Source organism: Cajanus cajan, chromosome 1, assembly GCF_000230855.2.
Source record: "Cajanus cajan strain Asha chromosome 1, NIPB_CcT2T_4, whole genome shotgun sequence".
Taxonomy (NCBI): Eukaryota; Viridiplantae; Streptophyta; class Magnoliopsida; order Fabales; family Fabaceae; genus Cajanus; species Cajanus cajan.
Genome location: NC_138517.1, coordinates 46680791 through 46752879, shown reverse-complemented (window position 1 = coordinate 46752879; position 72089 = coordinate 46680791). Strand labels below are relative to the sequence as shown.

General features: G+C 36.3%; 3 protein-coding genes across 7 annotated transcripts; 1 reads left to right on the top strand and 2 right to left on the bottom strand.

The window, feature by feature from the left end:
• Window positions 1-5280: 5280 nt before the first annotated feature.
• Window positions 5281-6796, bottom strand: LOC109791840 (stress-induced protein SAM22). Its single transcript, XM_020351190.3, has 2 exons — window positions 6542-6796; window positions 5281-5798 (listed from the first exon to the last, which is right to left on the bottom strand). Exons 1-2 carry the CDS (start codon window positions 6720-6722, stop codon window positions 5506-5508), a joined length of 474 nt encoding a protein of 157 aa, XP_020206779.1. The 5' UTR covers window positions 6723-6796; the 3' UTR covers window positions 5281-5505.
• A 17411-nt stretch (window positions 6797-24207) lies between these two features.
• LOC109791841 (Ribosomal protein S24e family protein) lies at window positions 24208-40266 on the top strand. Of its 3 annotated transcripts, none has more exons than XM_020351191.3 (7): window positions 24208-24282; window positions 24478-24657; window positions 26090-26225; window positions 26817-26901; window positions 27011-27058; window positions 30762-30862; window positions 39919-40266. In XM_020351191.3, exons 2-7 carry the CDS (start codon window positions 24492-24494, stop codon window positions 40058-40060), a joined length of 678 nt encoding a protein of 225 aa, XP_020206780.1. In that variant the 5' UTR covers window positions 24208-24282; window positions 24478-24491; the 3' UTR covers window positions 40061-40266. The 3 variants fall into 3 exon arrangements, with proteins under 3 accessions (XP_020206780.1, XP_020206781.1, XP_020206782.1); XM_020351192.3 differs by having other exon boundaries at window positions 24213-24282; window positions 24475-24657; XM_020351193.3 differs by having other exon boundaries at window positions 24227-24282; window positions 24463-24657.
• A 6507-nt stretch (window positions 40267-46773) lies between these two features.
• Window positions 46774-54001, bottom strand: LOC109791839 (P-loop containing nucleoside triphosphate hydrolases superfamily protein). 3 transcript variants are annotated; one of them, XM_083060904.1, is made up of 13 exons: window positions 53577-54001; window positions 51703-51880; window positions 51227-51613; window positions 50569-50804; window positions 49975-50102; window positions 49764-49882; window positions 49595-49687; window positions 49279-49380; window positions 48989-49091; window positions 48053-48136; window positions 47873-47968; window positions 47340-47467; window positions 46774-47250 (listed from the first exon to the last, which is right to left on the bottom strand). In XM_083060904.1, the coding sequence occupies exons 1-13, from the start codon at window positions 53834-53836 to the stop codon at window positions 47149-47151; spliced, it is 2016 nt and encodes a 671-aa protein (XP_082917030.1). In that variant the 5' UTR covers window positions 53837-54001; the 3' UTR covers window positions 46774-47148. The 3 variants fall into 3 exon arrangements, with proteins under 3 accessions (XP_082917030.1, XP_020206777.2, XP_020206778.2); XM_020351188.3 differs by having other exon boundaries at window positions 51718-51880; XM_020351189.3 differs by having other exon boundaries at window positions 51742-51880; window positions 53577-54000.
• Between the last annotated feature and the right edge of the window lie 18088 nt (window positions 54002-72089).

Sequence of the window (72089 nt, the reverse complement as noted above, 5' to 3'; positions counted from 1 at the left end):
TAAAAATACTCATTGAGAGCCTGATTAAGAGATCTTTGGTCCTTTTGGTAGAGATTTCAGAGTTCCCAGTCAAACATTTATTCTGGAGTGCTAGAAAGGTCTTTGTAGAGCGAGGAGGCTGCCAAAAAGCACCCCGTATGGTTTACGAGAAGATAATATATAAGCTTGCTTCAGAGGTTTCAATCTTTTTTCCCTATTTACTACTTTCATTGTATACTTAGAATAGTCATCATGTAGACAATAAGACAAAATGTAGTAGAGTAGGAATAATGTAGAAATAAATAACCATGTATGTTTAATAAATAAAGGGGTAAAAGCTTAATTATGCCATTACAATGCTAGATTTGTCATAGGGTATTGAGATTGGGCGTTGTAGGGTGTCTAACACCTTTCCCACACGTAACCAACACCCAAACTCAACTTTGGCTATGAAGGCCAAAGTCAAATTTGCGAAAACACTTTTCTTTTTTCAAATTTTTGTGTAAAATATCGGTGATGACTTCTTCAAACCATTTTCAAAATCATCAATCGGAGGATTAGTTCGATCTTCAGACAATTTGAAGTTGATGAGATTTTTCAAATGGAGATCCAAACCATCTGTTGGCCGCGAGGTTGGGTCGAAACTCAATTCATTTCCTTTTTAGGGGTTCTGACACTTATCCAGTTTCCAAGCTTGACCATCCCAAATATCATTAACTTTCAACCCCACTCTTGAATAGCACCCCAAGGAACCCTACTAGTGAGAGTATCTTTCACTACACATGGGTCAAACCAGACACTTAACTCTCCATTCTCCAACTTAATGAACCCATCTTCCAACACAAGAAAAGCTTTGATAATAGCATTCCAAGTTAGAGGTCCTTTCTGATTTTTAGCTTGAAATAACGAGCCATGTTGTAGGTATTTTGTACCTAAAATCAAAACCTAGAGTTGAATTTTTGGGTGAAGAATGTCCTACACTATCTTCCCCTAAAGGGTTGTGTTTTGTTCTCGAGCTATTTGAATACCTAAGCCCCAACCTTCTTAGAAGTTGTAATCTTATCCAACCAACCATATGAAGACCTTTGTTGTCATTCCCTTTCCAAATAAAAGACCACACAGATCTATCAATAAAATGAAAAATATAAGGATACCAGTAAACTTGCATACCATATGAAGGAAGTGATGTGATAACCAAGTTAACAAGAGGAACCCTCCCAGCTTTGTTAAGAAGAGAACTCTTCCAGCCGGACAATTAGAAGTCACCCTCTCAACAATGTCCATAAAATCATTTCGAGTGTTTCTGCCTTGAAAATGCAAAAACCCAAATAACTCTCAATCTGATATTTAATCAAACTCACTCGTATGCCTAACTTATTGCAAAAATTCTCCAAAGTTTTTTTCATCATCATTGCTTGATCTCTCTTTGCCTTAGCAAATAGTAAAACATCATCTGCAAAGAAAATGAGACAACTTATGGCCATTTTTTGATAGCTAAAAAGGTCTCCAAGTACCCTCCTCAACCTCCGTATGAATCATCATATCAAGTCATTCCATGCACGACACAAATAGGTAAGGTGACAATGGATCCCATGTCGCAATAACCCCTTGGTAGGTGCAAAACCATCCAACTTGTTCCCATTCCATAAAAGAAAGAGTTAAGAAGATGTTATTCCATGAATAATCAAATCAACTATAATTGCTGGAAAACCAAAAAATCGAAGAGTCTATTGAAGAAAGTCTCGATCGACTTTATAAAGAATAAAATAAATAATAATAATAATAAATATTAAAAATTAACTATTTTTATTAAATTTAAGATTTCAAGATTTAGAACTAATTTCTATTGATTCAATGAATATTAATAATTTTTAAACATTTTTAATAAATAAAATATAAAAGCATAAAATATCTCGGTACTAATTTTTGTAATATTGCTTCAAAAACATGTTTGTCAAGTGTTTTTACAAGGGTCACCTGAAGAAGGCCCTGAAGCGCGACTCCCTCCCGGCGTGCCCATATTTTGACTGTGCCGGTCAATGGCGGCGTGTTTATCGGCTGCATTTTGTTGTATTTTTTAAGAGTATTTTGAAAGGTACAAATATCATGTTGTTTGGCCTTGCTTTTTTTTTTTTTAGTATTTATATATTAACTTGTTTTTATGAAATTTCAAAGTGATAAGTTAGAGCATGGGTTTGTGAAGAAATTTTTTTATTAGTTAGAGCATGGGTTTGTGAAGAAAATATTTTATTTTTATTGATATTTTATGTCCATTTTTGTGGATGAACTTATTATTATGGGAAAATGTTACTCTCTTTTTCTCTTGAAGTGTTTTCGTTCGTATTTTCAACTACAACGACTACAAATTTGACAGTAAAGTATAAGATCCAATTCTGGTACACGGAATTGATTTTAGGTTCAAAAAGGTGCGGTTAAAGTTGACAAAAAAACCACTTTTAAAATGGTCCTATTTTATAAAATTTATTTTAAGAAAAAATCCATGTTTGATCGAATCTTTTAAAAATTGTGTGTTTTTCTATTGTGTAGTCTGATCTGGTTTTGGTTTAGTTTAATTTTTTTTTTTTTCATACACCTACTCTTTCTTGTAATTATGCTTATTTATCACCACTCACCAGAAATTACTTTTACTTGCAAATTCATAAATTATCTACCCATAAGCATTCAAATTATCCAATTGTTAACTACTTATTATTACTTCACAAAATTATTTTATTTTATTTTTAAATTAAAATACATAGCAACTCTTTTTTACATTAATGTTCGTGATGAAAGCAAATCTCCGTGTCATTGGTCTTTTTCAAGAAAAGAAAATACTCAAAAATATAATAATGAGAAGGAAATAAAATAACAACAGTAGTTAGTGAAGGAATGTGTTCGAATACAAGTCATTTGCGTGAAATTTAAAATTTTAGTTCTTATAAAATTTAAGTTTGATTTTAGTTTTTATTAAATTCAAATGTTTCATTATAGTCTATAAAATTTAATGTTTGATTTTAGTATATTTAAAATTATTGGTTAAATTTTATAAACTATATATAGTTAACAAGATCAAAAAAATTATATTTAGTTACTTGTTCTAAATGATTTTTTTTAAGTAAATACTTACTTTCTACATTAAGTGTGACCATAATTAATGTAGAAAGTTACTTTCTGCAGTTCTGCAATCAATCTAGAAAAGGTTGCTTTCTATATTAATTTTTTGTACAATTTTTTAATTAATTAAGAAAAATATTAAAAAAAACTAATTTTATGAGTTTTTTTTTTTTTAATATCAATGTTAATACTAGAGGTGTCAAACAGAACAAGTTAGCCTAAGTAAATCATGTTAAATGTTATTTTAGGTTAGGTTAGTTTGATTTATATATTTTTTCAAGTTATTATTATTTTTTTTTTGTCTAACTTGATCTATGTTAGATTATGTGACTAAATTGGCCTAATTTAAAAGAATTATTAAAAAATTAAATCTATTTTTTTTACGATAAAAATTATAATATGATTAATTGATACTGTATACTAATTACAAATGAGCAGTCAACCAATCATAGTCATATAACCTATAATCTTAAGTAGTTACAAATGTCCATACATTAGAAGTTACATATTTTATAGTTAATATATTCTTTAACTTTTAAAAACATTATTGCGATCAATTGTTGAAGTGTTTTTACAATTAAGTTTAAAATCAGGATTTAACATTTTATTCACTGTCCAAACCTCTTTAAATCCAACATAAATATAATTATATCATGCTTGATAATACCTCTAGCAAGTGCATCTCTATAAGTTTTAAGATCAAATTGTCACTACTTTAATAAATTAGTTTTTTTATCTTGCATGACCTCATCTCGGTACTTAAGACATCTAATACATTTAATAATATTACACTTTAAATGATTAGTACCCGAAACAAGAGTAGAGAAACTCGCATAATAATTAACCTTAACTCTAAGCTCGTAATCACAACTCTATAAGAAAACACAAAAGAGTGAAAGGTTGTTACTATTATTATATTTAATTATATTATTTTATAATACATTATAGATTTACAGATTGATAATGATAATAATTCAAATTATTTCTCTTATTAATTTAACATATCAGCCCTAAACTTGCAGGTCATTCAAACTTAGGCCCATTTAGCATATCAAACTTAATGAATTCAGTCAAAATGACTTGATTTTATTTAAGTTATTCTTTTTAAGATTTAGTTTGATTTTATTTACAGACTAGTTGAGCTAGCCCATCAAACCAAGCCCAAATTCACAAATCTAGCTAACTCATAACTAATTTGTTATGAAAAATATCACAAAAAATGTAAATTAACACTCTAAACTAGCACATATAATAAGTATAGATTGGAAATTTTAATTCATATGTAGTGATACATGCCAACACATAAAAAAAATCATCTTCAATCAAATAATTAATTAATTGAGGTGTGATTTGAATGATAAAGTCATCATGGTTTCCATGATAAAGGAGATTATTAAGTATTTGACTTCTTTGTATTAGTTTTAACTTATTGTAAATAGCTCATTGTTGGTTGGTACAGGTGATTAAGGATTCAATTTAAGTTTGTGTATTTTATGCTGCAGATTTGACACTTCTTAAAACTATTAAAATTCTATATTAGTGAGCACGTTTATTCAAGTAAATCTCTTGGAATCATAGGTGAAATTTTTCTAGTAAATTTCTTGTGGCTCTTAGTTTAACAAGTAAGGTCCTAGGTCAAATTAGACATTAAACTTCATCTAATTACTAAGTAGATATTAGTGTTTGTTCTGAGAAGCTTCTTATAAATAGTAGTTGTTATTTTTTAGTGTGAGGCTAAAAAGATTTTCATCCATACAAAGTTAAAATTAATCGTCAAATATATTGTTAAATAAATATATGGTCGAGATCAAGTATAATTACATACTTTTTTTTTTTACTCTAAACCTTATGTTATTACTTTAATTTACCAGTGTCCGACAAGTGAGATAATGACATTTGCTCTTCAACATTCTCGATAGAGATACTTACAAAGAAACTTAGACTCTTAAATAAGAGGAGAATTTAGATAGAAAATGAATTAGGATAAAGCTCATGCAACAACCTCTTATAACCCACTTTTTTATAGTTTTATTAAAAGAAAACTTCTAAAATGTAAATAATTATTCTCCAAATCAAGGGCATTTATATTTCTCAACCATGACCGCTTGTTGCCACAATAAAAATACATTCTGGGTAAAATTTAATAAACTCACCAGAGTTAGTATAGACTATATAGTTATAAATAAATAAAAATAAAAAATGATGCATCCTTTATTATAATTTATTGAAAAAGTGAGATACAGAGATATCAACTAACTCTCACAATTCTGCAGCAAAGGAAGACAAAAAAAAAGGAAAACACTTATGACTTGTTACATTGGAAGCCAACTTAAGCACACAACACAGAGAGTGGATGATAACAAAAACACACAACAAAACTCTTGCATGTAAGCAAGGTTAAAAGGCATGAATTCAGTAATGAGGATTGGCCAAAAGGTAACCCTCAATGGCCTTGAAAAGAGCATTTCCCTTGGCTTTGCCAGTTTTGAGTTCCTCTTCATTGGGCTTGGCATCTCCTTTGGTTTGGAACTTGACACTGAGCTTGGCAACAGAGCCTCCATTGGGGCCAGCAATGAATTTGGACTCAAAAGTGATCTTCTCCACTGTGTCTGGCAAAGCCACACCCCCAACTATGCTGTAGCTGTATCCAAAGTTTGCCTCATCAATGCCTTCAACTTTGTGCAACACATGCTTCGTCTCCCCCTCTGCCCAACATATACATTCATTCAGATCATCTTTATCACTTATTAGGCTTAATCGCAAACTTTTTTTTTTAGCTTCAATTTTATAATTTCACAAATTTGGTCACTTAATTTTTAAGCGATACGTTTCTTCATCTAATAAGTTTGTTTGCAAAAGTTGTAAAAAATTAAATTATTTTAATAATTAATTATATGTATAATTCAATATTGTTATAATAAATTATAATTAAAATGATTTTTTTAGTTGAATTTGATAAAAAAAATGATTTTAAAATATTTAATTTTGTTTAGATACACAAATAATCATGTGTTATGTAGTAAACTAACTTAAAAAACTTTGAGAAACAATTATACGTTTAAAATTGTCCCAAATAGATAAAATTTTTAAAATTTTGAACCTTTTACCACGTTAGTTAATAATATGACACGTTTAAATAACATGTTACATGATCATCAATATTGTGACACATAAATGATGATTTGTTATGTTGATGATGAACATTTAAATTAACATAGTTAATTAATGATATAAAACAAATAACTAATAAAATAATAAACTTCACAAAATTAAGTAACAAAATATACCATTTTAAAAATGAGGTAATAAAATGTGTAAAATCATAGAACATAAATAAAAAAAAAATGCAATTAGAACTATTTATGAAAGTGGCCTATAATTAATTAAGTGCAAGAGAATAATAATATTTAGTTAATTAGAAAATGAATATATATAGTGAGTGACTAACCCTCGACTATAGTGAGCTTCTTGATGGTTCCAGGGCCACCATTTCCCTCAACGATTTCAACACTCTTGACAGCCTCAACAACCTTTGGGATGAGGTTATCAGCATCATTAACTAGAGCTTTGTAAAGCTTAGCAGGAGCCACAGGTGATGTGGTTTCATCCTCAAATGAGAAAACACCCATGATGATGCCTTAGATTTTATATATGAAATGAACAATAATACTTGATTCAGAAGAAGGAGATGTTTGTAAAGCATGGAGAGCCCTCTATTTATAACCTCTACCTTCTGTGTTCTTAGTCGTTAGTTTGAACGAACTCATTCATTCAAAGGTTGTTGGGCCTCCGGTTTTTGTTTTCCACAGGTATAATAATGTTAAAAAACAATCTTGTTAAAAGATAATGATCGTGTATAAAATTCAAAAAGAATACATCATTTACACCAATCACAAATTAATTAATAAAAGTTGACAGAGGAAAATATGTTTTTCTGCTCTTTTGTTGATAGCTGAGAGCCAAAATATATACGTGACAGAAAAAACTATTCACAATAATAATATAATCATATCAATAAAATCTCCTGAATTTTGCTATATCTTAATTACCTTTATTTGCTCTAATTGATTACACTTATATCTCGTTACAAACTATCATACATGTAACGTGATGAGTTTATAAATATTTATAATAAATAGGCTAAAACCCTATTTTATTCCCTTATATTATTGTTTCAATTTAGTCTCACTTTTATTTTTTGTTTCAATTTGGTCTCAAACTAATTAATTGGTTTTAATGTGGGACTTTCGTTCAAATTATTTAAACGGAGTTAATTTTTGGCCACGTGAATGCCACATAGATGCACACATGAATGTCACATGGATGACAATTTTCTTGAAAACACCTGGACCCAGAACGGCTCGTTCTGAAACCGGAACGGGCCGTTCTGGTTTCACTTTTGGTATGTTAATTTTGCACCTGGAACGTTTATGACCAAGGATGTGAGATACATGCCCCCACTAAGTTTTCAAGTTTTTCTTAGTGTAACATGTATAAATTGTATTATATTATTTTAAATCCTAATAATGTATATTTTGATATTATAAAAAATTTAAGTTATTAAATCTTATTGTAGGATCTATTAATTTATACAGAGGAGATTTTTATAATATTTTCTTTTTTTATTTTTCAAAATTATAATAACAACATCATGACTGTATAGTATCTTGAGATCTCATCAATAGGATGACTCTAATAATTCTAATTTTTTATATTATTGAAAATGAAAAATTATTTAAATATTTGTTTGATTTAATAAGAATATATAACTCTCTTTTTTTATAAAATTGATCTTATAAAAATAAAATAATATATTCAATTGTGATTCAATATCTATGTTAGAAATTTAACATCACACATATATATATATATATAATCTCATTCCTTACGATTTCTAGATCCGTAAAATATTCCATGATTAAACTCAAATTTAAATGCTTGTTGCCATGTATTTCTTTTCATTTTCAATGTCTCTTTTTCTTTTTTCGTTTTCTATTTCAATCACACAAGAATATATAAATTATAATTTAAAAATATAAAAAAGTCACAATTTTCTGTCATAAAACAATCACGAAGTTTTAAATATAATTAGTTGGTTTTAATTTATTTTTATTTTTATTTAAATAATAAATTTATAACTTTACCACTAAATTCTCTTTATGTATTTACAAATAACAATAAAAATATAATTTTTTTCCTTCTGGATAACTGATATTTCTATGCAGTCTTTCTTTCCCTAATTTTAGAGATTTTAGTTTCCAAAGGTTGATTTTTCCACTTCGGTAATCTGTCTAATATTTCAATCACCTTTTGTTTACTTTAATAATATGTGTATGTTCGTCAAATTTTGCGATTTTGGAAGCATTCAAATTCAAAGAAGTTAAATGGTTAACACGTCATGTTCAACGATGGCGACTGTTCTCAGTACCTCTTTTTGCAGGAATGAATAATTTTATATAAAATTATTATATACGTGCAAAAAAAATAATAATATTTTTTAATAGTATTATATTATTTGTTTATTTAATTAAATTAAAATAAAAAAATATTATTAAAATAAATGATTAGTTGTTAATATAAAAAAATTTTATATTAACAATATATAGATAATTAACTCAAATTATTATGTAGTAAATAATAATATAAAATATAAATAATTAGAATTTCTCAACTACGAGTTGTTTATTGGGTTCTTAAATTTTTAAACTAATTCTTATGCAATTTTTCTGTTAACGCGATCGATATGATATTTTAATATGAAAACTATTATTTATATCAGTGATATTTTAATAATTTTTAAAATTGAGACAATTATATACTTTAGATATCACAATTAAATTTGATCTTTCTTGTAACCATTTGACCAAACTTGATAGGAAAGATATGCTTTCACTGAGTTCGATATTTCTCTAACTTAGTATTGAGTTCGGATTGTAACTCATTACCTAATATTTTAAAGGATTAAATATGTTTTTTAACTTTAAATTTAAGATAGATTTGTGTTTAATCTCTTAAATTTAAAATTTTTATTTTTAATTTTTGTAATTTTTAAAAATATTATTTTAATTTTTCAGGTTATTAATAACATATATAAAAATAATAAATTAAGATAATTATGTAGTATTAGTTAGGTTTAATACGATTATTTTTATTAATAGAAATATCAATAAGTAAATTTTATGTGATAATATTTAATAAATTTTTTTAATAAAATTTAAGTACAAAGACTAAAACAAGATTTTTTGAAATTAAAAGGATAAAGAATCAATTTTAAATTTTATAGACTAAAAACATATTTAAACTTATTTTAAATATACGACCAATCATCAAATCAAATAGAATATTGGATCACTGATTTTGGAGTGAAATTGATAATTCATTAATTAAATTATATAATTGGGTCTCTACCAATTTAAAAAAAAATATTCAAGTCATATATATTTTATAGTTTTAATTTTTAATAAAATTAATGCCTTATTTTAAAGAAGTTCATAAAAATTATACTATCATTAATTGAATCAAATAAAAGCAAGGAAATAACATAACAATCCAAAAATAGCTTCAATAAATTGAATCGGTTCATGATTCTCTTCGAACAGAGACATCACATATAAAATATAATGTTAAAACAAAAGAAACAAACATAAGTTTAGTCAAGTAATTACAATTGGGAATAACTAACATCAATCTCACTCATAAGGACTATTGTAACATGAAATTCTAACTACTACTCCAATGTCACATCCTATTATAACTCAATACACCACCAACACATGAGGCCTAAGCCTCATCTCTAACTCATGATGAATCTCACCTGCAAAATAAACAAAAACACCATACTACAAAAGGGGAGTGAGAAACATCTTAGTCTAACTACTGGGGCAAGATATAGTCAAATAGTCGTTATCAAGGTCAGATATAGCCGAATAGTTAAACACAACAAAAATTCATATAACAATAAAGATATAAGCACAATATACTCATCGAGGAGTCACAAAATATTTAGACACACAATTACATATGAAAATGCACACAATATAATGGACACAAACTTTGTTGTACAGTATGCATGGTGCCAATAAAATATTTCGTTGTAAAGTTTTTCAAAGGCACATGTAGAGTAACTTAAGAAAACATATCATGTCAAATCATTACAACACTTTACACTAAGAGGAGATACATCAAGGCATGTTGGCATAGCAGTTTCGTGCAAGTTAAACTCCATGCACACAAATTGGTATAACTAAGGCTTCCAAACTTAACTATCTCCAAGGTTAATAATCCCCAAGTTTTTACAAAAGAGACACCTTCCTTGACAACGTATTCCGTATTGTACTCATCACAAAATATATTATGCATATGATACATCTCACATAAGACCTTATGCATATTCGTATCACATGTATTGATCATCATAAATTCATATCACAATTCACATTTAAGTCATATCACTACTAGGAAACATGCCCAAACTTTATCTCGACTAAGCCTCAACTTAGACTTTGCATCACGTGGTTCACACACAATCACAACATGTTATATCCCGCAAGAGTTACATGTTCGTTGTGACACCCTTTACCCCAACATACATATACAATAATTATGAAAACATATTCTTGGAGTAAATAAATTTTTTGAATTAAAACCATGGTTCCACTAACATGATAGTAGAAAATTCACATTCGTAAACATAATCATAACTCACTTGGCGGAAATTACAGAAGAAATAAAGTTGAAGGATTTCCAAAACAAAAGAAAGAAACTAAATTCCCAAACTAAGCCTAACTATGCCCCGATGTCACATATCCTATCAGAGCACTCCCAACTGAAGCCTAAGCTTCATCACCAACATCCTCATGCTGATGATCATCTGCAACATAATTTAAACACATACAATAACAACAAGGGAGTGAGAAACATCTTACTCGGGTTCAAGTGCGGAAATAAGGTTAGATAACACACACAACAAACATAAGTCACAAGCACAAATCACATGTAAATAATGCACATACACAATCAGTATCACATGCACACTCATTTATCATGCAATGATGTCATAGACTCGACTCATAAATGCATGCATGTGGCGCCATACGGAAGTTTCACATTTCTCATCACTTGAATAAATCATTTCATCACTAGTGACCCAAGGTACACTTAGAATAGCTTGTTAGATCACTGGTATACGGCCTAAGCGGCCCACCTGGAATAAATCATTTCATCACTAGTAGCCCAAGGTACACCTGGAATAGCTTGTTACATCACTGGTATGAGGCCTAAGCGGCACACCTAGAATAAATCATTTCATCACTAGTGACCCAAGGTACACCTGGAATAGCTTGTTACATCACTAGTATGCGGTCTAAGCGGCACACCTGGAGTCATATGATGCATGTCACACATTTACTATTTCATTGACTCAACATTTCACTTATCACGTCTCATCATATCTCATGTCATATTATTTCATAATATCATATCACAGATCATATATTCACCTTTCACATTCTCACTTCATATTCACATAGTCCCATTCAAAGAACTTCTTGTAGTCATATACATCAAAATAGGACATAAATCATACCAAGAAGTTATCCAACATCATACCCATTCAATTCGTAATTCATAATATACGAAGCATAAAGGCCATAGATTTCAATTTCATGATTTCACGCATTTTCTATAACCAACCAGTTAATATAATATTTTAATTGTTCAAAACACTTTAACTATTATCCAAAACATGAATCCATCATCAATTTTACATATAATTATTCAAAATTCATCCAAAGATCATATCCCTAATTTTACTTCATAGGGTTTCCCACAAGAACTCACAGAGCACTCTAATTCATATCAAAACTTTTCTATTTTTGAAATTAAACACATATTTACGCTCAACATCACACAAGGAACGCAACAGAACATTCAAAAAAATAAAATAGAAAACATTGATATTTTGTCTGTTCCTAGAAGCATGCATCAAGCAAGGGATTGAGGGTCAATCCTGCTACCCAACAATTATTCCCACACCTTCAAGCGAGGTTTCTTACTCCCTCCTTACCTGGATAAGCAGAAGATAAAGCTAGAGCAAAATATGGTTGATCTCCTTCTCTTGGTTCTCTTTGGTCTTCAGAGAGTGTGTCCAGGAGCAGTGCCCGAGTTTGCTATTTATAGATGTTAAAAGTGGCCAGAATGGCCCGTTTCGGATCTGGAACAGCCAATTCTGGATCTTTTCATCATGTGTTAAATTCGCATTTGGAATGGTCCGTTCTTAAATCAGAATGACCCATTTTGGAGTTGAGTTTAACTCATAACGACCATATTTGTTGGAACGACCCGTTCTTAAACCAGAACGACCCGTTTCCAACTAGGGTTATAGGCCTTTTTAGTAGTTTGGAACGACCCATTCCAGTTTGCGAAAGCCCCGTTCCAGTTTTGGGAACGACTTGTTCCGTTTTGGGAACAGCCCGTTCTAGGCTACTAAAACACCCTTATTGGGCTTTGGGCCTTCTGATTTCATAACATGTTGTTCCCATGCTTTGGGAGTTCCTTTCCTTGATAATAGAAGTACATTCCCTTGTTATAAGGTATGAAAACTGGGTGTTACATTCGTAGTTCAAATATAAAAATGTCCACATCATCCAATAACACCTCAAATAGAGTGACTATGAAATTATCTAATCATATACTATTACCTTAGCTATAGACACTTGGATATCAACATCAAACTAAGTATTTAAATTAATAACTTAACTAGTCATACAATGTTATTAATATTACTCATTAATTCCTTAGGCATCACTATCACTAAAACACCTCAAGTCGCCAAAATTCAACTCACATCATAATTCACTCACAATTTTTCTATCCCAAAATTTCCCTTTCTTAACATTGATATTGGTACCTTAAACCACTCCTAAGATCAAATAGTTATTCATTATCATTTCTCACAAACTATCTTTTTGTAATTTAATCTTTTATTACCTCTCATGATCTAGACACGATATCTTAAGATATATACATGCTATCAAGTTTATCTTTATTTTTTTTAGAAAGCTAAGATAATTATCTACAACTTTTATGTTGACCTCAAAAGTTGATTTTACCGTTTATTATGCTTAAAAATTACAAAATTGTAACATTTTACTCTAAAATTCGTTCATTAATTTGATCATAACTTAAATTTTATACTTTCTTTTTGGGTGATTTCAATAAAATTTAAAAGCTAACATTTTAGACTACAACTTTCATGAAAATCACAAAAGCCAATTCAAACTAAAAAAGGGTGCATTGCCTTGCATAAATGCAACACAAGTGTACTTACTTAAGCACATGCGTGTTTCATAATAAACATGACCGTGGTATTAGAATAGATCTCTAAAACCATTCAAAACTTTGTCTAAAGCACAAATTCCACCTCTAAACTCTCTATTTTTGCACCAATTTACAATTAAACCCTAGATCTATATAATTAAACCACTAATTACACATTTTTCATAAAAGATTAATTGTTACTTACTGATTCATTTTACTTTATCCTTAGGATTCCTATGGAGAACATCAAACACTCATAGATTCATAATTGCAACAATTAACACTTAATTGATCACATATAATTCAAACATCACGTATAACACACATAAAAAGAGTATGGAATACAAATTCATAGATTACAAGACAAATTTGGGATTCCTCACACATCACATTCAAAAACATAAAAGAGATTGAAGCATACAACCCATACTCTAAAGTGAGACTTGTAACGACCCGCCACGGTCTCTACACTTAGTGGAATCGCACTACAATTAGTTAACTAAGAGAATATTAAACTGGATAACACATACATACAGACATAAATATAAAGATCGAAATAATTAAGTTTCTGTATATAAAATATAGCACCATATATGTACAGTCATCCCAAAATATTCCTTAGTGCCGGTCAAGCACTGACAAAAAAAAATGTTACCCAGAATGGTAACTCAAAACACGAGACTCAGCTCCTCGTCTCACAACGATCATCTCTACTCCCAAGTTATCCCTGACCTGCTCCCATACCAAGTATGATCATCGCAGTTCCACCACATGGAAAACAGAAGGGTAAGCTAGAATTCAAAGATCAATAATACAAGTACAGAATAAAAATTCTATACTACACATGCATCCCAAATCCTGTCCCTAAGGAACCTTTCATCTCAATCAATCATTCATTCACCAAACATGAAGTCAAACACCACACTTCATCATATTAATAATCATGCAATGAATGCAACTCATGACAGATAGGCATACATATCAATCATCTAATGCGTCGTCACGCATACACCTAGGAGATCTCCATAACAATAGAGCTGTATAAGTGACATTCCATCCTACCGAAACCACCCCAACCGTTTTCACGCCCAATGCGCCCGCTCGGTCACAGCTAAACAGGATATATAATCCTCACTCGGGTTTACTCGGATGATGTCACTTACACACTTGGAAGTCCAGATCCACCGTCAGGTATAGCACAGCTGGGTACGGGCTTACCACGACCTTGGCATGCATTAACCAAGTCAATTGTGGAGTTCGCCCACCGACTATCCGCAAGGATCCACGCACCTTCCCGAGTACTTGGTTAAGGGAATAACCCTCGACCTCATACCCCGCTCCAACACTAGCTAAGGACTTAGAGGAGACTCACCCAACCCAGTGGCCTATCTGAGCACCACTCTCCCAAATCCAGTGGCCTCCCAGAGCACCACTCTCATATATTAGTGGCCTATCCAAGCACCACTCTCAAGAGACTCTATGTGAGCTCTTCCAGTTCGAAATATTTTTCCTCTCCTCAAGTCCTAGGCTAGACTCATGCCATAGGCATCACATGCAATCATGCATCATACATCATAATGGTCTGCCCACCATCATGATCAACAACCATACACATGTCATAAGACATCACATGCAATAATGCATCATACATCATAAATGGTCTACCTACCATTATGATCAATACATACCATATGAACGTATCATATTCAAACATTCATATATATCATCACAAAGCATACATATGAATCACACCTCACCATACATCATATATCATACATACATGATCTAAAACTTCAACTTTAAACATGCATAAGTATCAATTCATTCATAAATATATTCAAGCACAGTGCCGTCAACTCGCGCCTGGCCTAACACCAACCCAAGAGCTCTAAGCTCTTCCACGCCTGATACGCTCAACCTGCGCCCGGCCTAAAACTATTCAGAGAGTTCAAAATTCTCATCCAAACTAACAAATTCAGCCACATGTAAACAATCTAGCTTCCCTTACCTGAAGATTGGCTCAGATAGCCAAAGACTGAATCAAAAGTATAATTTCCCCTCGAGGCTCAACTCGAAACTTCAGTCCTCCCAAAACAAGCTTTCTAATCTGAAATTCAAGAAAAGACAGAAGGAGTTATTGATCTAGAGGAGAAAATGAGTTAAACAGAGAAATTTGGGAGAGAAAGGAGCTCACTGACCCAGAGACCTTCTCTCTAAAACTTCTCTCTAGAACCATAACTCCTCACGGCCCCCCCCTTCACCCCTATTTATAGGCAATCCGGAGTGGCCAGAACGGCCCGTACCGATACCGGAACGGCCCGTTCTGAACTCCCAGATCACGCACAAAATCCACGCCCAGAACGGCCCGTTCTGAAAACAGAACGGCCCGTTCTCCCTCAGGAACAGCCCGTTCTCCCTCCGGAACGACCCATTCTCCCTCCGGAACGGCCCGTTCTCCTTCCTAGAACGGCCCGTTCTCCTTGCCGGAACGGCCCGTTCTCAACTACAATATGTAGTTCAATTCAGTAGTGTGGAACGGCCCGTTCCAGTTTGGGAACGACCCGTTCTGGGCTACTGAATCAGCCTCTTTTTTTTTTTTTTTTTTTTTTTTTTTTTTTTTTTTACAATGTTACAATACTCCCCAACAAATAAGAATTTTCGTCCCCGAAAATAGGCTTACCTGAAAAGAGGAAAGGATACTGTTCCTTGAACCGACTCTCTTCTTCCCAGGTTGCCTCACTAGTAGCTGCATCCCAAAGAATCTTCACTAAGCTAATAGACTTGCCTCGAAGCTCTTTCAACTTGTGATCAATTACAGCTATCGGTCTCTTCTCGTAAGTCAAGTTTTCTCTAACTTGCACCTCATCCATCTCTATCACGTGACTCGGGTCTCTGATGTACTTCCTCAACTGTGAAACGTGAAACACATCATGCAGGTTGGACAGAATCGGAGGTAACGCCAACTGATAAGCTACTGGACCTACACGACGAAGGATCTGATAAGGACCAATGAACTTCGGTGTGAGTTTCTTGGCCCTTACAGCCCTTCCCACTCCAGTAGTGGGTGTCACCCTGAGAAACACATGCTCTCCCTCCTCAAACTCTAGAGGTCTCCTCCTCTTATCAGCATAAGACTTTTGTCGATTCTGAGTAGCTCTCAACCTCTCCTGAATCTGTCTCACCATCTCAGTAGTCTGAAGAACTAACTCTGGACCAACCACTACTGACTCACCCTCCTGATACCAACATAATGGAGTCCTACACCTCCTGCCATATAGAGCCTCAAAAGGTGCCATGCCAATACTCGCATGATAACTATTATTATAGGTAAACTCTACCAATGGCAACACCTCCTCCCAGCTACCCAGATGGTCCAACACACAAGCTCTCAGAAGATCCTCTAGTGACTGAATTGTCCTTTCCGACTGACCATCTGTCTGTGGATGATAGGCGGAACTCAACCTCAATCTCGTTCCCAACGCCTGATGTAGAGTCTGCCAAAACCTTGAAGTAAACCTTGGATCTCTGTCAGAAATAATACTGGAAGGCACTCCATGCAGCCGTACTATCTCTCGGATATATAACTGTGCAAGCCTCTCCAAGGACCACCTCTTGTTGACAGGAAGAAAATGAGCACACTTTGTCAACCTATCAACAATCACCCAGATAGAGTCACTGTTCCTAGTTGTCCTAGGCAATCCAACCACAAAGTCCATAGTGACACTATCCCACTTCCACTCAGGAATCTCCATCAACTGTAAAACCCCTCCGGGCCTCTGATGCTCAATCTTCGCCTTCTGACAAGTCAAACAAGCGGCTACAAACTCTGCTATCTCCTTCTTCATACCAGGCCACCAAAAACTTTTCTTGATGTCTTGATACATCTTAGTCATACCAGGATGTATGCTAAGACGACTCATGTGTCCCTCCTCTAGAACAACTCTCCTCAACTCTGAATCACAAGGCAGACAAATTCGACCTCTGAATCTTAGAATCCCATCAGTACCAAGCTCAAAACCAGCTGCCCTCTCAGTACCAAGTAATCCCAAAGTCCTTAACAACTCTGGATCCTGTAACTGTTTAGTTCCCACCTGCTTCAAGAACTCATTAGTTATGGTGATCATACCACAGCTAATGTGATCCTGAACAACCTCCACCTCTAATCTCAAATCTCGGAACTGTTCAATCAACTCCAACTCCCTAATCATCATAGCCGACATGTGAATGGATTTCCTACTCAATGCATCAGCTACCACATTCGCCTTTCCAGGATGATACATCAACTGGAAATCGAAGTCCTTTAGAAATTCCATCCACCTCCTCTGCCTCATATTCAACTCTTTCTGATCAAACAGATATTTCAAACTCTTGTGATCACTGTATACACTGAATCTCGCACCATACAGATAGTGCCTCCACGACTTCAAGGCAAATACCACAGCTGCAAGCTCCAAATCACGAGTAGGATAATTTCTCTCATGGGTCTTCAGTTGCCTCGAAGCATATGCCACTACTCTCCCTCCCTGCATCAACACACAACCTAACCCCTGGTGAGAAGCATCACAGAACACATCAAAATGCTCACCAGTGTTAGGTAACACCAAAACTGGAGAAGTGGTTAACCGTCTCTTTAGTTCCTGAAAACTCTGCTCACAAGCGTCCGTCCAAACAAAAGGTTGATCTTTTCGAGTCAGTTGAGTCAAAGGCATTACTATTCGAGAAAAACCCTCAATGAACCTCCGATAGTAACCCGCCAACCCAAGAAAACTCCTAATCTCTGTAGCAGTCATCGGACGCTCCCACTGAATCACAGCCTCCACCTTGGCTGGATCTACTGCAATCCCCTCTGCCGATATCACATGCCCCAAAAATCTCACCTCGGACAACCAAAACTCACACTTGGACAGTTTGGCATACAACTGTCTCTCTCTTAACACCTCCAAAACCGACCTCAAATGCTCACGGTGATCCTCCAATGATCTAGAATACACCAAAATATCATCAATGAAGACCACCACAAATCTGTCCAAGAACGGTCTAAAGATCCTGTTCATGTAATCCATGAACACTGCTGGAGCATTAGTGACACCAAAAGGCATCACCACATACTCATAGTGACCATACCTAGTCCTAAAGGCAGTCTTCGGTATGTCACTCTCCTTCACCCTAATCTGGTGATATCCGGATCTCAAATCAATCTTTGAAAACACTGAAGCTCCCCTCAGTTGATCCATCAAATCATCAATCCTTGGAAGGGGATATTTATTCTTTATCGTTAATTTATTCAGCTGCCGATAATCAACACACAAACGGGCCCCACCATCTTTCTTCTTCACTAACAGTACCGGAGCACCCCAAGGAGAAACACTGGGCCTCACCATCTGTTTCTCCAACAAATCCTCAATTTGTGTCTTCAGCTCTACCAACTCAGCTGGAGCCATCCTATAAGGAGCCACTGATACCGGTCCTGCACCCGGTACCAGATCAATGCTAAACTCAACATCACGCCTGGGTGGCAATCCTGGCACATCATCTGGAAACACCTCAGGAAATTCACTGACAATCTCGATCCCAGCGATAGCTCTCTCTGTCTCAATACTCAAAGTTGCAAACAACATGAAGCACTCAGCTCCATCCCTCATCAACTGCTCAGCCTGACCCGCTGATACCAACACCTCATCCTCCAACTGAGGAAACATCAACTCTCTCCGAGCACAATCTATAAGGATGTGATGGGCAGATAACCAATCCATCCCTAAGATTATGTCGATATCCACCATGGGCAACACAATCAGGTTCACTCGGAACCTCCTACCAGACACCTCTATCGGGCATCTCACACACATCTCCGACGTCACCACAGAAACTGAAGCCGGAGTAGACACAAACAAATCAACATGCAAGGAAGATACTGACAAACTCAATCTCTTCACACAATCAACAGAAATAAAAGAATGCGTGGCTCCAGAATCGAATAAAAATAAAACATCCTCACCTGCTGCCTTCCCCTTTCCCTTCACTAAGTCTGATGAAGTAGAAGCCTCTGCACCTGACAATGCAAACACTCTCCCCGCAGCTGTAGGTCTGGGTGGCCTCGGGGCACTCCCAGATGAAGTCGCCGGTGTCTGACAATCTCTAGAGATGTGGCCTGGCCTACCACATCTGAAGCAAACATTCCCCGGAAGGGAACAATCTCTCACCATATGTGCTCCTCCACATCGATAACACCGCATCGACTGTGCTCCGCCCTGAGGAGTAACAGGTCGAGGTCCCCTACTAACAGCTCCTCTCTGAGACTGTACAGGTCTGTCATAAGGTCCCCTCTGCTGGCCTCCCCTCCTGGACCCAGATGATCCCTCCTGAACTCTAGCAGCCTTACCGCTGCTACCACCACTCTCCAAACTCTCAACAGTCTTTGCCTTCTCAACCAAGGCAGGAAACTCTACTATGGACATGGGGACTATAACCCTCTTCAGCTCGTGCCTCAATCCCTCCGCAAACTTTCTACATCTCCAAGCCTCGGATATGGCCTGAGAGTAGAAACGAGCTAGATGCTCAAACCTCATAGCATACTCAGAAACAGACAAGCTCCCCTGATGTAATCTCATGAACTCTGCCTCCTTAGCGTATCTAACGCTATCCGGGAAATATTTCTCAAAAAAGACCCTCCTGAAGCAATCCCAGTCAACAGGCACACCCCTGCTCTCTAACATCTGCCTGGTGCCTCTCCACCAGTACTCAGCCTCGCCCCCCAGCATGTAAACTGCATAAGCCAACTTTCTCTCATCAGAAGATCCTAAAACACTAAAAATCTTCTCCATATCCCTCAACCACTGATCCGCCACATCAGGATCTGAATCCCCTCTGAACTGAGGAGGCTGACATCCCCTGAACTCTGCTAAATCTCTCCCCTCCTGAGAGACCACCGGTCTAGCTGCATCAGCCGCAGCTCTAGCTGCCTCAGCCGCAGCTCTACCTGCCTCCATATGAGCAAAGTGAGCACTCTGCTGCTGCATCGCCATGGCTATCATCTCCATGGCCCTAGCAATCTGGTCATACTGGGGTCTCACCATACTACAAGAATTCAAACATCCTATTAGTAACATAATACCCCCACAATTCACCAAAGGCTAACACATATCAGAGATATGACACAACAGAAACCTAGAAGGATCACTCCCCACATAGTATCCTAAAAGACTCGACCGACTCTGATACCATAAAAGTGTAACGACCCGCCACGGTCTCTACACTTAGTGGAATCGCACTACAATTAGTTAACTAAGAGAATATTAAACTGGATAACACATACATACAGACATAAATATAAAGATCGAAATAATTAAGTTTCTGTATATAAAATATAGCACCATATATGTACAGTCATCCCAAAATATTCCTTAGTGCCGGTCAAGCACTGACAAAAAAAAATGTTACCCAGAATGGTAACTCAAAACACGAGACTCAGCTCCTCGTCTCACAACGATCATCTCTACTCCCAAGCTATCCCTGACCTGCTCCCATACCAAGTATGATCATCGCAGTTCCACCACATGGAAAACAGAAGGGTAAGCTAGAATTCAAAGATCAATAATACAAGTACAGAATAAAAATTCTATACTACACATGCATCCCAAATCCTGTCCCTAAGGAACCTTTCATCTCAATCAATCATTCATTCACCAAACATGAAGTCAAACACCACACTTCATCATATTAATAATCATGCAATGAATGCAACTCATGACAGATAGGCATACATATCAATCATCTAATGCGTCGTCACGCATACACCTAGGAGATCTCCATAACAATAGAGCTGTATAAGTGACATTCCATCCTACCGAAACCACCCCAACCGTTTTCACGCCCAATGCGCCCGCTCGGTCACAGCTAAACAGGATATATAATCCTCACTCGGGTTTACTCGGATGATGTCACTTACACACTTGGAAGTCCAGATCCACCGTCAGGTATAGCACAGCTGGGTACGGGCTTACCACGACCTTGGCATGCATTAACCAAGTCAATTGTGGAGTTCGCCCACCGACTATCCGCAAGGATCCACGCACCTTCCCGAGTACTTGGTTAAGGGAATAACCCTCGACCTCATACCCCGCTCCAACACTAGCTAAGGACTTAGAGGAGACTCACCCAACCCAGTGGCCTATCTGAGCACCACTCTCCCAAATCCAGTGGCCTCCCAGAGCACCACTCTCATATATTAGTGGCCTATCCAAGCACCACTCTCAAGAGACTCTATGTGAGCTCTTCCAGTTCGAAATATTTTTCCTCTCCTCAAGTCCTAGGCTAGACTCATGCCATAGGCATCACATGCAATCATGCATCATACATCATAATGGTCTGCCCACCATCATGATCAACAACCATACACATGTCATAAGACATCACATGCAATAATGCATCATACATCATAAATGGTCTACCTACCATTATGATCAATACATACCATATGAACGTATCATATTCAAACATTCATATATATCATCACAAAGCATACATATGAATCACACCTCACCATACATCATATATCATACATACATGATCTAAAACTTCAACTTTAAACATGCATAAGTATCAATTCATTCATAAATATATTCAAGCACAGTGCCGTCAACTCGCGCCTGGCCTAACACCAACCCAAGAGCTCTAAGCTCTTCCACGCCTGATACGCTCAACCTGCGCCCGGCCTAAAACTATTCAGAGAGTTCAAAATTCTCATCCAAACTAACAAATTCAGCCACATGTAAACAATCTAGCTTCCCTTACCTGAAGATTGGCTCAGATAGCCAAAGACTGAATCAAAAGTATAATTTCCCCTCGAGGCTCAACTCGAAACTTCAGTCCTCCCAAAACAAGCTTTCTAATCTGAAATTCAAGAAAAGACAGAAGGAGTTATTGATCTAGAGGAGAAAATGAGTTAAACAGAGAAATTTGGGAGAGAAAGGAGCTCACTGACCCAGAGACCTTCTCTCTAAAACTTCTCTCTAGAACCATAACTCCTCACGGCCCCCCCTTCACCCCTATTTATAGGCAATCCGGAGTGGCCAGAACGGCCCGTACCGATACCGGAACGGCCCGTTCTGAACTCCCAGATCACGCACAAAATCCACGCCCAGAACGGCCCGTTCTGAAAACAGAACGGCCCGTTCCTCATCCAGAACGGCCCGTTCTCCCTCAGGAACAGCCCGTTCTCCCTCCGGAACGACCCATTCTCCCTCTGGAACGGCCCGTTCTCCTTCCTAGAACGGCCCGTTCTCCTTGCCGGAACGGCCCGTTCTCAACTACAATATGTAGTTCAATTCAGTAGTGTGGAACGGCCCGTTCCAGTTTGGGAACGACCCGTTCTGGGCTACTGAATCAGCCTCTTTTTTTTTTTTTTTTTTTTTTTTTTTTTTTTTTTTACAATGTTACAAGACTACTCACTCCTCCATTACCTTGATGAACAATCGTAGACAAATACAAGTCTTTGGGGTTGTCACCTTTCAGATCTTCCAATAGTTCTTCAATTTCTTCAAACTACAAAGAGTAGAGTGTAAGTCAAAACCCTAATTTATAAAAATCGCTCCTTCCTTTTTTTTTTTTAAATAAAAAAATAATTATATATTATTTAATAATATTTTTTATATAAATGTATTTATTTTTAAAAAAACTTATATTTAATATATATATATATACATTAACATAATATTAATAAAATATATTAAATAATGCTCCATATTATAAAATATTAGTTTATTTAAATATTATTAAAATATTTTATTAGTAACGTTAATTAAATAATACCTTGTTACATAATGAAAGTACTATTTTATTTAAATGTTTATAAAAATGTTACATTAACTATATTAATTAAATAATATTTTAATACTTGTATTAGACTTTATTATACTTAAATATATATTATTTTTATTTTGATAAATAATTTTCAAATATTTTGTAAAAATAATAATGAAAAATATTTTTTTTAAATATATAATTAGTTTAAGTAAAATTCATAATGATTTTTAAAATTATTAATTAAATATGTAAATTAAGAGATAAATTGTTAAAATGTAACATATTTGATTTTATTAATGAAGAAAAATGTTTATTTTTAACACAAGAAAGGAGAATGATGTAATATTTACATTTATGAGGATGTTAGTGTAAATGATGTATCAGTAATAACTTTTTTTAACACAAGTTAATGAAACTTTAATAATTTTCTTTAAAGAGGGTAAAGTGTCAAATATCAAAATGTCACTTGTAATTTTTAACATAAAAGGAAATGACAATGTAATATTTGTATCTTTTAAGAGAAGAGAGTACAATTTACTTTTTTTTTTTAAGAAACGGGTAAAATAAAAAAAAACCAGAAATTGCTTTATATATATATGTGACAAATAGAATAAAAAGTGTAAATTAAATTGCTTATTCTATTAAAAAAATAGTTTTTAAAAGAATTTTTTTTAAAATAAATGGACCTTATATAACATGATTTCTATTACTTTAAGATCTACTTATATAATTTTAATTATTTCAAGGATTACTTAGAAGAGAGTGATAACTTTTTTTTTATAAAAATTAAAAAATTAAAAAATAATCACCATGAAAATCGAAGTTTAATCCCATTCTTCTACTACTCCCATTTTTTAAAAACAAATCGATGATTCATTCTAAGCAAACAAATAATAAAACTGAACAAGACTTGTAAGTGGGCCGTGTCCGAATAGTGATGGGCCAGGCCCAATTACGCACCCAAAAAACAGACATATCACCCTCAAACTTTCAATGCTGCCCTATGCCTCTTCTCGCTGCACTGCTTCTTCGTTCTTCTCTCCGGCGACCAAACAAGAAAACTCCAAACAGGTATCTTCGCAAAAATATCATCTTTTTCTCGACCCATTTGTGTTTCCGTTTCCATAGTTTCTCCAAACAGCATTTCCACTTGGAAAAAAACGTTTATTTATGCTTATTGTGCAAAACTACCATGGTGGGGGCTATGACCCTTTCTTTGTTGTTGTGATTTTTTTATGCTATTATTTGAAGTTTTGGAAATAGCAGGTGTTTTGTGGAAGATGAGTGGCATTGTTAGGGCTGCATTGAGGTCCAAGTGTGGCACTAGTGTTTGTGCACTTGTGCAGAGAAGTCATGGCCTCCCATTGAGGTGTTTCTCCACTGAAGCAGAACAGTCACTTCCGAATTCAACACCCTCTCCTTCATTCTTCGACACTGACAATTCAGGTACCATCCTTTTATGCACTTATTTCTCACATTTTTATTGCTCTTTGAAATTGCCTTAGCTGTTATGAAATATCAATTTTTTTACTACCACTGCTATTGTTACTATTAGTATTTTAGAACCATAGGGCCTATTGGTTGAGGTGGTATGCATAGTGTCTTAGATTCGAACCCTGTTGTTGTTATTATAATTCCTACTGATGAAAATAAGAGTATTAGTCTGTTGTTATTTTTATTATTTGTAAGATGAGGTTTCTTCATTTCTTGTTTCTATGAGGGTACCGGTGTCTTTAGGATATGTTTGGGAGTGGGGTTTTGGAGAAGGGGGAGGGTGGTTTTATTTTTAGATTAAGAGAGTTGTATAATATCTGTAAAATTAAACAAATGATTCACATATTGAGTATATGTTAATGTAATGTTTTATTTCTTTTGTTTTAAAAAATCATCAAATTAGAGAGTGTTTGTTTTGTAATGAAAAATGCCATTCCCTTCATTTTGGTCCAAAATCTTACTCCCAAACCTAGTGTGCTACAATGGAGGGGTTTGGAGGAAACAAAAAAGTGGGCAAATAATGAAATTTTGAAATGAGTAATGTAATGTTAGATCATCTTGTAACTGTCTAATCACTGTGTATGTATTACTCTAAACGTTTTTTCGTCTAAGGTAAGGCTCATAGTAAGATTTATAAGGGGGAGAGGGGATAAGAGAATGGCAAAGGTGGAGTGCATCCTCAAAGTAAATTGAACATGATGGATAGAATTTCATGAAAGAACTGAAAGATTGAATTAACAAGATTGGTTTGGTCCCCCCTACTTTGTACTTTTTTTTTTTCTTTCATTTTAACTTTTAGCCTTTCTTGATGTGGAGCACATGATTGGTGCGTTGCGGGATGCGTTGCGGGGTGCTAACCTAGTTAGAACCCCCTTCGCATAGTGATGCTATAACACATCTACCTTTCTCAAAAAAAAAATCATCTGCTTCATTGCAGAGAGGTAGAGGTATTGCTTTGTAGTGCAGTTAGAAAAGTTACAGACTTGTAACAAATTAATTTCCTCATCCTTCATATCATGAGCATTATTTATTTTAAGTTTTTTGGTTAATCCTCATGTTTATTAATGTATTTTGCTAAAAAATAAAAGCCAAAATAGTCTACTGGCTTGAGAAAAGAAAAATAATGAACACATGAAATTATAGGATTTTGACATACAGTATTTATCGTTGATGCAAATGACAGAATATAAATTTATGCATCTGGTTGTATTTGGCCAGCTAAAATACATTTGGATTTTGACAATAAGGTGTTAATTGACATGTCGAACCCATTCGCTACTAGTCATGTAATTTAAAGATACCTTTTAACACTTTACAGTTCTCTTATTAGTTTGAGAAATTTCCATACAAGGTATTGACTCTTTTCCTTTCTTTCTCTCATTAGGTGCGACATATGGTAAGCTGCTCGGTGTTCATAAACGTGTACTGAAAACAGATATCATCAACTACCTTGAAGGTTGTAATTTGACTATGGAGGATGTTAAAATGGATTACAACCGAAGCTTTTTTCCGGTTTCAACGTAATGTATTCCATCTTTCATGTTGCTTTGGAGGAATTGTGAAAGATTTAGTATATTGGAATAGAAATATAATCAGTGCCATCTTTTTCTTTCATTCTTTTTTCTCTTTCAAAGATTTTTGTTTGAGAAAACAAAAGGGAAATGTCAATTTCAATATTTACTTTTTGTTACATGTAATGGAATGTTAGATTTTGTTATACACATCCTGTGATAGGAACTCAGGTATCTCCTGAAAAATAAGTAGAAATAATCCCAAATGTGGAGATAGAATCATAATACAGGAAAAGTAAAAAGATAGAGTAGCTTTTTGAGGGCATGCTAGCCTTCCTTCTCAATCCTCATCCAATTATTGTCTACCACTTTCCTTCCCTCTCCCGCTTTTTATTCGAACTGATTTCCCTATCTTTTTCTTCCTCAGTTGCCACATCAGCATTCTGTTATAACCTCAATTCATCTGCATGTATCTCCCCTCTCTAATCTAGCTCAGCTAACATCCTTAAAATGGATTATCATTGTATTTGACTAAATGTTCCTCACCTTAGACTGTATACTCAAATACATCGTTTTAATTGAGGTTTTGGATAACATCAGGTTGTTGCAATTCCCTTCTCGAGCTTCCTATGACAATGCTATAAGGGTGATTGTTAGGAAGGGTCGCTCATACAAATTGGAGATGGTATGCTGTACATATATATCTGCTGCCAATTTATTATTTTTTATTTATTTATTTTGTATTTGTTTATAGTTGGCATATGTTTGATTTTGTTTCTTTTCATTGATTTCAGGCTGATCGTTCCCAATGGGACCGAGTAACTCCATATGACGGAAAAACTGTCAGTATATAGATTCTTACCTATTTTCACTTATCTTATTTTAAAAGGAGTAGTAATTATTTTTGGATGATTTCTCATATTCTTGAAATAACCAAATGTTGAAATTGTCAAATTGTTTGAGGCCTATTCATCAATGCCTAGGTTTCAGAATATTTTTTTTATCAAGTTTATTACAACATATATTTAGAAATTTATATCAACATGGAATTAATCGTGTTTACAAAGTTTATGTATAAAAGCTGTATATAGAAAATTTTGAATGAGTAAACTAGAGATCATGATGTGATGCAGAATTCCGTAGAACTATAAGATTCAATGTATATCATGATTTATAAATAGTGATCACAAAAATTAGAAGGTAAAAATCTTAAAAATTTTTAATCTTTTGCATTGACATTCCCTGGATGAATGGGAAATGTAGAACTTTGGTTCATTTTGTTGACCTATATAATTAAGGAATGTTTATTTTGCACATTTTACAGGAGTTCTTTGAGATTAAGATTAAAATACCATGGATAACTAAAAAGAATTTGAGAAAGTAAGTCTGTAGAAGAGGAGTGCTAGCAAGTAGCAACCCACTAACATTTTCCAATTGGTTAAAATTTATTGAAATTACAATATAAATAAGGTGTAGAGTCATGCAAGTTTGTTGTTCTAACAAATTTCAAACAATGATGGTTGTTAGCATTTCTCTTCTGTTAAATGGGGAATGACAGGAAAACTGGAGTTATTCATGAATGTCTACATATCTGAAACATGTACCATCTTCATAAAAAAGAATTATCCCCTTCAGATTTTCAAAGTTTGTAATGTTCTAGTCAGGATCAAGCTGTTTAAGGCATTGCATTCTTATGCATTCTCATGTTAATGTGCTTGACTGCATCAGAGATAAAACATGTCATTTAAAATCCCACTGTTTTGGAATGCCTTGCAGCACTTGGTTCTAGAGAATACTTTGCTAATAAAAGTGTTTGATGATTTATTTCTATGTATGATAGTGATATACTACAAGGCTTGTGTAGCAAGACTCTTCTAAGGTTTCAAAATTAAATTAATACATAACCTTTCAAGTCTCGGTACATTTATTTGTGTGAGAAAATATTAGTTTGAGGATACAATATCAAATTGTTTCAGTTTATTTATAAGAGACGTCTTGAACACATTATATATAAATCAGCAGATTACTTAGATTTTTGGTATGGAAGGACTAAGATCTTGGCATGAATGCCATAAACGATTTGGTGATTAATGTTATGGTTCTATTTACCACTGATGCATATAAGTGATTCTTTGATATGCTGGCTAGAACTACAAATTATATTTAGAACTAGTTTTTAAACTGAAGATTGTTGGTTGAAGTTCTTTATGCAAATTGTTGAGAATCACAATGTAATAATTAGTAATTATATATAGTTTATAGGCACATATATCTTATTTATGGGAAACAAAATATACCCTATTCATGTGTATTAAATGAAATAAGCCTATATAAATATATCTTGGTGTCATTTAGACACTTTCAACATCTAGCATGTCCTTGTTCTCTCTCTCTTAACATGGTATCCAAAACCTGATAGAGGGACCTTGAAAATTGTGCTTGCCTAGTGGACCCACTGGCCCTAGAGATAAATTTTTTTGGCAAATTGTGCATATCTCTAGTTTTTCACTCCACTCTTTACCTAGCTTTTGGCATTGTTTTCGGTCGCCAATGTGCTTTAGCAACTATTTTAGCTGGCAACCTTCTAGTGTGGGGTTTATAAGGCCTCAGGCTCTCTAACTACATGAGCTAGCTTTTGTGGTGTGGTTCCCCCAAGGTTCTTATCAATTGGAATCAGAGCCTTCTATGATGTCCCCCAACTACAAACTAATGGCATGGGTGGTGATGTCAAAATTGCACCTCGGATTAGTCAAAGGGGCTAATGCATAGCCAACCCTTGTGGGCATCAGGGTTGGGGAGCGTGGTGGGATGTTAGGATCCCATCGAGGTATTTTTTATAAGGACTTGGGCTCTCCAGCTACATGAGCTAGCTTTTGTGGTTTGGATTTCCCAAGGTTCTTATCACAACCCTACCATCTGGAGCATTGTCTGCTAACCTACACGGTGTTGTTGACAATGTTGTGAAAGGACGTCTGATGTGCCCTCACACACACCTCTTATTTGTGCCAAACAACATTGTTTCGAAGTGCTTTTCTAGTGCATGTTGCCTTTGTTTCCCACAACTCCGACGAGTTAGAACCCAAATTTTAGTCCTAATCTAACATCGTTTAGTTAGACCTACTATGTAAACTATGTGTTTAGGTACCCATTTTTTTTTTTTTTTTGTGTTTGAATTTGTTTTAGTGACCATGATTCTATCGGTTCTTCAGACCCCTAAGCTTGATACTCCTATTTTGCCAAACTTTCTACTATGAACCGAGAAGTTGGATGGTTCAAATTCAAATTGTCGTACTTAGGTTTTTGACATCACCATTTGGATTAATGGTTAAGGGTATTGTGAACACCTCACTTGTAAATGTTGTGGTAGCGGTTGATCATGTCAAGTGGGAGAAAAAATGATGCTCAACTCTGTAGTGTGATCAAATTCACTCTTTACCCCGTTATCAAATTAGTTTTTGGGCCTCATATCACATGCGAATCAATGTGGACAAAGGGGCATATCATTTATACTATTGATATTTATCATCTCTATGGAGTGTTAAGATTTAATGACTTTTATTGCTCTTTAGTAATTTGATGGATCAATGTGTACCTATCTTGGAAGAGTTCATGTGGCCCTTCATGATTATAATGAACCTTTTCCCCCTAATGCCTCTATTTTGGCTAAGGCCAAGAAAGAACTTGAGAATTGTAGTGCCTTCATGGTCCTTGCCCTTTATGTTTTGCCTTTTGAGTATTTTGCCTATTGGGACCAAATTCTTGGGTCACATACGGGTCCCTAATATGACTATGACATCTATCATTCTTTGGATTCATCCAAAGCTAGCTACTAAGGCTTCTACTCAATACACTTCCTCCCTGTGTTTGTCTCCACATGTTTTGTTCACAATCTTTCCTAAATTTGTTAAACTCTCCTCTTGGGCCGTCAAATGTGTCTTCATTGGTTATCATCTGTCACATAAAGTTTAGTAAAAAGAGCAAAATCTAGTGCGCAGGCAGAATACAAGACCATGGCTTTAGTAACTAGTGAACTCATGGCTGAACTGAAACAATTGCACATAGAACTAATTTTTGAAGAGTCTATACAAATGATACTTATATGTGATAATCAAGTTGCCTTGCATATTGCATCTGATCTAGTGTTTCATGAGAGGACTAAACATATTGAGGTCAATTGCTGCTTCATCATGGAGAGTATTGAGTTTGGAATAATTACAACCATCTTTATCAACTCTAGTGGTTAGCTGCCAATTGTTCTTACTGAATCCTTAAGAGATCCACAAATTAGTTATATATGTAACAAGCTAGATGCATATGATCTATGTGCCACCAACTTGAGGGGGAGTGTTGAGAGTCACAATGTAATTATACATAGCTAATAGGCACATAATATCTTATTTAGGGGAAACAATACATGAAATAAGCTCATATAAACATATCTTCGTGGTGTCATTTAAACAACATCATGTATGTCTATGTTTTCTCTCTTAACACAAACATTACTGTGGAAACACCAATGTATCTAACAATGCCTGATTTCCGTAGATTTTAATTGAAGGAGTTCCTCGAGCCACTACATATGAAGATGTACAGCGCATCCTGTCGGGTTTTGAATATGATTTCTCCTCCATCAACATGTATTTAAGGTTAACATCAAGTATACTTTAAATATATATTATAATTGATTTTAGGATTGAACATGTTTTTAATCCTTTTAAATAGGGCAATTATTGATTTCAGTCTCGAGAAAATATTCTCCTTTTGGTCTTTTATTTATGAAAATGTGTCCTTTGATCAATATTTTTGCAAACTAGGGATGATTTTATTATAAGGGACTGTCGCCACCGGCCCGAAACGGGCTTTCGGCATTCGCGAAGGATGGTTGGACTCGTTTATTTGTTTTAAAAGTGTGGATTGCTAGAATGACTTATTCTCAAACTGAGACCTCGTCAAACGAGCAATTTTATTAAAAGGCTCACCAATCCATATTAATCCCAAGCGGGACCCTCCATGGATTAGTGGTTTTCGCAAAAGGAGGGTTCGTGGAGTCGCCACCAATGTTTTACTCAAAACATTGGAAAAAGGGATAAGGCAATCGATTTCAAAAATCGACCTCGGCCATTACAACCAGAGTCGGGTAAGGGAGTCGGTTACGCGTGGGGAAGGTATTAGCACCCCACAGCGCCCCTTTCGGGTTCCCTATGACAGATTATTTCTAAAATAACAGCGTAAAATTACTAAATTACCCCTATTTATTATAAGCGATTATAAATTAACTATCTACATGATGACAGTTTAAATATGCACACAGAAAGCAGTAAAAGGAAGGATTTAAGAAGAAACCTCTTGAAGCGTGCTTTTATATATTGAGTAAAACTGGGAAGCTTTTTGGCGTTCCCTCGCTCTACAAGCTCGCTCGCTCCTTCCTAAAAACTTTTGACTATGGAAATCCGGAGGATTTCCCTTCGACTAGGTTCGAATCTCCAAGCTAAGTGCTCAGAATTCCAGAACTTAGTCGGATCGACTCCCAGAGAGATTTCTAGGGCAGAACACTGCTCAAAAACCCCAGAATACTCAAGGAGGGAGTCAAAACTGACTGAAAAGTGTGGAATGACGTCCAAATGGCCTCCTATTTATAGGAATGGGCCTCAATACGGCCTACAGGGGCAATACGGCCGTATTGAAATTTTTGAACTTCAATACGGTCGTATTGAAGTTCAATACGGCCGTATTGAAGTTCAGAAATTTCAATACGGCCGTATTGAATTCAATACGGCTGTATTGAAGCTTCAATACGGCCGTATTGATTCCAGTACGGCCGTATTGAAGTTTCAGAAACTTCAATACGCCGTATTGAGTTCACTGTGGCCATATTGAAGCTTCAATACGGCCGTATTGGGGTTCAGTACGGCCGTATTGGGCTTTTTCCCTCCACTTCTTTATTTTGAGCTATTCTAAGACCTCTAGACCTACAGAGAACCCTCCTAGGGCCTTCGAGGAGTCCTTCTGGCTGATTATCCTTCAGTCTTCGAGAGTCTTCAAGCTTTATTTCCGACCCGGACAATTTTAGGGGTCTACAGCTGCCCCCCCTTTACTTAGTCAAACGGTCTTTTGGTGTACCGGCTGACAAGTAAAGGAGTTGACCCAATTGTCCGGGTGATGTGCCGACCTTCTGACTTGTAATGTCTTCCGGTGGAAAATTGTTGAGTAGCCTCTCCAGGTTGTTGCATACCTTGGCGCTTCTGACAACCTCGGTAGCTAAGTTTAACACCAACGTGCCTCTGACGACGCTGATGGCTGAGTATTGTCTCTCCAGACCTTGAGTATTGTCTCTCCAGACCTCGAGTACTGTCTCTCCAGACTTTGTTTGAGTATTGTCTCTCCAGACTTTATTTGAGTATCGTCTCTCCAGACTCTGAGTACTGTCTCTCCAGACTTCGAGTACTGTCTCTCCAGACTTCGAGTACTGTCTCTCCAGACTTTGTTTGAGTACTGTCTCTCCAGACCTTGTTTGAGTATTGTCTCTCCAGACCTTGTTTGAGTATTGTCTCTCCAGACCTTGTTTGAGTATTGTCTCTCCAGACTTTGTTTGAGTATTGTCTCTCCAGACCTTGTTTGAGTATTGTCTCTCCAGACCTTGTTTGAGTATTGTCTCTCCAGACCTCGAGTACTGTCTCTCCAGACTTCGAGTACTGTCTCTCCAGACTTTGTTTGAGTACTGTCTCTCCAGACCTTGTTTGAGTATTGTCTCTCCAGACTTTGTTTGAGTATTGTCTCTCCAGACCTTGTTTGAGTATTGTCTCTCCAGACCTTGTTTGAGTATTGTCTCTCCAGACCTTGTTTGAGTATTGTCTCTCCAGACCTTGTTTGAGTACCGTCTCTCCAGACTTCGTTTGAGTATCGTCTCTCCAGACTTTGCCTCTCAAAGATGAGGTAGTTGAGTATAGTTTGTCTCCACAGTCCATAATGCTGCTTCGACGGTTTGTTTTTCTGATTTTGTGCCGCTGAGGGCTGGATAACGCAGGGATCCGTCTAGGGGATGTGCAGTCATTCATATGTTCTTGTGTCCCAACTTGCATTGCTTAGTTGGTACCCATGGGAATTTTTGACTCCTTGGGGTGTAGACACAGATGCTCTCTGAGTTGAGCGATGCCTTATGTTTGGCTAACGTCCTTTTGACGTGAGTGGAGTATCCCGGTTATCCTTATTCGGGTGTCTCTCTTTGATTTTCTGATTGTGTTGCCTCTGTGTAGGCTGTTATCCACTGGGGGATTTTGTCGTTGATTTTGATTAGCCTCTTCTGTTAGGCGTATCGGCTTGACGTTCGATGTTTGGCTAAGAGCCGGATTCCACTTGGGGAATACTTATTGATATTTTTGATTTTCTTCTCCTTTTTGCAGGGATGCCTCTTGAGTAGGCGATTGGGGATTTGGGGATCTTATTGTGTCCCAGAGTATTATTTAGGAAGCCTCTACAGGCTTAGCCTCGCTCAGTGCTTTGAGTCGGAGAGCTATCTTCCACCGAGGAAGTGTTAAGTCCTTTGACTTGTATATACTGTTTGGATGATCGCACTTCCATTGGGGATTGCGTCGATTTTGCTTTGATAGCTCTCGCTGGGGGATTTTTCCGTGAGCTTGAGCTGAGGTTCCCTCTGGGGAGTATTATTTCTGCGAGCCTCTCCAGGCTCAGTTATTCTGCATACTGTGGAGGATATGGAGTATTATTTTGGTAAGCCTCTCCAGGCTTAGTTATTTGGTACAGATTGTTTGTTGGATTTTCTATATCCTTGCCTTTTTTATTTTCGGCTTTTTCTGTATTTTGCCTTTTCTTCTGATTTTGGCTTTTTCTGTATTTTGCCTTTTTTATGTTTTTGGCTTTTGCTGTACAGAAATTAAAAGTGTTAAAGAAATTAGATTTATGAGAGAGTATTATTTCGGCAAGCCTCTCCAGGCTCAGTTATTTTGTAGGAGTATTATTTCGGCAAGCCTCTCCAGGCTCAATTATTCTGTGGGAGTATTGTTTCGGCAAGCCTCTCCAGGCTCAATTATTCTGAGAGTATTATTTCGGCGAGCCTCTCCAGGCTCAGTTATTTTGAGAGAGTATTATTTCGGCGAGCCTCTCCAGGCTCAGTTATTTTGAGAGTATTCTTTCGGCAAGCCTCTCCAGGCTCAGTTATTCTGTATGATGCTGTTGATTTTCTGAATCTTTGTATTTTGCTTGCTGCTGTCATACACAAGCAATTTTCTATTTTTCTATTTTATGCGGTTGCCTCATGATAAGGTCTTTGAATGTGCAACTAACGTGTGTGTGATGCACAAATGAAATACAATTTTTTACTTTTGTTCATTTATTTAGAAAAGTGAGTGGCTCTCCCTATCCTCTTCTTCTTGGAGGACTTTCTGTCATTGACGCGAGGGAGTATTTTTGTGAGCCTTTATGCAGGAGATTATGGATTTTACAGGAACCCCTCCAATTTTCTTTTATTGACCGATTATTAATGGAATTTCGTACAATTTTATGAAAAACCAATTCAGAGGCATAATCACATGGTCAAGAAAGAAAAGAAACAAATGGATATTTTTATTGATATTCACAAGTGTTTTTACAGAAAGATATACAGAAGGAAATTTCTGAAGAATGGCTGGCCAGGGTAGGCTATATACATTGGGCTTAACAATTATATCTGTAATTGTTGCTCTTTACGTTCCCCTAATTGCTTCGGCCTGAGCCAGGAGTGTAGATGCTGCAAGATGCTTGCTTCTAGAAGATAATCACTTGAACCGCCTTTCGGTTTTCGGTTTAAGCGATCGTTGCTTGCTTTGCTTTTACATCTTATTCTTTTGCCCCTAACTTTTGCTTAGGACGTATCCTAACGGGGTAAATTTGCCTTTGTTTTGCCTAGTACCCTTGTACTGGCAGGCTTTTTATTTTGCCCTAACTTTTGCCTAGGACGCCCTTTTTGGGTTTTCATCCTAGCGGGCCCATGCAAGCAACGTCTTCAAGCATAGTACTTCTTTACCACGTCAGTGTTGACTAAGTATCGAAGTTCTTCTCCATCCATGTTTGTGAGGATCAATGCTCCTCCTGAGAAGGCTCGTTTTCCCACGTATGGTCCTCCGTGATTCGGGGCATACTTTCCGATTTTGTCCTTTTGAGTTGGTAGTAATTTCTTCATTACCAACTCTCCCTCATGGTAGACTCGAGGGTGGACTTTCTTGTTAAAAGCCTTTTTGATCTTCCTCTGATAGGCTTGACCATGGCATATGGCGTTCAGCCGTTTCTTTTTGATAGGGTTCAACTGGTCATATTGGCTTTGAACCCATTCTGCCTCGGAAAGTTTTGTTTCCATGATTACCCTTAGATAGAATATCTCGACTTCGATGGGTAGAACTGCCTCCACCCCATAAACGAGTGAGAATGGAGTAGCTCCTGTAAATGGACGTACTGAAGTCCTATAGCCATGAGGAGCGAAGGGTAACATCTCGTGTCAGTCTTTAAATGAGACAACCGTCTTTTGCACTATTTTTGATGTTCTTATTGGTTTCCTCGACTGCCCCATTCATCTTTGGCCGATATGGGGAAGAGTTGTGGTGTTGGATCTTGAATTCTTGGCACAGTTCTTCCACCATTTTGTTGTTCAGATTAGATCCATTATCAGTGATGATTTATTTCTCCATGCTTCCACTAGATTATTCTAAAATCGTTGGGACAAGAGAGAAAAGAAGGAAAGGGTATATTTTTCAAAAGTTTGTGTTTTAGAGGGGATTATTTTTCAAAAATGGTTTTTGTAAGAATGGATGGCCAAGGTAGGCTTATGTGTTTAGGCTTGTTCGATTAAACACTTATGAGGTTAAGCACATCTTTGTTATTAATGATTGTGCTTTGACAACTTGGATAGCTTCCCTTGAACCTTTCTTTTTGAATTTGGTTCGTGTTACCATCATGGATTTCTTTTGTTTTTTGATTGTCCTTATTTTTGCCTAAAACACCCTTTTGTGGCGTTTTAGCGGACCTTTGTTTTTGTTTATTATTGTAACCCTAACTTTTGCCTAGGTCACCCTTTTGTGGGATTCCTAGCGGGTCTTTTTATCTTTAGGATTTCTTTATCCATGATGGCACTTATTGAGGCCAAGAAAAGGTGCTCCAAGTTGACACACACACTTCCACATAAAAATGATGTGGGTTTATTATTATTAAGATGATTTTAACCTCATTCATGTTTATTCAAACAGGGTTAAAAAAAATGTGGTTTAGAATTTTATTATCAGCAAGAAAAGAAGCAATGAGAAAGAATGATTTTATTATAATCATAGTGGAAGCATGTGTCCTTATTTCATCACTGATATGGGTCCCAATGTTGACCTCTTTTATCTCTCGGTCATGCCCCAAATTCACGGTTTCGAATTTCTCTTGACGAGCTTCTTAATCTAGCAATCTTTGCAGATCCGGAGAAATGGTCTCCTCATCACTGTCCAACTCAACCCTTTCACCTTCGGATCCCGGTCAGAGCGAACAATTACAGACATAATTATTTTACTGGTTCTGTTTAGGTTTAGAATTATTAATATTGATGAGGAAAGAGAGAAAAGAACAAAAAAGAGAATAATGTGAAAAATGCCTCTTTATTGATATTTTAAAAAACTGTAAAACCCTTATTTACATGAAAAGGTTCTCATGATCTCGGGTACTGATCATGAGTCCCTTAAAAGAGAAATATGAAGGGGCCCTATAATGGCTTGTTCTTCTCTCTATTCCTGCTTTGGCCGAAGATTCTTGCTCACGTCGGGCGCTGTTGAATTAAAAGTGATCCACCCGGCATCAATAAGGCTTTGGACCTTATATTTGAGAGCTCTACAGTTCTCCGTTGAATGCCCCGATGCCCCCGAGTGGTATAGGCATTTATCTTGTGGTTTGTACCACTCGGGATAAGGTGGATCAATCTTCTTTAGTGGAACGTAAGCTAGAAGACTTGCTTCCAATAGCTTCGGCAGGAGGTCGCTATATGTGGTCGGAAGTTTATCAAACTTCTTCACAGGGTTGAATTGCGACTTTCCTGACTTCGAAGTGGAAGAAGATGAGGAAATGGTTATAGCATTGACTCCTCCTTCCCTCTTCTTCCCAAAGGTCTTCTTAGCTTTAAATGATTGGGAAGGTTTAACTAACCTCCCACTTTTCAGCTCTTGTTCCACTTTTCCTTCAACATGATGGGACTCATGGTCACTGTGCTCAGCCCCTTGTATGTTGTGGCGACGCATGAGTTCCATCATTTGCGCCATTTGTTCTTTGAGCTGTGAGAGCTCGGCTGTAAGCTCCTTATTTCGTTCCTCCAACGCGTCCATTTTCTTGTTGAGCTGAGAGAGCTCGGTTGTGAGCTTCTTATTTTGCTCTCCCAGCGCTTCCATTTTCTTGATTTTCTGCGCGCGCGTGAGGACAGAGAGATGACCAGCCACTTTCTAAAATGAATTTTTTTAACCTAATTAGTTTATTCATGAATACGCTCTTGACATGAGCTTGATAACCTTTCATCTTTGAGGCGCTGCCTTTTTAAGATGAAAGTTTATCACCCTCCCTAGACTATTATCTCTCCACAACGGAGAATCTCAATAGTCACGGGTCTCTTTCACTCACATCGAGAGGGTATTAGTGAATCTATAAATGATGATGAGGATGCATGAGGTTTTATTGATAATGATGCCTATGCTCCTTACTTTTATTATATTTTTCGCACATTGGTTTTTCCTCTCATGTCATGACATTTTCATGCATGGGGATTATTTTTAGACCTTATCACGAGGTTATTTATTAATGCACAGACAATTGCACATAAGCATTTACACAAACAATTCACTCATCCACGAACAGTCACGAGCGAATCACGAGGTAGGGGTCTCCTGCAGAAAAGTGCATATTCAAGGAGGATCTAACTGTTCTCACCAGTCCAAGGCCCCCAAGGTGCCCCCATTATAGGGACCCAATTCCTCTTGTCGTGGGTCGATGGAAAGTTCCAACGCACCGTCGGACTTAAGTTCATGGTTATCACCTTGAGTGATGCTTTCCGACAACGGTCTACGGGCACCTATAGACCCATTCGACAACCGGCCGTACTAACATCCACTCCCTATGGTTAATCACTCATGCCCCCGGGTATAGAGGGAACTGTTGTGTGCAAAGGTTTGTGTACAGTTTGTATTTCAAACAATTGCGTAAATTTAAAAATACAACAGTTATTAAAGCCAAATAGATAAACATGTTATCATACAAGTGAGGGGTAATAAAGTAATTTTTAACTATTATTTGTTAAAAATAATCTGTCACTAAATGGGACTGACTCTCGAGGCTTCCCCAGTGAAGTCGCCATCTGTCGCCACCGGCCCGAAACGGGCTTTCGGCATTCGCGAAGGATGGTTGGACTCGTTTATTTGTTTTAAAAGTGTGGATTGCTAGAATGACTTATTCTCAAACTGAGACCTCGTCAAACGAGCAATTTTATTAAAAGGCTCACCAATCCATATTAATCCCAAGCGGGACCCTCCATGGATTAGTGGTTTTCGCAAAAGGAGGGTTCGTGGAGTCGCCACCAATGTTTTACTCAAAACATTGGAAAAAGGGATAAGGCAATCGATTTCAAAAATCGACCTCGGCCATTACAACCAGAGTCGGGTAAGGGAGTCGGTTACGCGTGGGGAAGGTATTAGCACCCCACAGCGCCCCTTTCGGGTTCCCTATGACAGATTATTTCTAAAATAACAGCGTAAAATTACTAAATTACCCCTATTTATTATAAGCGATTATAAATTAACTATCTACATGATGACAGTTTAAATATGCACACAGAAAGCAGTAAAAGGAAGGATTTAAGAAGAAACCTCTTGAAGCGTGCTTTTATATATTGAGTAAAACTGGGAAGCTTTTTGGCGTTCCCTCGCTCTACAAGCTCGCTCGCTCCTTCCTAAAAACTTTTGACTATGGAAATCCGGAGGATTTCCCTTCGACTAGGTTCGAATCTCCAAGCTAAGTGCTCAGAATTCCAGAACTTAGTCGGATCGACTCCCAGAGAGATTTCTAGGGCAGAACACTGCTCAAAAACCCCAGAATACTCAAGGAGGGAGTCAAAACTGACTGAAAAGTGTGGAATGACGTCCAAATGGCCTCCTATTTATAGGAATGGGCCTCAATACGGCCTACAGGGGCAATACGGCCGTATTGAAATTTTTGAACTTCAATACGGTCGTATTGAAGTTCAATACGGCCGTATTGAAGTTCAGAAATTTCAATACGGCCGTATTGAATTCAATACGGCTGTATTGAAGCTTCAATACGGCCGTATTGATTCCAGTACGGCCGTATTGAAGTTTCAGAAACTTCAATACGCCGTATTGAGTTCACTGTGGCCATATTGAAGCTTCAATACGGCCGTATTGGGGTTCAGTACGGCCGTATTGGGCTTTTTCCCTCCACTTCTTTATTTTGAGCTATTCTAAGACCTCTAGACCTACAGAGAACCCTCCTAGGGCCTTCGAGGAGTCCTTCTGGCTGATTATCCTTCAGTCTTCGAGAGTCTTCAAGCTTTATTTCCGACCCGGACAATTTTAGGGGTCTACAGGGACTAAAATGGAACATTTATATATATAGAAGGACTAAAATCATGTTTAACCCTTAATTTTATGATTCTCTCAGAATGATGGTTCTTGCTTGTTTTCAGGGCTGGAGAAGGTGTACGTGCAGATCCCCTTAAAATGATCACAGTACGTTTCCATTCAAGGATTCAAGCAATGAATGCATACATAGCAAAAAATGGAACGTTTTGCCTTAACAATCGCATTTCGATACAAGTTATCCAGTAATACACGCTAGTGTTATGGTAATGCTTTAATAGAGAGGGTAGAGTAGTTAAAGTTGTACTTTTGTTTTGTGATTTGGATTTCATGTCTTTGGTTTATATTGACAAGGGAAAATGTTAAAACTGTGGCAAACTGGCTACCATTACTTGAATAAAAACACTTTATCATTCAGTTGTTTGGTAATTGATGAAGAGTTTGGTTTTTGGTCACATTATGTTTCAATGTGTTTTTATATTGACGATCAAGTCGTGGTATTTAATGACTTGAAAGTGTGGTTGATTATTACTACCTTCGTTCGTTGTTTTATATAAATTAGTAAGTGTAATAAATTTTTCTATTTTTTTATAGAATAATTTTAATATTTTCTATTATACTTTCTTTTATTTTTGCTTCATGATAAATGCATATTAGTTGTCATGTGTAAATTAATTGAAAGTTAGATGATATGTAAGAGAATAATTGATAACATAATAATTAATGTTGGCTTGAAATTTAAAAATGATAAATAAATAAAAAATGAAATTTTACTAAAAACTTCTGATAGAAAAAAAGGAACCGAAAGAGTATATGACAACGAGTTTAAAATTTTATACATCATGTATTTGCACACCGGTATGAAACTTGCAACACTTTAATCTTCGACGTGATTTCATGTGGTTTTCTTAATAAATGCGTGATGTGTTTATGGATATTACGCAACAATGTTATGTAAAGAGATACGGTAATAAAAAGAAGTTTGTAGAAATTATTGCCCAAGATAAATTTTGGTTAAAGTGACTCATTTTATTTTCAATTGAAAGAGGGAATATTGGAGGTGTAAAAGAATTATTTACACACTGAAGGGGGACGTTTGGGAAGTTGGGTATTTTTATTTAATTAAGAATCAAGAATCTTGATTTTTCATATTTGTTAGTTATTTTTAAAAAGTTTACTACAATAGTTTCTCAAAAATTATTTTTATTTCATTTTTCCACAAAAGCATTCTTGTGGAAGGTGAAAATCTAACTTTTATGAATTATTTGTTTCTTTTTCCTTTTATTTCTTTTTCTCCCCTTCTCTCTTACTCTCACTCTGCATTCTTCCCTCTCCCTCTCCCTCTTTTTCACTTCTTCTTTCTTCTCCTCTCCTATTGGAAAAATAATTCAAGTTTCAAATAAATTGAGTGAGAATTTAAGGAGTTATTTTAGGAATTTGTAATCTTTAGGATATTATTTAGATTTAGAAATTTTTATATATTTTAATATCTTTTAGAGATTTGTTTCTTGCTTTTTTAATTAGGAAGATTATATAATTCAAATTTTGTATTACAATTTTGATCTATATATAGAGAGCAAAGAAATAAAATATGTGTGTTCTATTTAAGATCTTTAGACATGTGGATAATCTTATTGTGTGAGGAGAAATTTTTTCCATTAGTGGTATTAGAGTGATAAGTGTCAAATTTACGTAATTAGTTTAATCAATTTTGACACTTATCTAATTATTTTAGTATGAAATTTATAGTTAAACCCTTAAGGTTGTAAATAAAATCAAAAGAATATGAAATAAGACTTTTTATTGAGAGTTGATGAAAATTTTTATCAATTTATGGGGTGTTTGTTTTGCAGATGTTGAAAAGATAAAGGCTTCAAATTAAACCCAAATCGCTCAGTGGTTGCAAAAGGGTTGAGCGATTTAAAGGCAGAGAAGCATGTGGGAGAAAACCCCAAATCACTCAGCGATTGAAAAAGGACCGAGCAATTTAGAGTCAAAGAGGCAAAAATTTTGAAGCTCAGGCGCTCAGCCATTGGACCAGGGGCTAAGCCATTACAAGTTACTTCACCTTGAAGAACTCCTAAGCGCTTAGCAGTTTTGAAACAGTTGATTCATTTTCTCTCTCTCTCTCTCTCTCTCTCTCTCTCTCTCTCTCTCTTTCTCTTCCCTACTCTGTAACCAGTTGGGAACAAGGGTTCTTTAGCTTTTCCTTTATTCTTCTTCCCATTTTCCATGTATATTGGGTTGGTTCCCATCACTATGAGGGGCTAATCTTTATTTTCATTGAGACTAAATGTAACCATCAAACTCTCATGTATTCCTTTTGATTTTCATATATATGAGGTTCTATTATTCAGTATCAACAGGTTTGATTTTGTTCTTAATGCTTGGATGATCTGATCACTCATCTTCGATCTTTAATTTGGATTTCAGTTGGAAAACGTTTTCTGAACTTAGTTTTGAATCAAAGCACCTAATAGCCTCAAAGAATAAGAATAGATTTGAAGTTATTAGTTGGAAAACTTCTCATACTTAATGCAAGGATTTTAACTTGATAGCTTGAGGAATCAATTGTTAAGTTGTAGTCCTTAGAATTTCTAAATCAAGGAATTGGTTTTGAATGAATTCAGTGAACTCAAAGGTATTGGGTAATGGAAATTATATATATATATATATATATATATATATATATATATATATCATAGGACGTACATGAGGGTGAGATTGGTGAAGTTTAATCTTAACAACTCTATATTTTGATAAATTTCTATTCTGACCTTGTTTTATGTGTTTTCTAGTAACTAGCTACATATATTATTTCTACTTGCAGCAATATGATCTTGTATAAATTTATCCTTCATAGAGTTATGAAAAAGAACATACAAAAGTTTGCGATACCGTTATTTGATGGTAAAACAAATTTTTTGATTCGGCAATGTACCATTCAAGATATTTAGTGCAACAAGGTCTTGATTAGGCTTTGGAAGATGAAAAACTAAATACTATCAATGAAAGAGAATGGAGTCATATCCAAAAGAAGACTGTGAGCATGATTCAGTTAGCTCTTACTACCAAGATCAAGTCCAACATGTTAAAGGAGACAAGACTACAAGCCTTGTGGGAGAAACTTAAAGGCTTTTATGCATCTAAGTCGTTAACCAATCTCCAATATTTGAAGATGGAGTTGTATCAACTCAAAATGGAGATGGGAGGAAATCTTCATGATCATATTAATCATTTCAACCAACTAGTATGTCAATTACTAAGTGTAAATGAAAAAATTTCTAACGAAGAGCAAACAGTAGTATTGTTGTTGGTTTCACTACCAAAGTCTTATAAATCTTTAGTTTAGACGTTGCTTATAGGAAAAAACATCATTGAAGTTCATTGAAGTGACATCCACTCTAAGAGAAAATGAGAGAATGATGAACAATGAGAATATTGATATTGAAGGTCACGCACTAGCCATGTAACATTCTGAGCAAGGGAAAAGTAATTCATGGAGATAAGATGAACCTAGAGGAAGATCAAATTTTCAATCACATCTAGAACGAGATATGAATAACGTGCAATGTTACTATTGTAGGAAGAAAGGTCATGTGCAATCAATGTGTAAAGAAATGAGAGAGAACCTTCAAAAATTGAGAATTGTGAAGAGAAATGATGATAACTCTCCAAAACCTTCACAACAAGATGTTTATTTGGCAACTACTGAGAAAGTTGCTAGATCAAAATGCACAATGGATTTTGCTACCTCAAAGCACATGTGTAAAGACCAAACGATATTTTTCACTTTAAAACTAATGGTGAATTTGGTCAATTTAAGTTAGGAAATGGTGAAAAATGGAGGTTAAAGGCATTGGGACTATGAGAATGAAACTTCACAATGGGGGTCATCTAAACTTTTGAAAATGTGAGATATGTATCTTTTGTTGCATCCAATATAATTTCATTAGAAGAGTTGACATCATAAGACTATAGTTATGTTAGTTCAAAATAGGGATGCAAAGTGTACAACAAGAGGTGCCTAATATTGGAAGGACATGTTTTGAAAAGATAAATGTTTTAATCATCCAGTTATTTGAAAATTTTAATTAAGCGAGAATTTTTTAGGAAAATAATTCAAATTTCAAATAACTTGAGTAAATAGAAATTTAAGGAGTTGTTTTAGGAATTTGTAATCATTAGGGTATTATTTAGATTTACAAATTTTTATTTGTTTTTAATATTTTTTTAGAGATTTGTTTCCTTCTTTTTTTAATTAGGAGAATTATATGATTCAAATTTTGTATTATAATTTTCTTCTATATATAGAGAGCCAAGAAATAAAATACGTGTTCAATTTAAGATCCTTATAAGTGTGGATAATTTTATTTTGTGAGAAGGAATTTTTCTAATTATCTTCCTCTCTCTCTCACTCCCCTTCTCTTTCACTCTCTCTCCCTCTCATATCTCTATTTCTCTTTCTTTTTCTTGTGTTTCATCATTTATTGACCTTGTCAATTTTAATAATATTAAAGTCAATTTTATTTCTAGAGTTTAATGAATTTGTTAACACTTATTTATTTATTTAAATGAAATAAAATAATATGTTTTTATCTTTATTATTTATTATGTACCATTTTTCTTTGTTGAATTCTATGTTTAAATAATTTAACTATAAATTTTTAACTTTTTAAAATACTTTAATGTCATATTTATAATAAGATTTCAGTAAATAAGTATATAATGAGTTTATTTTAATAAAGAATATTTTTGTAAAAAATATTTATATACCCAAGAATATACTATTGTAACCAAACCTAAAAATATTTACTTCCTAAAAATCTTATATAAATATTCTTATGAGCATTTATGAATAACTAAAAATATTTTAGTTATTCACAATAATCATGATTTTCAGAATTTATAATTTTCATAAATCATCTTTCGAGTAAAAAAAAAAAAAAATTCCCTTACCAAATTTCCCCTTATAATCTACTTATAATAATAATAATAATATATACATTGGACATTTTAGTACGTTTTGTGTGGTGTTGCAATGGAAAGCTACATCTACACGCTTATTTCTCCTTTTCATTTATAATATTTCTACTTATTCAATTTTTTTATTCGCCCAATTATGATAAATCTTTTGAATTTTAAATTTCAATTTCTTCATGTTCTCATGTGACTATCGATTTTTTTTTTTTGGGTGATTTTCACCGCTAATCACATTGAAATCTGATTAAGAATTTAAGTTTGTTAAAATTGAGCAATTTATATGTATTTACGGTGAACATTAGCTTTTTATGCTTCACAAATTCTTGTGTCTATTTTACTGCCGTAAGAAAAATAAAGGTCTAATATTATAACTACATTGTCTGATTATTTATATAGCTATAGCTTTTACTCTTCAAAAAAAAAAAACCAAAAAAAAAAGCTTTGAAAATAACTCGTGCACTACAATTTAAGAATATTTACTTTGTTATTAGACAATAGACAGCCATGATTTACTTAAAGCACTTTATATATAAACTAGTAAAAAAAAAAAAAACACTACGTACCTTCATGAAAAAACAGAAAAAACAATTTATGTTGTTTTTATATTTATGACATTTTTTTTATAGTTATTAAAGGTAAAATAAGATAAGTGTACACAAAATAAGGTACTCTTTTTTATTATTAGTATAGATTTAACTATTTTTTAAGTACTATTTTTTTTATGTTGTAAAAAATAGTAATAAATTTTTATTGAATTCATATATTAATTTGGATATTTTTAATTTTTAACGGATTGGGTATATTTGTATTTATATTTATGCTTATTATTATGGTTAAAGATACTTTTAATCCCTTTTTTTTTTTTTTTTTTTTGGAATTTTACTCCTAGTCGTTAAGAAAAACTTAACCAGTTTTAGTCTCCAATTTTTTCTCCTATTAACACTTTTAATCCTTAAGATGCTCTTTGGTTTAGTTTGTAACGCTAAAAATACAAATTTGTCTATTGGTTCAAAAAAAAAAAAATCCTTTAGAATGATATTCTTTGCAAAAACAATTTTTTTTCCTAATATTATATATACTAACACAAGTTCAACTTTTATATATATATATATATATATATATATATATATATATATATTAAATGGAAGCTTTGAATTAATTTGACTGAATAAATTAATTCAATTTTTTTAAATCTTAAATATATTAGACAAAACTAATTTTACCATATAAAAAATTTATTTTCAATATATATTTAAAATTTGGAAACTTTAATATTAAATTTTATAAAAATAAATATTAGACAAAATTTAAACATTTAATAATTTAAAAAAATGAGAAAAGAAAAAAAGAGACATGGAAAAGAGATGAACGAGACAAATGAAAAAGGGAAAAAATGAGGAGAAAGCAGAGAAAAGGAGAAACAAGAAAGACAAGATAAAAGAGATAAAAAAGAAGAAAGAAAAGAAAATAAAATATACAAAATTTTGAGTTCGAATGATATTGTTAAATGAATGTAATATATATAAATTCTACTAAAAATCATAAAATTTATCTTATAAAAAAATTCATTAAAATTTGCATGTTTTTAAATATCATTAGACCTTTTATAAATAAAAAATATGAATTAAATATTATCAAATTTTGACATTTGAAAAAAATTATGGACTGATTAAATTTATTAGGATTTCTGACTTCTAAGGGTCAACAAAACACAATGTCATCGAATTTTTGGTTCATTAGTCAGGAAAAACGAATGATGTGGACTGATGTTGCCCGACAAGTATAATAAATTAAACAAATTTCTTCAAAATATTTTTAGAAAAATAAAATAAAAATTAAAATAAACTTTTTTATAAATCAAAATTAACTTACGAATAAGTTAATTCTTTAAAAAAAAACTAACATTTTTTTATAAATTAATTTATATATAAACTAATTTTATTTATTTCACTATTCTTCCCTTAAAAGTATTTCTGAGATTTAAATGCTAAGACTAGTGGTATTTAGTTCATAAAGTGTAGTTGTGTTTCTGAATCAAGCAAAACAGCAAATATTCAGACAAACAATTACAGACGCTTTTTTAGCTAATCCTGATAATTGAACATGTTCGTAATCAAGATCACAAAGGCCAGCAAAACATGGTTGGTGTGAGACCTAAATTTCATAAAACCCCCTGGTCATTGTTTTCCAATTGATTTTGTATGTAATGGGTTGTGCAAAGCGCAATGTGAGTTGATTTAATCATAAAGATTACCATACTGCAAGTATTGAGGCACAGCTCTATCTGGTTGATGTCATTGCTAGTTGCTACCATCTCCATTTAGTGATAACACATAGCCACTACACTCTACACTCTACAGTGATAGGCTTCCGAATTGCTTGTTCCATTGATCATAAATGCCAAGTTCATTTGGGGAAACAGAAGGCCTCACTTCTTGGAGGGCATTCTCGAAGTCCTACACAGAGAAGAAAACCCACTTTAAAATTAGTCCAAATGACAAATGTGTCAAGGAATTTTAGGTTCATGACGCTGCATTCCTCATACCTTTAGAGTTACGGGCCGCATGTCCTCCTTTTTCAACTTTGCAATTTCTATGCCTTGTCCTAAAGCCTCTCTTAGGGGACCCATGGAAGCATCCTTCACCAAGTTTTTCATGTCTGATCCTGAATAACCTAGAAAGGTTACCAAGTAAAAGCAAAGTAAATCAATCACCAGAAACCAATGATTTTTTCTTATTTTTTAAATGTTTAATTATCCTTTTAGTTATAATTTCACAAAGGTTACATTTTAATTTTCTACATAAAAGTGTTTGATTTTAGTCTTTGTACATGCTATTTTTTTTTTCTCTTTTAGTCTCTATGTCCATTGCTATAAGGACTAAATGATCAAATTTACTAATAGAAAAGAAAAATAGTATGATAGAAATTAAAATAGAATATTTTAAAAAGTAGAAATTAAAAGATAAAGTTTTAGAGACTATAAAAATATAAGGATAATTAAACCTTTTTAAACTAACAGTCAAACTGCTATGCAGAAAAGATGCTGTAATTAACTTGAAAAGAAATGTAAGTTCACACCTTCCGTTAAGTTGCATATGATATCCATTTCGTTTTGTGATAGATTGAATAATCCATCTTTTTCTAGAAGATTACGTACAATCCAAGCTCTTGCATCTTTATGTCCAATACAAATAAGTTAGTCACCTGGTGCTAAGAGTTTGATGAACAAGATGGAGAATCATGATTAGCATTTAGCACCTGAGGATGGTAGGGGAATGTAAAGTCTTTTAGTGAGTCTCCTTCTTGCTGCTTCATCAAGCTCTTGGGGACGATTTGTTGCCCCTGTATAAATTTTACCCAAATTCTATTACATATAGTATAACAGCAACAATTCATGTGAGAAAAGCTTACTACCATTAAATTGAAACGCTAAGAAATAAAATCTTCTGGGCCTAAAAAACTGAAGGATCACAATTACCACAGTATATATCTACTAACATGATATATAGAAATAGAACAAATTGATAACAAGATCAAACTTGTTTTCTGTTCATAAAATGAATTCTTGTACGTCAGAATAGACCAAGCCGACAACACCTTTGATATATATTTCTAAAATAATGCTGATGGGTTAGATTATCAATACGGATGGTGCCATTATTACCAGCAAAATGTGTAGGACTCGTCCTTCCTCCACCAATCATCTAGCAAAATAAAAAATAAAAAAATAGAAAACAAAGATAGGCTAGCTAATGGCTTTTGAGAAATTTTTTTTTTTTACTTTTAGTTTTTATTTTCACAAATAATTACAGAAAAGCCACATTTAAGTTGTGAAAAAAGACATGAAAAAAAAACATTTTCTCAAACCAATTAGGCCCTAAATTTTCCTTCTTTTTGAATTTACATAGAATCAATAAGGCCTTGAGAAAGTATGACAATGATCACATAATAGTCCTATGTTGTGATTCATTGTCCTTGATAGTAAATATAAACCGTCTTCATGCTCAAATGCTGTCTTAAGTTTACTATAACACATTTCAACTGCCAAAGATGAAATAAAAAATATTGTTTAACTAAGGCCATGCATTAGCTACCTGTTAATGGTCACGAAAGATACAGGTAGTAAGCTAAAAATGGAGTGTATTGCAAAGCCAAATTAAAAAAGGAACTTGAACCCAGTGTGTCAGTGATAACCTATAAGAAGAATTTGCTCGCTATCAGTGTCAAAGCCTTCCATTTCTATGAGAAACTGCGTCTTTAGCCGTCTACTTGATTCATGCTCACCATCTGACTTACGCTGCAACAAGTTATTTGTATTAACTGATGAAGAGCAAAAAATTTCATGGCGTAGTTAAAGTAAATTTCCACACGGTAAAATTGCATGTCATGAACTTTCTTATAGATGATAATGCTATCGCTCAGAATGTCAAAACCTACTATGGCAAGAAATTGATGTTGCCTTTATTGGCTATAACATAGCATACCTGAGAAAGGAGTGAATCTATTTCATCAACAAAAATTACTGCTGGCTGACGACAACTGGCAACTCCAAAAAGGGCTCTTACTAGCTTTTCACCTTCACCAATCTATAATTATCATAGCACAGAAAGGAACCATTTAAGAGAAGTAAGAAACATTGCAATAGTTTGTGGAATTATGGTTACACGACCTAACTAAAACTGCAGAAAATAATGTAATCTAGGTTTTGATGAACTTCACATTCACAAGATATTTAACTAACAGAAATATATCAGCAATCCTTTAAAATAAACAGCTAAATCATAAGCATATCAAACTTACCCACTTGCTGGTCAACGAACTTGCAGATATGTAAAAGAATGTTGCCTTGGCCTCCCCTGCTATGGCTTTTCCTATCATTGTTTTACCAGTTCCCTAGCATTCAAAGATAAGAGATATAAAGACCAGAATCTTTGCAATTTATATCATAATAAGAGAATTTTGTACTTACTGGTGGACCAAACAGAAGCAGACCCCTCCCAGGGGCACGGCAGCCCTTAAATAAGTCAGGACGTTGCAGAGGAAGTATGACCATCTCATTAACAGAACTCTTGGCATGCTCCAATCCAGCTACATTGTCATTAAACGGCATATACTTTCATAAGTATGCAAACTGCCAATTTGGTGAACTAAGCAGACATATGAACAGCTTTTTATATTACCAATATCATCCCAACGGACATTGGGATCTCTATCCATAATCTCGTTACTAACATGTTCAATGAGGCGAGGTTCCAAATTCCTCAATTTCTCAGGAAGCTCACCATCAGGACCACACAAGATTTCCAGACTACAAACATATAAAACACATTAGAAAGTGAATGCATATATCATCCAACCAATCATCAATCATGATTGAGATCTACGACTTATTGCGAAGAGAGGAAAGGGTTTAAAGTGGGGAAAGTTCAAAAACACTAGTCTCATAGTACATACAATTAAAAAATATAGATAAAGAAAAATTCATTTTGTTTATATTTGCATGAGGAATGATTGAAACATCACAAATTAATATGTAGATAAAAAGACTTTAAGACTAGATTAAGGTAAGGGTTGATCGCCCCTCCCCTCCGCCACCATTAGATGAGTATATTGTAAGACTGAACTTTTTAAGACAATGTCTACAAAATTTAAAGAAATAAAGAATAGTCACTTGGAATTTGGAGTGTACTAGGCAAAGAGAATGAATTTGAGAGTTAGTGCAGATGGGGAGCAAGTAAGAACTTGAAGAATAATATGACGGTTGTACTACTAACCATTTCTTTGTAGAGTCATCTAAAGAATCATCACATTTTCCAGCAATGCGTGAGCTCATATATCCACCATTGTTCCCATTATATTTAATAGGGGGAACAAAACTACCACGGAGACCACGTCGTGAAACACCATATGATCTCCCACCATGATACCTGTTGGTAGGATTGTTATCACATTGTGGTGAGACAGAGGCACTGGGTGAACCACCTACTCCTCGCTTCTTTGCTTCCATTTCCTGCCCCGATAATTTGAAAGCATTAACATCGCTACAAGCGAAGAAATTACCACACGAAAGGAATGGGAAAAAATGTGTCTAACTCAGATAAAAGTTAGCTGATAATGAGTATTTCCTTTCTCTTGCTAGAAAGCTTGTTTGATAATAATAGAGCGAGTTTGCTCGCCCTTTTAAGGGAATTTCCTTATAAAGAATGAATGTTTAAGTTTCATCTAGAAAGTTCACATTCTTTTTAGGAGAATAACACATGAAAAAATTCAGTGCACTAAAAAGGGCAACAACATGAACCAAATCTGACAATAAAATTGAAACGCTTATAATTGGTAATCTAGGAAACAATATATATGTCACCCCATTCTAATTTGCCAAATTCAATGACAGAAAAAGGAGAAAGTAGACAAATAAGGTAGAAATAATTATACCAGTTTTGCTCTAGCAGTAACAAACCCGTTGCCACAAAAACCAGGATTAACTTCCTCCTTACTTGACGGTGACTTCACATATCCAACTCTGGGGCTATTGTTTTCCATGTATACACGTTTTGTGGAAAATGTGTTTCCAAAAGCTCTTTCTTCTCCTTCACCGTGCAAGATAGAAGAGACACAAGGACTCTTTGTACGGCTGGCATGAAATTGAGGCCTATCAAGAATCATGCAGTCCTCAGAGTTATTACTTGTTATGTTCGAAGAACTCGTGGAACTGTTACTAGTCCTCGAGCTGTTTATCCCATACATAGATGGCAACTTAGCTTGCACCATTTGCTTCAAGGCTCTGCTGCCTGCTTTGTCCTGTTTCCCCGGTAGATCAACCTGAATTAAATAATATATCTTCAAAAAAGACATCTTTTATTCGCTAATCATAACCTCAACAATCTGGAAGAGCAGAAAACAATAAATACATGGATTTTAATTACAGTGTGATTGTCAACATGTCTTACTAATCGATTCTCATCTCTTTCCTTAGATTCCTTGACCAGAGCACGAAAATACTTCGAATTCCGAATCTTCTCAATGTCAATATCTCCTGCTGTGCCAAAAATGCATCCTGGAGACTTCTTTGCTTGCTCAAAAGCTTGGCTAAAAATATAGTGAGGAACCAAATAGTTAAGAAACATAGAGTCAGCAACAGAAAAACGAGAGTGAACAAATGTGAAAGTGAACCAAAATTCAAGGTTTTAAAAGAATGTCTGCATCTGCAATTGCAGCGGCAACGTCAAGACATTTGGGGTCTTTTTGCGCGTAAAGCAACTACAATTCTGGTTACATCAACCGCCTTTGTCTACAATATTAAAAATCACAACGAGACCACAACTACAATTCGATAATAATTTAAAAGCTTGCTAATATCGATCAAACATGTGAATTTTGAGTTTACACACTATCACGACTCTCAAAGTAACCAAGAAGAGTGGCTTTCGAACACTCTTAGCATTTTGTTTTTTCACTTCAAACACCAAAATTTTGGCTCGAGTAAAATATACAAGACAAGTATTTTGCTCAGACTATCATTATGCAAACAGAAACCCAGACAGACTGTTAAGTATGCGTTTGGTTTTCTGTTTGCACACAATGGAGAAACATATCTCTTGGTGTTTTTGATAAAACATAAATTTGAGGTTGTACCAATACCAACCGACAAACAAAATGCACTATAACTTATCCATCTATCCTCGAATCTTGATAAATTCTGACTGAATACCCTCAATTTTTCGCCCAAACCATGGGTTGGGACATTGCAAACAAAAATCCAAACACACTATTTGACTTCTCCAACAACTATCCTCACATCTTGACAAATACTGACCGAATTCTTTCAATTTTAAACAGGCTTAGTTTAGACTTATCATACCTACACTAACAAGTATTTAGTTAAACTTATGTTCACTTTTAATCTTCTTCCAAACTCTTTTCACTTTATTTCAATTGTGACTGCAGTTGTAGATGTGGTTGCAATTGCTGAATGAGATGAATTGCGCCCACTGCAATGTGAAATAATTTTATCTTTGCACCACATGGAAGTGTGCTTTATAAGTTCAGAGTTGAAACAAATATTAATGTGAAATCTGGTGCAGCTGAAACACCATTGACCGAAAATTATCAAAATAAAATTGTATGATAAAATTTTATTGAATATACGCTTAATTAAGGACTAAACTCACATGCAGTAGTACCATAGTTGCTGCTCATGCTGTTCTCCCCTTAAAATTAGAATTTAACCTTGGTAACATGTGTAATAAAGGATTCAATTAAGGATAAAACTCAGAAATAGTACTATAGATACTATTAGTGCTATTCTACTATTAGAATTAGAGCTTTGTCTAAGTAATTCGGTTAATATAAGATTCAATTAAATGTTAACGTGTATTATCAAAGTAAAAGTCCAATTCTGATGAGATAGCATTACTAGCATAAAAAATTACCAGCAATGTCTAAAGTATTATATGCAAGATTTATTCTTCAATTAAATGTTAACTCAAATTCTAATTAGAGAAAATTACCAGCAACACCACAATTCAGCATCCAAGTTTTATTTCAATTAAATATAAGTCATATTACCGAAGGGAAACTCTAATTCAATCAGTAACTATTGTGTATATAAGTTTTCTCCCTTTATTAACTAATTTAATTTCGACAGAATTCTTACAACTTTCCCACTCTAAATAACATGAAAAAAACATAATGAAAAGCATCAAATTCAAAACCAAATGATTCCATGTTCAGAATTGTGAGCAAAACATGCTGAAAATTAAAATTAAAAAAAAAAAAAACGCACCGATCAGATTGAGGAGTGAGGGATCGGTGAGCGGAGTGGAGCTTGGCGAGTGCGAGGCGGCGAATCGGGTGGATGAAGGCTTGGTCGACGTGGGAGTGGCAGTGCGCGTCGAGGAAGCCGAGGAGGCGAAGCGTGAGGACGTAAGCGGAGGAGAAGTCTTCGTTCTCGAGAGCGCGCTCGGCGCCGAAGAGAAGAGATTGCAGCCTCTTCAGCTTCTCCTCCACTTCCATTCTCCAACTCTTCTCCGTCGCTTCCTCCATCGTTTTCTGCACTTCGCTCACCAATCACAATTAACAACCACCGTGGAGAAGAAGAAGAAAAAGAAGAAGAAGAATTGCTATTTATTCTGATGCGTTTCTATTCGACCTTGTACTGTTCATCATCTCCCGCCATTTTCCCCTTGTTCTCCCGCAGGGGTTCTAGTAAATTAACAATTTTTATTTTTATTTTTTTAATTTTTTTTTACAGTGTAAGGTTTTTATTTGTAGAAAGCAAATAACCATTAATTTATTGCGTGTTGTAATTTCTATGAAAGGAAGTGAAATTTCTTAATGCAAATAAAATAAGTGGAAAAGGATTTTGTACCTTAAATTAATCATATATAATGAAAGATCATAGAATATGTAAATCATTATGATATTTTTTTTTAAGAAATGTTAGAAAAAATTTTGTTGACGCAAATTGGTCAAAAATTAATTCCTATTAAAATTTTGATTGTATTAAGGTTGTGTATTTTAGAGTTTTATTTTATTAAACTCAAGACTCATCTAATATCTTAAAATTTGATAATCAATCACATCGTCAGTTATAATTATTTTTTTTATTATAATTAACTATTTTGATATATATGCATCGACAAATTAAAAATAAATAAACATGTAAAATACCTTTTTACTTCATTTTGATTTTTAACTAAAATATATTTTAATTTTTGGAATAGAATCCATAACCTTTATAAAAACATTAGAATTAATTGATATAGATAATAAAAATATTAAATTAATATAAGTATGAAACACAATGGTATTTAAATTTAAAATTAAATAATATTATTTTTAAAAAAATTACATGATGTTACACTTTTATTTATATCATATAAATCCAATATGTTTAAAATGAAACAAATTTAGAAACAAACTGTACAGGTAGGGGCGTTCGGCCACCAGCATATCAGTCGCCGAATGGCAGAACCGGGTAGCCGAACGCCAATCGGCCACCAGGATCGGCCTATTATCACTTGTTACTCTTAATCAAAGATTAGGGGTTAATTAGTTGATTAAGGTATATTACCTAATACGATAAATATGTGCAGGGCCCATGGGGTCCAGGGTCCATAAATGTCAGTATAAATAGCTCAGGTCAAAAGGTAACGTCACTGTTCATTAATTACCTAGATATTCGTGCTTGTCCTGACTTGAGCGTTGGAGTGCCTTTTGCAGGTACCAACCCCTTCACCGGAATATTCGATCGGAGTACTCGTTCGGCCCTCAGATTACGAGAAGACTATTGGTGTATCTATTTGACAGGTACATTTGGCGCCCACCGTGGGGCCGAACGAAGATAGTTGGAAGATTAACTGAATTAAGTCATGGTGATAACTAGGAGAACAAACACACAGGACCACCAACCAGAAGAGGACGAGCATGTGGAAGTTGTTGACAAAACGGATCTTTTTGAAGCCGTTCGGTTGATGAAACAGGAAATGGAGGCCATGAAACAGCAACGAGAAAAAGATGCAACGGAACTTTCGGCCTTGAGAGCCGAAAATGAGGCCTTAAAAAAGGATAATATGTCGTGGAAACCCTCTCAAGCTGCAAACACGCAAACCCAAGGGTCTTATCAGTCCCAAGCGATCCACACCTCGGTTCCCCATGCCTCGGCAGCAGCACCTGAGAAGTTCCCTTCAGCCCTACCCACAGTCGGTCGTCCTACAGATGCAACAACTATTGGATTGCACCGACATCCTTTCACTCCCTCTATTATGCAACTCCCACTATTGGACAATTGGAAATCTTTGCATATTGACAAATATGATGGTACAACAGATCCTGACGAACATTTGGATGTTTTTCTGACGCATGTAACTTTGAGCACCACAGATGATGTCGCGTTGTGTCGGATTTTTCCAACATCTCTCAAAGGCAGGGCCCTGAGCTGGTTCACTCGGCTCCCTCCCAATTCCATCGACTCGTTCAACACTCTATCGTCCCAATTTACTATTCAGTTCGCTACGAGTCGCCCTCACAGCTTGACGTCCTTGTCGCTGGTTAGCCTTCGGCAAGACAAGAAGGAGTCACTTCGGACTTTCATGGATCGGTTCAACAAGGAAACCTTGGAGATCCGAGACCTTAATCCGGCTGTAGCGCTCCACCATCTCACAACAGCTTTGAAACTTGGACCATTTGTTAATAGCATCTGCAAGAAACCTCCTTCGGACATGAATGACCTACGAAGGCGGGCCGATAAATACATGCAGATGGAAGAATTGGCAGAATACTGCAATCAGGCTCGAGCCGAACAAGGGAGCAAACCTGAGAAGCAACCAGAACAACCATACAAGGGACGAGGAAAAGAGTTAGCTTTGCGTGACTGACCTGTGCGAGGTCCAAAGTACTCCCATTATACTCCACTTAATGCAAGCCGAGCCGCTATGCTTGAACAAGCCCTAGCATCAGAAGTGTTAGCAGTCCCAAAAGGAGCCTCAACCCCGCCCCGCGCCGATGTCAACAAATCTTGCAGGTATCACCGCAATCGCGGACATTCTACCGAAGAGTGCGCAGCGTTGAAAGATAAAATTGAGGATTTGATTAAACAACGGCAATTCAGAAATTTCGTGGATCGGCGAAACTCGTCTCGACATCAGTCCACATACCATCCTCGGCAGCAAGACAGGTCTGACCGTTCAGATAGGCATCGCCACGAGCGCAGCCGATCAAGGGATCGGAAGGAAGATCCTCATACAACGCATCGGCGGGTAATCAACACGATTGCCGGAGGTTTCGCTGGAGGTGGGTCGACGTCATCGGCATAAAAATGACATTTGTGAGTTGTCCGATCCGTGAATGCTCTTGAACAACGGGTGACTCGGCAATTGCCCGCCATCACATTCACTGACGAGGATTTTCAGGGCATTGATCCAGTTCAAGATGATCCTATGGTCATCAGCGTAGAAATACGCAATTGTATTGTGAAAAGACACTAATTGATCAAGGAAGTTCAACCGATATTCTATATTGGAACACTTTCGTTCAGCTCGGTATCCCCGAAGAGGAACTAACCCCCTACAATGAGCCACTGGTCGGTTTTGCAGGGGAAAGGGTCAACACCAAGGGATTCATTAAACTCTCCACTCGGTTTTGCTTTGACGAAAGGGAGCACCGAGATATCCAGGTGAAATATATTGTTGTCTAGGCCAACACATCTTATAACATACTACTAGGTCGGCCATCGTTGAATGCCTTGGGGGCAATTGTGTCAACCCCGCATTTGGCTATGAAGTTCCCATCGGCCAAAGGAAACATTCTCACCATACACGCCGATCAAAAGGAAACTCGGGAGTGTTACTTTGCAAGCTTGCGCGTACCACCTGCTCAAGAGAAACCAGCAAAATCAAGGAGGGTTCATGCGATCAATCCTTCTTCAGAATCGGCTTCAATGTGTGATCTTGATCCACGAATGAATGATGAAAGGGAAGAACCAGTGGAATAAAAAATCCCAATACAAATCGGAAAATAAGCATCTCAAGTCACCTACATCGGCAGTGGTTTGTCAGACACCGAAAGACTTGAGTTGAGTAAAGTAATTGCCTCGAACAAAGACTTGTTCGCTTGGACTTCGTCCGACATGCCGGGAATAGATCCAAGCTTTATGTGTCACAGACTGTCGATCTGTTCGGCCGCTAAGCCAGTGGCACAACGAAAAAGGAAAATGGGAACGGAAAGAAAAGCTGCCGTTGGATTAGAAGTAGCTAAGCTTTTGCAAGCCTGCTTCATTAGGGAAGTTCAGTACACTACATGGCTGGCAAATGTGGTCATGGTTAAAAAGCCAAACGGCAAATGGCGAATGTGCACAGATTATACCAATCTCAATAAGGCATGCCCGAAAGATGCCTATCCACTACCTAACATTGACCGATTGGTTGATGGGGCGGCTGGACATCGTTTATTAACCTTCTTAGATGCTTATTCGGGCTACAATCAAATATGCATGCACCCACAGGATGAAGAGAAAACGGCTTTCCTCACGGACTCGACCAACTACTGCTATCGAGTAATGCCGTTCGGCCTAAAGAACGCAGGGGCAACGTACCAACGGCTTATGGATAAAATTTTCAAACATCAGATCGACCGAACTTGGAAGTTTATGTTGACGATATGGTTGTCAAGTCGGGTGACCTCTGCACCCACCAAAGTGATCTTATAGAAGTTTTCAGGCAGCTACGAAAGCACGACATGAGGCTGAACCCTGAAAAATGTGTCTTCGGTATAGCTAGGGGTAAGTTTCTTGGATTCATGCTATCCGCCAGAGGGATTGAGGCTAACCCAGATAAATGCCAATCGGTTATCGGCATGCGTAGCCCGCATAATATTAAAGAAGTTCAAGTGTTATCCGGACGACTCACTTCTCTTTCTCGGTTCCTTCCCTGCCTAGCCGAAACAGCCAAACCCATCATCGGGTTGTTAAAAAAGGCCAGTAAGTTCACTTGGACAGCAGAGTGTGAAGAATCGTTCAAGATCCTCAAGCATCGGCTCGGCACACCCCCGGTACTTTCAAAACCCGATCCAAGCCTCAACATGATAGTGTATTTGTGTGTTTCCAACGAGGCAATCAGCGCCGTCCTAGTACAAGAAAGAGAATCCCAAAAACCAATCTATTTTGTGAGTCGGATGCTACAAGATGCCGAAAGAAGATACCAACTTCTCGAGAAGATGGCACTTGGGGTGGTCCACACGGCACGACGTCTTCGATAGTACTTCCATAGCCATAAAATTGTCGTTCGGACTGATTGTCCAATTGCAAAAGTTTTACGGAAACCCGAGCTAGCGGGACGAATGATGGCTTGGTCCGTAGAATTGTCCGAATTCGACATATCGTTCGAACCAAGAGGGCCGATCAAATCACAGTGCTTGGCTGACTTCGTTAATGAGTTACAACCAGTTGGACATTTTGAAAGTGATCAGTGGATAATTCGTGTTGACGGGTCGTCTAATAGCCAAGGCAGTGGGGCCGGAATAATCCTCGAAGGACCAACAGGCTTGACACTTGAACAATCTCTTCGTTTCGTTTTCAAAGCTTCGAATAATCAGGCCGAGTACGAAGCGTTACTAGCTGGGTTGAGACTGGCTCGGGAGGTGGGTGTTCGGAAATTATTATGTTGGACCGATTCGAAAGTTGTTTCAGAACAGGTCAACGAGAACTTCCAAGTTAAAGACACATATTTGTTAAAGTATTATCATACTTTCCAAAACATGTGTCAACATTTTGATGAAGTGACGGTGAAGCACACTCATCGTGAAAATAATGAAAGGGCTGACCAATTAGCCCGACTGGCAACCAACAATCGAAAACCTGGACAACTTCGAACCACCCTTCACTTGGAACTCTCAACCCCAAGCATTGATGTTGTTGAATGCTTGTCAGCCTCCGAGCAACCCCCAACATGGATGACCGACATCCTTAGACTAATCACTAAAGGTATCGAGCCGACATGTCCTTCGGCAGCCAAAAAGTTGAGAATTCAGGCCGCGAGATATTCAGTAGTGGGAGGGGAACTTTATCGAAGAGGTTTCTCGTCTCCTCTTCTCAAGTGCCTCAGTTCCGAACAAGCTAATTATGTGTTAAGAGAAGTGCATGAGGGCATTTGCGGCTCCCACTCGGGGGGAAGAACTTTAGCAGCTAAGGTACTTTGGGCCGGCTATTATTGGCCGACACTCAAGACTGATTGCATGGAGTTCGTCAAAAAATGCATTCAATGCCAAAAACATGGCAATCTGATCCATGTGTCAGCTGAGCAGCTTCACAGCATCAATTCACCATGGCCGTTCGCCCTCTGGGGCATGGATATACTGGGACCGTTTCCACTTGCTAAGGGGCAATGTAAGTTTTTGCTCGTTGCGGTTGATTATTCACAAAATGGATCGAAGCCGAGCCTCTTGCGGCAATCACAGCAAATAACGTTCAAAAATTTCTCTGGAAGAACATCATCACACGCTTCGGTATCCCTCATGCCATTATCACTGACAACGAACTTCAGTTCACAGATCAAAAGCTCAACAAGTTTCTTCAAGATTTAGGGATCAAGCATCGATTCACGTCAGTTGAGCACCCACAATCAAACGGCCAAGCCGAAGTGGCCAACAAGGTCATCCTATCGGAATTGAAGAAGCGCTTGGGGACAGCCAAGGGTGCATGGGCCGAAGAACTTTCTGAAGTCTTATGGGCGTATCGTTGTACCCCCCAATCCACAACCAAGGAAACCCCCTTCCGATTAACATATGGCACCGATGCCATGATACCAGTCGAAGTCGGAGAACCCTCTTTCCGCCGAGCACATTTCGACGAGGCCTCCAATGTTACATCCTTGCAAGTGGAAATTGACCTAGTAGATGAAGTACGCGCTCGAGCTCAAATCGTAGCCGAAGCATGCAAGCAGAGGATGACAAGGAGGTTCAACTCTAACCTCAGTAAAAGAAGCTTCAAAGCAGGGGATTTAGTATGGAGGGTCCAAGGTTCGGCAAGACGAAATCCGAGAGAAGGCAAGTTGGCAACTAATTGGGATGGCCCGTTTCGGGTCCGACACAGCCTCGACAATGGCGCTTATAAACTAGAAGAACTCTCGGGCAAGGTCATTCTAAGAACTTGGAACTCTTCTCACTTGAAGACATATTATAGTTAGTTTCTTTTGAAAAGATGTTATTATGTAAACACATGGTGCACTCTTTTCCTTGTCGGTCTTTTCTCCCCTTATAAAAAAGTGAAAAGGGGTTTTAGCCGACAAGGTTTTTAACGAGGCACCCATAAATGAAATATCAGTTCTATTCTTCCATTTTGTTTCCTCATCTTTTGCTAACTTCGGAAATTCACGCAAAAGGCTTCCCTCCCGAGTTGATCAACTCGGCCAAGGATGTGCCTTCGGAAAATCATGCAAAAAGGCTTCCCTCCCGAGTTGATCAACTCGGCCAAGGATGTGCCTTCGGAAAATCCCACAAAAAGGCTTCCCTCCCGAGTTGATCAACTCGACCAAGGATGTGCCTTCGGAAAATTGCGAAAAATGGCTTCCCTTCCGAGTTGATCAACTCGGCCAAGGATGTGCCTTCGGAAAATCCCACAAAAAGGCTTCCCTCCCGAGTTGATCAACTCGGCCAAGGGTGTGCCTTGGGAAAATCGTGAAAAATGGCTTCCCTCCCGAGTTGATCAACTCGACCAAGGATGTGCCTTCGGAAAATCATGCAAAAAGGCTTCCCTCCCGAGTTGATCAACTCGGCCAAGGATGTGCCTTCAGAAAATCACACAAAAGGCTTCCCTCCCGAGTTGATCAACTCGGCCAAGGATGTGCCTTCGGAAAATCACGCAAAAAGGCTTCCCTCCCGAATTATCAACTCGGCCAATCTTCAATCTTAATGCAACGCAATTCCGAGTGAATCCACTCGTTCTTGCTCAGAAATCTACGCAATTCCAAGTGAATCACCTCGGAATTGCTCAGAAAGCAACGCAATTCCGAGTGAATCCACTCGGTCTTGCTCAGAAATCCACGCAATTCCGAGTGAATCCACTCGGTCTTGCTCAGAAATCTATGCAATTCTGAGTGAATCCACTCGGTCTTGCTCAGAAAGAAATGCAATTCTGAGTGAATCCACTCGGTCTTGCTCAGAAATCTACGCAATTCCGAGTGAATCACCTCGGAATTTCTCAGAAGGTAACGTAATTCTGAGTGAATCCGCTCGGTCTTGCTCAGAAATCTACGCAATTCTGAGTGAATCCACTCGGTCTTGCTCAGAAAGCAACGCAATTCCGAGTGAATCCACTCGGTCTTGCTCAGAAAGCAACGCAATTCCAAGTGAATCCACTCGGTCTTGCTCAGAAATCTACGCAATTCCGAGTGAATCCACTCGGAATTGCTCAAAAAGCAACGTAATTCTGAGTGAATCCACTCGGTCTATTGCTCAGAAATCTACGCAATTTTGAGTGAATCCACTCGGTCTTGCTTAGAAAGCAGCGCAATTCCGAGTGAATCCACTCGGTCTTGCTCAGAAAGCAGCACAATTCCGAGTGAATCCACTCGGTCTTGCTCAGAAAGCAATGCAATTTCGAGTGAATCCACTCGGTCTTGCTCAAAATGTAAGTGGTTTTCAATTTACAAGCAAAGACGTTCGTTCGGTTATTGATTATTTGAGTCTTAAGCACAAATTTGACAAATATTTTGAATCAAAATTCATTAAAGACAGCAAGATTCAAAAAGAGACAATGTCATTCCATTCCAAAAATGGAGGCTCTATTAGCCCCCAGTCTACATATACTAAAGCAAGGAACTAAACCCTAAAAAAGCTAAACTACTCCTCGGGGGTTCCGGCTGGATATTCTTGAACGATGATTTCGGGATTTCCCTCGGTCTCGGTCTCGGGCACGGGGTTTTCTCCTTCGGTGGCAGTTTCCTCGGAAGGAGTTTTAGCATCATCTTCCGCTTGGGGGGCAGCACCTGGTTCAGCGTCATCAGGATCGGCCCCCTGGGGCATCTCAGCAAATGACATAAATGACCCTTGATAAAAGTCGTGGGTCATGTCAAACTCGAAGCCTTCTTCAAATTGGCCGAAATGCTTGGCCTGCCGAACAGCGTGTTTAAATCCGGCTTCATGTTGAGCAACAATTTTCTCTTTCGCCTGCTCATTTAGGCGGTCGTACACGTCCTAAGCTACCTCCAGTCGGCGGCGCTCTTCATTAGCTACCTTTTGAAGGTTCAGGCGAAGAGTATCATTTTCTCGCCAAACGGTATCCAACTCGGCCGCCAGATCCCGATTTTTAGCTGCAACTTGTTCATTAACCGAAAAATCCTCGGTTGCAACCTTCTCGGCTTCTTCCAATCTTTGCTTCAGGTGCATCACTTCGCCGATAGGCTCCATTGCCAAGTGATGAGCCAGAGCCAATGAACGCGCTTGCAGCTCGCAGAAGAGTCTCCACTTGTTCCTTGCCTCCAAGCCGGCCAAGAACTCCTGCCCGAAGGGCGACACAGCATCGGGCCGAATCAGAGTATCGGCCGAGACATCATGACTCAAAAAGGCCCGAGACATTAGTTGAGGCGGCACCACAATCACGGTCCGGTTGGGCGACGCCTCGACCACCTGTCTAGCCTTCTTTGGATTCTCGTGTCGCTCCTCGACACCTTTCCTTTTTTGTTGCTCCCGATTTGCCTCTTTCCCCTTCTTTCCCTTCTTTTTTTTGCGTTCGGGAGACGGAGGCGTTCGGTCATCTTGTTCAGGTCGGGGGCTCCGTGCAATGGTCGAAGTACCAACACCCCCAGCTTGCTTAACCTGCTTCACTCGAGCAACAAGTAAGTTACGAATATTAAGCTCATCGGCACCGCTGGTAACCATGATTCCTGCAAAAAGGGTTAAGTAAACATCAATAGGAATTAAGCTTACAGCCGAAACAGGACAAATAACTTACCTATCAGATCGTTCTCCCAACCGGAAGATTCAATCAAGTTAATCAAGGACCTAGTAAGCAAACGCCGAGGAAGACGAAGTAATAACTTCAGGTCCTTCCGCTCTTCGGCTGATAGCATCTTCTTCGGCACCACGTCGTAAGGCCGAGGGGCACGGGTCCAGTACAACGGGAATAGACTCTTATTGTCCTTGTCAAAGAAGAAGCGACGTCCATTCGGGCGGATCGTCACTCGAAAAAATCCAGCCTTAAAGTTCTTATAGGATGAAGTAAAACTATCTAACAGCTGCCGATCACCCACTCGGCTTAAGGAAAGCCATTTAACCAATATTGAAGGTCTGGACGAATAGAAATAGAGAAAAAGGAGGGGAGAGGGCTTAATGCAAATACACTTGCATAGATGCTTGAAGCCTTGCAATTGTGCCCAGCTATTCGGATGCAGTTGTGTCGGGGCGACGTTCAGTACCTTTAACACCCCCATGGTAAACTCGTCAAAAGGTAGCTTCACCTTGAGATCCCGAACTAGACTGTCGTATATGTAAAATGACTCCATCTTCGCACCACTTTGATCAAGACAAATTGTATCGGGATTCAGAAAATCATCGTTTCGGCATGACCGAATCTCGATCGGATATGGCTCCTCCTTGGCATCAAAAGTCAAGCATTTTGTATAATCCAGGAGATTTGTAATCATGCTCGTGTCCCGGTAACGCGAATAATAGGAGTTTACCTCCCCATTCACCCACTCGTAGCCAGGCACCTCGGAAGGACCGTACCGCTGCCGATTCGACACACGCTTCGTTTTTTCCTGAACCTCTTCACTCCCACTAGTAGAAGTTTCTCCTGAAGAGGAAGCACCACCATCCGGACTTTCGGCATCAATAGGGGACCGAACTATACTTGGACGACTTGAATCACTAGACGGGGACCCCTCGGACGACGACGACGACCGAGAGCTACCGACCGAAGAGCTTGTAGAAGTATTAACCATGGCGATAAAAACTTACCAATTTCTTCACAGAATCAAAATTGTTAATCGGATCGGCTTTAGAGACCTTCGGCTACCACAATTCAGTTGAGAGCAATACGTGTGAATGGCCCTACCACTCTGTTATTTATAAGCTCAAAAAAGGGGCTGGAAAATTCAAGTTTTGAAAAAATGTAACCGTTCAATCCCCGAGATCCAACGGTTACAGGTACACAACCGTTCACCTTACCCTAGCAACTGTCTCTAGTTTACCTTTAAAGAAAGCTTCACCTTCCTTCAAGGCTGGGGGGCAGTGTACAGGTAGGGGCATTCGGCCACCAGCATATCGGTCGCCGAATGGCAGAACCGGGTAGCCGAACGCCAATCGGCCACCAGGATCGGCCTATTATCACTTGTTACTCTTAATCAAAGATTAGGGGTTAATTAGATGATTAAGGTGTATTACCTAATACGGTAAATATGTGTAGGGCCCATGGGGTCCAGGGCCCATAAATGTCAGTGTAAATAGCTCATGTCAAAAGGTAACGTCACTGTTCATTAATTACCTAGATATTCGTGCTTGTCTTGACTTGAGCGTTGGAGTGCCTTTTGCAGGTACCAACCCCTTCACCGGAATATTCGATCGGAGTACTCGTTCAACACTCAGATTACGAGAAGACTATTGGTGTATCTTTTCGACAGGTACACAAACTAAATTGTTAATAAACATAAATATTGTATAAATTTTATTACTAGTAATTAAGTAATACATTGTTTAGGGTAAAACCTATCATAGATGAGCTTTTAAGTGGTGGATAGGTAGATCAAAAGTGTAGACGATTGAATACATTACTTAATAATAAATGGTAGATATGAAAGTCATGTTTAATGCGTCTATTGGTAAGTTTAATGTATATGTTATTTTGTTGTTTGGTCTTTGAAAATATTATATTAATTTATTTATTTGTCCTTCTGAAATTGCTTTTTAATTTCATTTGTGTATGACTAAATTGATAGACACTTAATTGTATTAGGGTTCCAAAATTTTTTAAAAAGGAAACCATTCTCCACTATCCTTGAAAATTTTCTCAATCGAGAAATCTTTAATGTCGACGAAGAATCTTGGAGTTTCGAGAAGAAGATGACCAACTTGGAACTCATGAAGAGCTTAATTGGATTCTTCTTGTTTGAGGTTGCAAGAATTGAATTCCAACATTGCCTCGTTCGTTTGTCTTTAACTTCGTTCCTTGTGGAGGGAAGTGTCCATTGATGTATTTAATATATTTTACCAAATTGTCACTTCTTATCTGATTAAGAAAGTTTGATGAATGACCATCCTTGAGACATCATATAGAGCCTATCACAAGGTCCATATCTAGGAGAGTAGAGGAAGATGAAGAGCACACCACACTTAAATCCATGATCATCATGTGTGTGGATTTTGGGCCCTCTCCTTAGTTTGTTGTTTTCCTTTCCTATTTTGCCCTTGTATTTTGGGGTACATTAGATATTAGGATTTTATCTTGTATTTTTATTTAGCCTTTGTATTAAGGGGAAAAATTAGTCTTAGGATTTATTTTGGGACTTAAACCTTGACTTGTGAGGTCAAAAGTCCATTTATTTCCTTTTCTAGGCCTAAGGGTACTTTAGTCTTTTTGGAGAGATGAGAGCCATTTCATTTGGGTTGCATCTAGGGTTCATTTAGGGTGCATTTGGGCTTGAAATTTTTGGCCAAATTCTCCCAAGAAACCCTAGATGGTCTCCTCTCTCTATAAGTACTCTAGGCCCTCCACCTTGTACCCACTTTGGAATATATGCATTTTGAGGGAGTCTTGTTGCCTCAAAAAGCCTTCCTTAGTCCCCTAGGTCCTAATGGCCATTCTCCTCTCCTCTCCACCCTAGAGTGAGTTTGAGTTCCCTTGAGTGGCCTCCACCATCCCTTGGTGGAGAGAACTAGCCAAGAGCACCAAAATCACCTTCCACCTCTCCTTCTTCTTTTCCGTCCACCTCCACCCTCCACACTTCCAACCTTGTTTTTCACCACCCTTAAGGAACATCCAGCCATCATCCTTCTTTCTAATCCGTGGAGAAAGAGGGAGCTCCTCCTCGGAAGCCAAAGAACACACCATGGAAGGAAGGAGCCCATCAAAGTTACTTATCATATTTATAGTACCAAAAGAGAGGAGCATATATGTGTTGATTGGAAATAACTTTTACGTGCTTTGAGGGGTTTGCTTGTCTTTTTTGATGCAAAGTATGTTTGTGTTCCATTTTGAAGTATAAGTACCAAATAAACTTTTATTCCTTTCGATCTATTAAAGAATAACATAGACAAACATGATTGGGTTATCAAACATCATAAATTATATATATAATAAATGCTTTTTCTTTACAAATAAAATAATTTGTCTAGGAGACTTAAAGTAAAAAAGAACCAATCGTCTTATAATATGATCTAAAAAAAATTCTTAAAAAATGTCTGAGTTTGTTATCATTAAAAATCATATTCAAAGGAATCCAAAATTGTCTTTTGACTTAACACACACTTTTCTCCTTGGAGTTGGACAAATGTAAGTGTACTATAGTAAAGAAAGCAACAATTATGCATGTATTTATCAAAAAAGGTTTATTAGCATGCTTATTTTTCTCCTTGTTAATGCATTTTTTACTAATTAATAAATTAACACTAAAAATATATTCAAAAATAAACCAACTTGACAAGTTAAAAATTGACAGTAAATCACATATAAAAACAAAATTATAGCCAGAGTAAAAGCTAATAAAAACCAATAGGCCTTAGTACTATGATGAGAGTAAAGGATAAAGTAATCAAACTAGAATATAATGTCAAGTATGTTACAGTAGGATCCACTGTTATATATATATATATATTATATGAGGAGGGATCCATTTACTCAAAGAGTAAATCTATCTAGACTTATTCTATTCAATAACTTGTGTTTCACATCAAATTTTAATATTTCAACCATTCAATTTAAAGTTCTCTTAATGCATACATCAAGTCTGTAAATTTTAAAAGAATTTGAAAATCATTTAATACTTCATTTCATTAATTCAAATGGACGGATAATTATAAAATCATTTCATACATTAATTTGAATTAATGAAATGAAGTATCAAATGACTTTCAAAATTTTTAAAAATTTGCAAACTCGATATATGCATTAAGAACTTTAAATTTAACGGTTAGATCGTTGAAATTTGATGTAGAACATGAGTTATTAAATATAGTAAGTTTAGGTAGACTTACTCCTAGAGTAAATAGATCCTTCGTCATATTATATATGTAATGCTAAAAAAAATACTAAAGTGAAGAAACAAAATATCTTTCAGTTTTAAACATACCAAGTGATGAAGAAGTTGTTGGAAACTAAACAAGATTGCTAAAAATTTGTAACAAAAAGCCAAATACTTAAATAAAATATGATGAAGAAGAAAAAGAAAAGAACATGATGTCTTTGCATTGTATTTACCTTGCATAAGAAAAATAAACAATAGACATTAAGAAATGGCACCAATGTGCAACCTTATACAAATAAAGCGCAAAAGTAAAAAATAAGAGAAGGATTGGTGTCTAAAAGTTATAATATAATAAGGTTAAATTAGACATTTTATAATTTAGAAAATTTAGATTATGTGACACCCTCTATCCTTCATATATAATAAAATCAATATAGTATTTATAAAAAGAAAATATTGTATTGAATAACTTCAAATAAAGGTAAAAGGTATCACATCTTAAATTCAAACCGAAATTAAACACCTAATTATTACAAAATTAAGAAACATGTGTACAAAAATAAACTATAATTTTTAGAACAAAAGATATAAAAATATGTTTCATAAAGTCTCGATGTCGTAGGTATCAAAGTTATCCCATCCATCAACTAAACTCCTCCAAAAAGGAAGCCTCTTGTAAACATGTGTAAAATCATCCACAAAAGGAATAGGGAAGTGGGAACATATCTCACTTCGGCTACCAATTTAAAATAAGTTGGATAGCCACACACAAATAAACCATTTAAACAGATAATCATATATTTCACCAAACAATACATAAGTAAGAAGAAAAAATCTTAACCAATATAACTCAGTTCATACTTCATCCCATCACAACATAAATCAATATATATATATATATATATATATATATATATATATATATATATATATATATATATATAACTAAAATATAATTTGGAGAAAAGATAGACACTAGAAGGGAGTTGAATAATGTATATCAAAAACTCGCACGTTTGCAAGTAGGTGATGTAGTATCTGTAACAAACGTAGTAATAAAGTGTAATAGATGAAGTGAAACAAGTCTTTTTATATTGGTTCATCTCAAATCTAGAGACTATGTCTAGTTCTCAATCCAACTAGATTGAGTTTCACTATCTTTTTCTAGATATAAGTATTCTTTCAATAAGCCACTTCTAGCTCAAACCTAAGTAGTCTTTGACTTGCCTCTTCAAGCAACTATCCAAGTATTCTTTCAACAAGTCTCTCCAGGTGCAATACCACGTGTTCTTTCAACAAGCCTCTCCAAGCTCAACACCAAGTATTCTTTTCAACAAGCCTCTCCACACTCAAACACTAAGTATTTTTTCAACAAATCTCTCCAAGCTCAAACACTAAATATTCTTTGGAACAAGCCTTTCCAGGCTCAACCTTTACAAATAGATTTTGAAAGGAGTTACAAAGATAGTTTCGTCTCTTCTAGACGTGATGCTACAAGATTAAGCACAAATAAGTTGTACAAGACATAATTTTTCTATAAGGTATACACTTTGTTTCTTCTATTATTTTCTTGTTGTGTCATTTTCTTTCTTCTTTGATTGATAATCCTTTATATAGTAGCTTGAAAGAAAATGACCATTAAGCAATCTTCTCAAGATGCTTTGTCTATCTTCTCTTCGAGATCAGAGAGAGAGTAAATTAGTAACTGTTGCAAGCACTTAATACTTTGAGTGAAGATGTCCATCTCTTTTCTGATCTTGGTAGCTACTCATCATCATTTCATTCTAGATTGAGCATAACAGAAGTAATGTCAACGTAGAGTAGTTGAAGTCAGAGTAGAGCAATCTTTTGCAACACCTTTTATGTGTTATATGAGATTGTGCTTTTCGCTTCTTACGAATATTTTATCTTTTTCTCCTTTAATAAACTTCGAGAGTTTTGAAGCTTCTTTCTATTTGATCTTTAGTCTTACTCCAAAGTATTCATTTAATGTCATCAGACAAACTGTATGCTTTGTCTAATTTCCTTCAGCTTACAGATGAAATATGATGTTCACTTCGTCTGAAATAGTTTCCTAAAGAAAATTTGTTTGTTATCATTAAAACTTAAAGCCTCTTGAGGGATTTCAAAATCGTCTTTTTGATTTTACAATCTCTCCTTTTTTGATGATGACAAACATACTTTTATAAAAACTTTCTCTTTGTTTTGTCTTTCTGAAAATTTAATCCTTTAAGAAGAACGTTCTATTTTGATAAGGATCCTTTAAAATGAAAACATTTTATACATGATTTTTAGACATAAGACATCATATATTTAAGATGTTGGCGCAATCAGTAAGCAATTTTTAATAAGAGATCATGATTGACTTTAAACTAACTTATTGTTTTCAACAGGCTTTGAGATAGAGATAAACTAAACTTCCTTTCATTATTTAAAAATAAATAAATTTTTTACTTAGTTTATTTTTGTTTGAGACAAGCTTTAAGCATATTATTCAAACTATGAGTAAGACAAGCTTTAAGCATGTTATTCAGACTGTGAGTAACCTATATGCAATGCATAGGGGACTCCCCCTAAAAACATGTATGCAAATAGCTTATGCAGATTGTATAATAGACTGAAAATCATATATGATCAATCAAAGCAAGAATTTGTCATAAAGAATCAAAGAAATTCAAAATAGAATAAGGGCAAATAAAAAGCAAAGTAGCAGAGTTACAACAATTAAAGAAAAAATCATAAATAAATTTAAGGTTGAGCTCCCCCTTTTTGTCTCTCCTCCCTATTTATTTCTCCCTTTTTTTGGCATCATCAAAATGTAAGGAGTCATCCATCTGCATGTGGTCTCTATTGGTGCATCTGAAGGTGGTCCAGCAGCATGTTAAATTTGTGTTCAAATTCCTCTTGTCAGTTTAGAGACCAATGTAGTACATTGAAAAGAACTTGTAGAAGATGACCTCGTTTGTCATTGGTGGATCCTTGATGCTAGGTGTTGAGGGAGAGTCCATCTTCATCAAATGATCTTAGAGAGGGAGGTGGAGAAGTCACATAATATGTGGGCTAAGGAGGAGGCAGATGGAACTTTTTCTTGTAAAGAAAAATGATTCCCCCAGGCAGAAAGGTATGAAATGTGAAATCATAAGGGGAATAATAATGATATAATCTATGCTTTACAAAAAGAGTGTTCTACGGTGAAGACTCTACTCTACGAGGAAAGGGTAAGCCATGAAGCTTTTGTCTCTTGGTGGGATGTAATCTGGCTTGGTGCCTTGAGAATATAGGGAGAGTGAGAAGTGTGATGTCTGGCAGAGTTGTTGAACCTCTGGTCAGCATAGTATTGAGGCATCTTCTCTTTGCCCTTGTAGACTAAATGCAAAGTAGGCTTGGGGATGAAATCTACAACATAACATTGGTCCAAGGCTACAACATCTAGGGTCTGTAAGGCTCTCCAAGCATGGAATAAGGGTTCATGGAGGTGCCTTCCATACTTAGCTCCAAAGCAGCTCGTGGGTGATTAGGTTCTGCATTTCCATTTGATGCTACTAGATAATCCTTATTGTTTGAGCATCTAACTGGGGAGGACTATTCATATTGATCTCCCTATGAACCTCCTAAATGACAGAGAGAGGTTTGATTGTAATACTTGGGTTCTTTATTAGACACTTGTGCTCATATTGCTCAAAATTTAGAAATTTAAAGCGCCACAGAAAATCCTGAATTGAAGGCTCCCAATCCCTTTCTTCACCTGTATACATTTCCTCTTTAAGATGTTCCAATTCCCGTTGCTCCTCTAAGTTTGTGCTTTCAGGGCCTACTTGATCAGATGGAGGGGCAGACCAAGAAAATCTTCAAGTGCGCTTTCATTTGCCTCCACCATTGAGAAGTTGACGTGGATGGGGACTACATTAATCACAACCTCTATGGAGATGTCTTATGTAGGCTTGAGACGAACATGTTCCACAAGGTTGGGAAAGTGTGGAGCAGTCTACACAGGAGTAGTCTACACAGGAGCAGTAGATGTAAAATCAACATTCATGGCCTCAACTTCAGCTTCACAGGCCAATGATGGTTGGTAGATGGAACCTCCCCCTAAGGGGCAACTTGAGGTTCCTCAACCTCTTGAGTCAAGGACGCCTCTTGCATCACTTGATCCTAAGATTCTTGGACTGTTGGGTCTAGCACAACTAGAGTTTGAGATGCTTGTTGGGGCTCCTCTTATACTTAAGTTTGCGTTTGAGAGACAAACAAACTTATTGCAACCTCAAGTTGTTGGAGTTTTAGGGCAAAAAGAATAGCATCCTTTATGGCCTTCTGTTTGGTTTCCTCAACAGAGAGGGCTTCTAATCTTTTAACAGTCTGCTCTTCCTCAACATCAACTTGAGCTGGATTGGATCCCTTGATGAGACATCTTTTCCATTTCAACAGAGTCTGGGATTGTGAAGGGGCAGACGAAAGAGGTGCAGATGAAATAGGGGCTGATTGAGGTTCTTGTTGTGGTGGTGCTGGTAAGGCTAGTTGTTGGGTGGATTGAGCTTTGGATCTTCTGGGGATAAGGGGAGCTTCATCTGTGTTAGATGAAGACACGTGAATACGTGGGGCTTTAGGTATAGATGATGTAGGTTTGGGTT

What these genes read in the sequence shown, in the direction of transcription:
- LOC109791839 (XM_083060904.1), bottom strand. Translation starts at nt 53,836, where the DNA reads ATGGAGGAAGCGACGGAGAAGAGTTGGAGAATGGAAGTGGAGGAGAAG. An exon ending in CTCACTCCTCAATCTGATCG is followed by an intron (nt 51,881 to 53,576) that starts GTGCGTTTTTTT and finishes CTATATTTTTAG; the next exon opens with CCAAGCTTTTGAGCAAGCAA. An exon ending in ACACTGTAATTAAAATCCAT is followed by an intron (nt 51,614 to 51,702) that starts GTATTTATTGTT and finishes TATTTAATTCAG; the next exon opens with GTTGATCTACCGGGGAAACA.
- LOC109791841 (XM_020351191.3), top strand. Translation starts at nt 24,492, where the DNA reads ATGAGTGGCATTGTTAGGGCTGCATTGAGGTCCAAGTGTGGCACTAGT. An exon ending in CTTCGACACTGACAATTCAG is followed by an intron (nt 24,658 to 26,089) that starts GTACCATCCTTT and finishes TTCTCTCATTAG; the next exon opens with GTGCGACATATGGTAAGCTG. An exon ending in AGCTTTTTTCCGGTTTCAAC is followed by an intron (nt 26,226 to 26,816) that starts GTAATGTATTCC and finishes GGATAACATCAG; the next exon opens with GTTGTTGCAATTCCCTTCTC.
- LOC109791840 (XM_020351190.3), bottom strand. Translation starts at nt 6,722, where the DNA reads ATGGGTGTTTTCTCATTTGAGGATGAAACCACATCACCTGTGGCTCCT. An exon ending in GAAGCTCACTATAGTCGAGG is followed by an intron (nt 5,799 to 6,541) that starts GTTAGTCACTCA and finishes TATGTTGGGCAG; the next exon opens with AGGGGGAGACGAAGCATGTG.